At 45.7% G+C, this 56,725-nt stretch overlaps 2 protein-coding genes and 1 long non-coding RNA gene across 9 annotated transcripts; 2 read left to right on the plus strand and 1 right to left on the minus strand.

Annotated features, from left to right (window-relative positions):
* The first annotated feature begins 3,528 nt into the window (after positions 1 to 3,528).
* LOC101915824 (beta-1,4-galactosyltransferase 3-like) lies at positions 3,529 to 17,340 on the plus strand. 4 transcript variants are annotated; one of them, XM_055808193.1, is made up of 8 exons: positions 4,052 to 4,183; positions 8,239 to 8,364; positions 9,219 to 9,321; positions 10,817 to 11,052; positions 11,968 to 12,158; positions 12,716 to 12,838; positions 15,682 to 15,786; positions 16,734 to 17,340. In XM_055808193.1, the coding sequence occupies exons 3-8, from the start codon at positions 9,315 to 9,317 to the stop codon at positions 16,873 to 16,875; spliced, it is 804 nt and encodes a 267-aa protein (XP_055664168.1). In that variant the 5' UTR covers positions 4,052 to 4,183; positions 8,239 to 8,364; positions 9,219 to 9,314; the 3' UTR covers positions 16,876 to 17,340. The 4 variants fall into 4 exon arrangements, with proteins under 4 accessions (XP_055664166.1, XP_005231158.1, XP_055664168.1 ...); XM_055808191.1 differs by lacking the exons at positions 8,239 to 8,364; positions 9,219 to 9,321 and adding an exon at positions 3,529 to 3,639 and having other exon boundaries at positions 3,762 to 4,183; XM_055808192.1 differs by having other exon boundaries at positions 8,239 to 9,321.
* A 998-nt stretch (positions 17,341 to 18,338) lies between these two features.
* B4GALT4 (beta-1,4-galactosyltransferase 4) lies at positions 18,339 to 52,193 on the minus strand. 3 transcript variants are annotated; one of them, XM_055808190.1, is made up of 7 exons: positions 52,175 to 52,193; positions 34,143 to 34,619; positions 32,321 to 32,553; positions 27,736 to 27,923; positions 22,018 to 22,140; positions 19,359 to 19,463; positions 18,339 to 18,941 (listed from the first exon to the last, which is right to left on the minus strand). In XM_055808190.1, the coding sequence occupies exons 2-7, from the start codon at positions 34,408 to 34,410 to the stop codon at positions 18,800 to 18,802; spliced, it is 1,059 nt and encodes a 352-aa protein (XP_055664165.1). In that variant the 5' UTR covers positions 34,411 to 34,619; positions 52,175 to 52,193; the 3' UTR covers positions 18,339 to 18,799. The 3 variants fall into 3 exon arrangements, with proteins under 3 accessions (XP_055664165.1, XP_055664163.1, XP_055664164.1); XM_055808188.1 differs by lacking the exon at positions 52,175 to 52,193 and adding an exon at positions 51,954 to 52,095; XM_055808189.1 differs by lacking the exon at positions 52,175 to 52,193 and adding an exon at positions 35,540 to 35,691.
* A 140-nt stretch (positions 52,194 to 52,333) lies between these two features.
* On the plus strand, positions 52,334 to 55,419 carry LOC114010417 (uncharacterized). 2 transcript variants are annotated; one of them, XR_008747786.1, is made up of 2 exons: positions 52,334 to 52,597; positions 55,010 to 55,419. It is a non-coding gene; the product is annotated as an uncharacterized LOC114010417 (long non-coding RNA). The 2 variants fall into 2 exon arrangements; XR_003551835.2 differs by lacking the exon at positions 52,334 to 52,597 and adding an exon at positions 52,604 to 54,641.
* Positions 55,420 to 56,725: the final 1,306 nt, after the last annotated feature.

Consider the following 56,725-nt stretch of genomic DNA (forward strand, 5'->3'; position numbering starts at 1 on the left):
CAAAACACAGAGCAGGCAGTCAGTTCTCCATCACAAGGAGAGGGGAAAGGTGCCACAAGCTCTCTTAGTGAAACAGCAAGCAAGCGGCGTTGCACGGTCACACCTAAAGAAGGCTGCTGCTGGCAGTGAGCAGGCTGCCTGACCTCTGCAGAGGTCTGCTCTGCAGGTGCTCCGTATCCAGTTGAGCTCTGTTGGGCCAGGCAGCTCCTGCTCACTGTCCTCCCCTCTGAGAAGAGCCAGGACAAGCTCTCCCAGCAGCAGTATGGTAAGTTACAGTTGGACTTGATGATCTTAAAGGTCTTTTCCAACCTAAATGATTCTAGCCTCTGTTCCAACCCCCCTGCCCTGGGCAGGGACACCTTCCACTAGAGCAGGTTGCACAAAGCCCCGTCCAACCTGGCCTGGAACAATTCCAGGGATCCACAGCTTCTCAGGGCAACCTGTGCCAGTGCCTCACCACCCTCACAGTAAAGAATGTCTTCCTAACACCTACTCTAAATCTACTCTCTTTCAGCTTCCCCCTTGTTCAAGCTGTTCCCCCTTGTCCTATCACTACATGCCTTTGTAAAAAGTCCCCCTCCTGCTTTCTTGTCAGCCCTGTTAAGTACTGGCAGGCTGCTTAAGGTCTCCCTGGAGCCTTCCCTTCCTCAGGCTGGACAACCCCAACTCTCTCAGCCTGTTTTCACAGAGGAGGTGCTCCAACCCTCTGATCACCTTCGTTGTCTCCTCTGCATTCGCTCCAACAGGTCCGTGTTCTTCTTATGTTGGGGGCCCCAGAGCCAAACACAATACTGCAGGTGGGGCCTCATGAGAGTGGAGTAGAGGGGGACAACCCCCTCCTTCAACCTGCTGTCTGTGCTTCTCATGATGCAGCCTGGGGTACAGTTGGCTTTCTGGGCTCTGAGCACACATTGCTGGGTCATGCTGAGCTTCTCGTCCACCAGTACTCCCTTCCACTTCCTTTGATAGAAACCCTGGGGACTGGGAGGGCAGTGGATAAGACACATCAACTGACACTGCATGAGCACCCTGCTTGGTATCACTCGCGCATCGTTTCTTCCCTCTTTGCTCGGCATTTTCAGGGCCAAGCTTCCCAGACACTCTGCTGCATTTTCAACAGGCATCTGGTGCAGGCCCTAGGAGACAAGGCATGGCAGAGAAGGGGAAAGAGCAAGAGCAAGAATCTTATTAAACAGAGTGAGGTACTTCTCTCAGTCTCTCATCACGTTCAGGGCCGACTGGAGGTGAAATTGCACTTGGAGGGAGGGGAAGCCCCCTCCCCTGGGACAATCCAGAGGCTCTCACACAAACTTAATTTCAAGCTCTGTTGAAGATGGTGTTTGTCTTCTTTTTTTTTTTTTTTTTGGTATGCATTCAATTTAATTTCTCAGGCAGACATGTGAAAATGAGAAAGGCAGACCTTTGACTGTGAAGACAGCCCAGTGCCTGCTTCTTACAGATCCAGGCTCACATTGTTTTCCTCCATCACTGCCCTCAATAAATCTGTGCACAGGGGTTGCTAAAATGCCCGCCGCTTCCCTTCCACGCTTTGGTGCAGGCAGTTAAATTTATTTTTTTTTGCATTTAAGCAATCCAATTCATTTTTAATTCAAAACACACCCCAGCTTTCCATGGCTCTGTTTAAAACAGGAGCACTGTGACCTTGAAAAGGCTCAGACCTGCAGGCACCATGAAGTTCTGATCTGTACTCTGCTCTCCAGTCCATCCCAGCTTGCCACCTTGTGAGAAAAAGGCTCGTGGTGGTTTCTGATCCACCCATTTCAGTGACAGTGGCTGAAGGGGAAGAAGAGGAACTGCATTTGGTTTTGGAAGGCTCCTGAGGGAGATGTTCCTGGAGATTTAGCTCTCCCAGCCCGCCCAGAAGCATGTGCTGTTCGGCTCCTCTGCAGCTGATCTGGCTAGTTGTGTTTTCCAGTCTTGAGAGCACATATGCACATAGGTAAACCCACCGACTGGGGTAGGCTGCTGTCTTTCCAGCCAACCTGCTGCTTCTGCCCAGGGACTGACACGTGGTGACAATTTTTACAGCTAAACCCTGACTGCAAGGAAGTCAGCAGAGCCACCAGCACAGGACAATTCCAGTGGGTCCGGCATCTCCCTACTTGTGAGACGGATGGAAGCAGGCAGGCCTTGCCCAAGTTGTTCCTACATCGTGATTTCCTACTGTAAGCCAAGTAAGGATTGCAAGCAAAGGATAAAGCGTAAAACAGCACCAGGTCCTAAAACAATTGCTATCTGCAACCCCAGGTCATACCATGAAAATCTTGGTTCCTTTGTTTGTTTCACAGTTGACGCAGAGATTAATTCTTTCCTGTCTGTGGCATTGTACTCGCTGGAGCTTTCAGCAGAACAGCGAGTGTTGCTTTGTTTTACAGAGGGGAAGACAAGCAGGGTGGGTTTGCTGTGGTCATGGTGGGAACAGCACAGGGAGAACGTAAATGGTAGAGGCTCACAGCAGTGTGCAAGCAAAGCAATCTTTGCAGCAGCAGCGTTGGGTGGGTCTCAATAAAGCAAAGCTTTGCCCAGGCAAAAAAAAATGTTAAACACATATATATTTTTTTTATTTTAAAAACCTATTAAGCTAAAATTAAATGTGAGATCATGACAATTTGCATCCAGGCCTCAAGCAACCCACTGAAACTGAATGTTCTGTGCAGCAGAGTGACTGAGGTCAAATTTCCTGTAGACATGGCCCCTAAGTCTTGGTCCAGCTCTGAAGCAGGAGTACTCCCAGCTCCCCACATAAATGCTGTCACCCTCTCCCATCTGTTCCCCATGCCACCCTGTTCGGAGGGCAAACAGCCCTGGCTTGGGGCCAGGGCAGTGGCAGGGGAGCCAGCACAGGCTGGGCCTTGGAAAGCAGGGTGAAAGGCTGAGCTGAGGGTGCTCTCCCAGGCACAAATTTCCTCTGTGCTGCTCTCCTCAGTGCAAACCCAGCTGCCGAATTTCGCTGAAGCCTTGTAGGGATGCAGCACCTGCACAGACCTTTTCCTCTGCCAAATTTAAGTGAGCAGGGGGAGCATGTTGCGAACCCATTATGAGAGCAGGCAGACAGGCTGACAGTTCAGCTTGTAAGCCCCATCTCGTTAAAAAATCAGTCAGGAATGAGATGGGTGTAAAAGCCCAGATTTGTATGTGCAGCCAGACCATGACAGGAGGCCCCCGCTGTGGAGGCTACGCGGGTCCCTTCAGGGGTAGGCAGCGACTCGTGTATTCATTTCAGTTCACCTCTCTGCGCAGTTCGATCACTAATTTAAAGTCGGGCACACTAATTTAAAGCCGGGCCGGCGGCCGCGGGTTGACAGAGGCCCAGGGTACAGCAGCCCCGGCCCCTCTCCCCTCAGCCCCACAGCGCCGCTACCCGGCGGCCACCCCGGCTGACGGCGGGAACTACATCTCCCAGCATGCCCTGCGGCATGCCGCCAGGCGGGGCCGCCCTGCCCCGCTGTGCATGCTGGGAGCTGTAGTCTCGCCTGAAGGCGGGCGGGGGCGGGTGCGCGGCGGCGGGGTGGGAAGGGCCGCGCTGCTGGCTGTGAGGCGGCCGGGGGGGAACTCCCCGCCGCACCCCGGGCTGAGGCGGGGCGAGGCTGGGCGGCCGGGAGCCTCCGGGAGGCGGTGGTACGGGGCGGTACGGGCGAGCCTGTCCCGCGGGGGTAGGCGTGAGGGCGTATGAGGGTGACCGCTGCTCCCGTCGCTCTCTTTCCTCCGGGCGGCCTTGGACGGCTTTTTCCCTCCCTCAGCTCGCCGGAGCGGGACGGGGCGGCTCGGCGCCCAGCGCCCTGAGGAGGCCGCGCTGGAGGAGCGGGCTGCCGCCTCGCCTCGGGAAGTGTGGCCAGGAGGGTCCCCGGGGCGCGGCCCCTGAAGGCGGCTGCCGGAGGCGGTTACATCCTCACCCGCCTGGCCCCGGAGCATGGGCTGGGAACGATGTCCCTCTCGCGCGTCGAAAACCCTTGCTTTCTGCTCTTTCTGTTTGTCTTCCAAGCGATATTTATCCTGATACTCTACCGAGGTGGACCTTCAAATGTGTTCCGTGGGTTTTTAGACTCGCCTCAGGTGCTGGATTACTCCAAAACTCACGACGTGTACACAAACCTCAGCTTGTTTACCCCGGCCCCCGACGAAGAAGCTATGCCGTACTGCTCGGCGCAGTCACCGATATTCGGTAGGTATGAACCCACGGCGTCTGGTGGCACTGCTTTGGTACGTGGGGACGCTGGGCACTTTGTAAATCCAAGTTCTGTATTTTTCAAACTTTTCCACTTTAAAAGTGGTATACAGATGTAATACATTGACAACGTTTTCGTGTGTTAATTAACTCGGTTTTATTGGTTATGCGAGAAAAAGTAATTAGTTTAAAAAAATCTGATTTTAAGGATTTGGCTACACAGAGATTGCAGAACATGAGCGAGCACAGTGCATGGTGTTAATACCAAGTTACTAACCCTTTTTTTTTCTTGGCACTCCTGTATAAAATGTGCCGACAATTGTACTTGAGTAACTGCATTGAGGCTTCTGACTCAATGTAACTCCTGGGTCCTTTGTCTCAGCCCTACATCAAACCTGTAGTTCAACGTAAGTTGGTTGCATTGGCTTTAAATACTGCCTGTATGAGAATGTAGCTTGGTACCTCGCTCTTCATGGTCGTCTTTTTGGCCTAGGATTGTTGTGCATCCTTCAGACTTAGAAACTTCTCCCCTGGTCACAGGTTAATTTGTGTTTACATGAGGACCAAATTGGAGCTGGTACTAGAGGCAGCATTCATCCAGCTGCTGCACAACTAAAACAGTTGAGAAACTTTTAAGTGAACACAAAGTTAAACCCATAATGCAAGTTTGTTGTCAGTAAAGCGGTACGTGTCTGATAATAATGAATCAGTTCAACTCTGCCAGCCAAGAATGGATGAGCTCTGTAAGATGCACTTACAGCTGGTTTGGGGACACCTACTTCTTAGAGTTCTGTGTATAAGGTACTCTTTGGTTTTCCATACTGCACAGGTTGCTGCATATCTGAGTCTTGCATACACTTATTCTTGGAGCACTACTTAATAGTTGGCCTGCTGTTCTAGGAAAGCTGATCACTGCACGTGGAGCACAGTAAGAGCAAATGGCTGACCTTGGTTCACAGGTGAAAGTATTATGGGAAGCCAGCGCTGTGGTTAGTCTTCTGTCGAGTTGCTTACTGCTGGGACGTTTTGGATGAGCCTTTTTAGACTGCAGTCTTTGGAATGATGCTTGTTCTTTAGGGAAATTTTCTTCCTTCATCCGTTGCTGAAGTTAAATGAAATACATGCAGTATGTAGGATGAAATTGTGTGACAACTTTTGGGTATATGCTTCAGCATTTCCCTTAGAAACAGCTCTACTAAGTAAATGCTGAAATACAAATAGTACAGAGCCTTTTTGCCCAGGTACCAGTTGTAATGGTCTTGGTGCAGTCTCTGTTCATCACTGTCTACAGCCCATCAGTTCTTTAGGGAAGCTACAATTCCATGTTTCAGACTTAATTGCTTTCTTTGAAAAAGCATGGCAGAAACATGCCTGCACCCTGCTTGTCTCCACTATGGGGAGAATCCACTGTCCTGAAAAATGTCAAATGAGAAAGCTTTGGTCTCAAAAAAACCCAACACCACAACAACAAAAAAAACCCTAACAAAATGAGATGCAATTCTGAGCAGCTTCACTGCAAACCATCAGATAAGCAAGAGTAGTGACGTATATGGAGGAGGCAGACACAGAGTAAAATTACACTAATCGGTGTTCTCAAAGCTATGAAATCTTTCTAAGACTCCTTCTGCTCATCCCTGAGAGTCTTGAGGGGATTGGCCTGCATGTGGTACTTCAGAGTTAAAATGAAAACATCATGTTAGATATAGACAGAAACAAACAGTAGGTTGACTGGGAGCAAAAAAAATAGGAGGCAAAGTAATTGTGGGAGTTTTGCTGCACAAAAAATTAAAGTTGAGCATATGAAGCGTTGCTGTAAAACATTATTTGGAGCATTGATATGGATTCAGCTGAAGTTGCAGCAGAGCACTTGGATTTCTTAATTTCTGCTTGGTGATTATTTCCTTTTAAATATAAAAAGTAAATTATTCCTTCTGGTATGACTATGTGCCAGCCTTTTCTGGGTGGTTTGTGTGTTTTGGTGGGGGTTTTTTCACCCAAGAAATGCATACTACTCTGCTAGGTAGCTGCCCTTTGTTTTGTGTATGATGGGTGCATATGAGTAGACATATAAATACTTTATAAATGTCTTGATTGGTTGTTACCATCTTCTCTTGTGGGACTGATCTCTCATGGAAGCATTACATCAGAGAGAATGATGCCTTTTAATATTAATTTCATAAACTCCATTAAATGAGATTTCAAATCAATTCTTGAGGGCTCCAGTCTCCAATTCAGAGCTGGTAATAAGTCACTGTGTCTACTGCAAAGCGTGTTAAAGTAACTGGAAGAATGCCAAATGGCTTAAATGGTTTCTGCATCAGGGCTTTTATGAAGCGCAGCACTTTTTCCACTTATGTATATAGTAGATCATTTTGATAACTTTGAATGTAAGATCAGCTTGCAGCTCATCTGTCTTTTTCCTACCTCCTGAAGCTACAGCATCTTGGTTCTTCTGGGGCTGTGGAGTGAGAATTAAAGTATAATTGCTAAACACCTCTGCCTTGGAAGAACTAGGGAGTTGCTGACTAATGTTACTTTTTTAACACATAGTGGTCTCCGTTCAACCTTTTGTGACCGACAACTTGTAAAGCATTGTACTAGATACTCAGTGTCTTCATTAATATTGTGAATAAATTACTCAATTTCCTTAAAGGTTAAAGTTTCTACAGAAGTAACCAGTTGACTGTTTCCACCACCTTTGTTTTAGGGGAAAGCAAAATGTTTACATGCTACCGTTGTGCTTACTCAAACTTAACGAAGTAGCATTTAAATTAAAAATCTGACTTTCTTACATTGTACACAAGATGTGTCGCTTCGGTTCATCTTTTCTTCTTACCAGGAAGAAGTTATGCTAGAAGACTCAGGGTTGGGTTTTTTTATTATTTTTTTTTAAAGAGGTACCTTACTTCATGCATAGTATGTGCTGAACAGGTTGGTTTGGCCCTTGAGGACTTTAATAGTTGAAAGTTCTGTTTGTAACTCTGCTGTTTATGATTTGCTCTTGCTACAGAAGATTTACTTTTTTCCAAGCCCTTCTTGTAGTAGTTACTCCCTTTCGCACCCATCTGTCATAACCTTTTCATAAGTGTGACCATCTGTTGTGGTAATGAGTAGCTCCTGCTACATTTTCTAATGGATGCTCTCCCACTGGAGTCTCTTCTCTTGGATTTAAAAATAAGCTGAAAGGTTGTGATGCTGAGATTTATTTTCAGGTGAAGTTGAGGCAGCCTTGTATTCTGCCATTAGAAAATGGTGCTTACATTAAGACTGTTGGTCTGCTTTTTGTTTTCCCCTTCCATTCAAACAGTGGTAGAATTATACAAATACAACTCTGTTAATGTGGTGTGTGGTGCTGTACTTTCGCAGTGAGGTATTCATCCATGCTGCTGTTCCCATTTGCTTACCTTGCATAAGTTCCTACTTATTCTGGTTGAACTCAGTAATTATAGCTGCTAACTCTAAATGTGCAGCAAGATGCTTAGGAGTTACCTACTTTCTTTCTTAGGATAGATCTGGTCAAAATCAATAGATCCCCCTGATAGTTAAATGTGTTACCTAGAAAGCAAAGCAAGCAGGGAGTATGCTGTCACTGGCAGCAGCTAAGAATACAGACAGGGAATTGTGAGTTTTAACCCTACACACTAAATTTTCATATTAATTAAACACCCTCTGTATGATGGTGCAGGCACAGAAGGATCTTAGGGGCCAGAGTACAGAGAAATTGCTTCGATGCTTCGGGATGTTGATTCTGTCTGTACCTTGTCTGCATTGGGATCCTGTGCTTTCTAGTATGTGTAAGGTGATTTTTTTTGTCCTTTCTCAAAGCTGTGGTTTAGCAGTTTTATTTTTCCCTATTTGATCCAGCCTGCAACTGCTCTGTTCGCATCTGGGTTTGAATTGGATTACAGTGCATTAGCCTTTTGTTAATTGGGTAGGAAGGAGACCTGAGAGCCAGAATTTAGCTTGTAGCCAAGGAATGTAGGGCAGTCAGAGGTTTTGGTGATATAAGTCACAGGCTAACTTCTTTTTTTCCCCTTTTCCTTGGCATATAGTTTCTGAGTTTGAGCTGAGTCATCTGAGGTACGGAGCCAGGCAGCTTGGGACAACGTGACATCTTGAAAAACCTGAAGAATGCAGATGTTACCCTAATGGATCATATGGGCCCATGAATCCATTGGGTATGGAAGGAGACGACAGGAGTGAAACTGTTGCACATTATCTTAATCATACCCTTATGTCCAAATTTAGATTTGATTCTTTGGAATTTAAGGATTATTGCTACAGAATATTACTCTGCAATACAAAGAGCCCAAATTCCATTACAGAAAACAAAACTCTGCCTTTGTGGGAGAACAAAAGGGATTAATTCCCTTTCTTGTGTTTTCCTTGGAACAATGATCTTTAGTTGAAATCCAGCCTGAATATAACATTTCTTTAGCAAGCTCCAGTTGTCATCAAATCAGCGGTTAATGGTGCTTTAGTTAAAAGAGCTGATAATCTGGGAGTTCATATATCTAAAAAGCAACATAAACTACAGGTTAAAAACAACCTTGGACTGAAATGTGGTAGTTTTAAAGACAGAATAGGAAATTGTCTGCATAGAAGTAGGTAATAACATCATAAAACCTTAACTGTAAATGTGACCTAGATTTGTGGACCCACAGCATGATTCTCTGAAGAACTACACTAATATTTTGGGTACAAAGCTATGGCAATGTTTTCTAGATTCGTACTTGAGGGTAATTCAGTCAAAATCAAATTCCCCCTGCATTTTAGATACTGAGGGAAGGACTGGAAAGTGGTACCTCGGAAATGTGAGGTGTACCAACTTCTACATACTAGCAAAATGTTTCCCAGTTCTGAATCTTACACCAAATTTAGTCCCTGAGCCTTGTTAGTGCTCAAAAAAAACCAAACCCAAACAAAAAACAACCCAACCCCAAAACCCAGTGGAGGGATGTTGTTTCTGTGTCAGTTAAACAGGATGTGGGTGAGTGCAGGCTTCATTTTTTTTTTTTCATTAAAATTATAGCACAGGCTCGAGTATGGAATGGGTTGTAAGAAATATCTTCTGGACTCACCTGCTGAAGTGCTTAGACTGAAGACACGTGTACCTTTCCCTGCTTAAATGAAAGGTACTAAGCACCAGACCTAAATATTTGTTCTTTTTCTCTCATGCTTTATTATAGAAGTTTTTTGACATTATATTTTATTTCAGTGGTTTAAGAGGGAGTCTTGACTTACAAGGTAGTAAAAACTTGCTTTAAGACAGCCACGGCATTAACTATGAGCTTGGAAGGAAAAGAATTTTATTTATAGCTATTTTGCGTCACGGGCTCCTGATGCAAAAAAAAATTGTCTTTGTGTATCATGGCCTGTAGAGAATTGTTGGTCCTACTTAAAACTCATTTGAAATTGTCAAATTGTCTGCTTTTAATTGTGATATAGGTAAAGGTTTCTTCCTAGTTCATTTAAGTAACAGATTTTAATCTGGTTCGGCGAGTGTGCTTTATTTTCTTAGAAGTTGATGGTGGTTAGAAACCATTAAGACATGCAGACTTGTGTATAAATATAACTCTTCTGCTAGTTCTGGAATCTTTTCTCACTACCCAGAAGGACAGGCATTTAAATAACTAGAATTTGTTTATTCATATTGTAACAATATGAGGCTTATGTTGAAATGGTGATTGACACCTTATGTTGATTCTTTCTTACTTATGACTTGTCAAGCTTTTTCCATGTGATGAATTGAAGAATTCATATAAAAATGCAGATTACTTTTTTAATTAGGTAAAAACTGTTGAACACATCTGGTATGTTTTGTATTCAAAATTGAGGTGCTGGGTAGAATAACTATTATATGTAGTTTCTTTTGCTACTCTGTGCCTGTTCCTGAAAATGTACCATCTCTCTTCTTCCTTCTCAGTTCTGTCATCTGCTTCTCCCAAAATTTTGAAGTACTGCCTGTTTGTCACAGTGTATAAAATTCAATAATACAGCAAATACAGCCCTTGTGGCATGTGATTAGAACATAAAATTGAACTTGAAACTTCTTCTTAAAGATAAAGCTAACATTTCCTGAAGCAGCTGTATTCACCCAAGCTTTAAACTATTTCTACCCCAACCTGCTGAATATCCTTATGAACATCTTTGTCCTTGAAGAAGCTTAGGGACGTTTTCCTTATGGGTAGCAAAAGCAGGTATGTCTGTTCATCTGGGTTCATTTCCAGCGCTATTCTTACAGTGAATACATTTATTCATGAATTTCATCTAAGCAACACAAGGCAAGAGAGTTGCTTTGTGTAGCAGTGAGCCCACACCAGGAAAAAGCAAGCTGTGCAGGAGCCTGGTGGGACTTGCTGGCTGTGCTGGGATTTGGGGTGCGTTGGGCAGGTCGCCTTGCTGTCCTGGTGCTGAGCCCAGCACCCCTCCCTGGGGAGCCCTGGGGAGGTGGCCAGCAGGCTGTGGTGGAGTTCATCATGGGGGCACATCTGTGTGGCGCTACCTCCTCTGTGGTGGGGCTGGTGCCTGGAGTAGTAAACATACATAGCTAATCTGATAGGTTTGAATGAAGGTTGAGAAACACCACTGATCTTACTTTTTTACCCCCCCTCCTGTCTCTCCTTACAGTTGGTCCGTTAACCATCACCTTCAGGGTGATCCCTACTGAAAGAATGATCATCAAAAAAAATCCTTTTGTTCAACCTGGTGGCCGCTACAGGCCACCTCACTGCTTGGCCCGCTACAAGTCAGCCATCCTCATAGCCTACAGGAACCAGGAGAAGTACCTTCACCATCTTCTCTACTATATTCATCCATTCTTGCAGCGCCAGCAGCTCAGTTACAGTATCTACTTGATTCAGCAGGTAAATGTAAATCAAAAGTGCCTGGTGGCGTAGCTGAGCTTCCCGGTTAAGGGCTAGGTTCTGAACAAGAAATGTGGAAGTACCGTTTTATGCCTGGATTGAGAGCAGGTCAGTTATGTGCTGTCCCATCTCTGTGGCTGCTAGTGACTGAAATGTCATCCCACTTGTCAACATCATCATTCTGCTATTGATGGGTTCTGCTATTCCCCCCCACCCCCCACCGCCCCTGCTTCTAGAGGATTAAAGTTGTCATTAAGTGGTAATCTGCACTATCAGCTGTTCAGGAGTTGAATGTGGTTTGCCCCTATCTTGGCAATGTGGCTACTGAGCCAAGCAGTTCAGATGGAATGCTAAAGTGAAGTTGGATATTTTTATTTTCTATCAAATAAAAATATCTGGCTTGACCCTGCTGTGGAGCAGCCTGTGCAAGTCAAACGGCCATTTTTAACCGATATGGACTGGTGTTGCAACAGATCAGTGGCAAGAGACCAAGTTTTGGAATCATTAATTAAAATTCATTGTTGATTGGGGTGAAGAAGAAGCTTTTTTGTTTGACCAAGGTTGTTTGGTCCCCATGCCACCCCCACCCCCCTCCTTCTAAGCTTTAATAAGCAGCAGCAGTCACGGAAAAAGTGTCGATGTGCAGGTGTACACCTGAGGATTGACTCGCTGGTCTCTTAAAAGTCAGCTGCTTCAGGTGCCCACAGTATGTAGCCGCTGACACCAAAAAGCTTACAATTGTTAAGAATATCGTGAAGAGAATGGTTGAAATTTTCAGAGTCTGGGGCATGAAATTTGCAGCCAGTTTTGATTCATTCCAATTGAATAAGACTTTTTTTTTTTTTACTAATGTAAATTTTAATTGAGTTATTGTCTTTGTTGTTTTGGTGAAGAAACGCAGGTTTTCTTTTCCAGGTGGGGAATGGTACATTTAACCGAGCAAAGCTGCTTAACGTTGGTGTCAGGGAAGCCCTGAAGGATGAAGACTGGGACTGCCTCCTCCTGCACGATGTCGACCTTGTACCTGAGAATGATTATAATCTCTATGTTTGCGATGAATACTATCCCAAGCATATGGCTAGTGCCATGGACAAGTTTCAGTACACGTAAGTGCCTCTAGTTGCTTTGGATGCATGTATGCTAATCTGTTCGCTTCCTGATAGGAGGTATGAACGAGGACAGTGAGAGCTGCAGCCTTTAGGACGTTGTCTGTTAGTTTTGCAGTAGTGACTTCCCCAGAAAATAGTATCCTTGACGGAAGCGTGCAACCTTGAGCAGTTCCTTGCCTGCAGTTCCCTGTTGCGCTGTTAGCTCAGCTTGGCACACGGCCGGCAGATTTCTGTCTGCTTTCCCTTCCGGAATAAAAGTATAGGGGTGGGAATTACTGGATCATGTGGAAGATGTGTGATAGGATGCAGGTATTTTGAACTGACCCAAGCTGTGAATTTCAAAACCAGTTTTAGTGTGGTCTTTGAGGGGGAGGGTGGGGTGGAAAGTGGTAGGAATTACACTGATTTTGCTGTTTTGGGTTTTGGCGCTGTAATGACAGTTGTCTGTAAGGTGTACGAGTAATATATGGGGGACTTGGATCACGTTAGTTTGTGGAGGACTGTATTAGCCTTCAATGCTGATGCTTTTTTTTTTTTTCTTCTTTCTTTTGTAGCCTACCATACAAGTCCTTTTTTGGGGGTGTATCTGCTCTGACTCCAGAACATTACATGAAGATGAATGGGTTTCCAAACACATACTGGGGCAGTGGTGGTGAAAATGATGACATTGCTACAAGGTACTAATAATGTACAGGACAGGCTTAAAATAGAACCAGGCTGGCTAGTGAAACATGTGGCATTACCTTAAGAAAGGAACTAAGATATTGTTCCTTAATGTGCTTGTGGTATCATTCTAATCCAAAATGCTGTTGGCGCTGGGAATGGTTCATGTCAGAAGATGCTCAGTATCTATGAATCCAATCCTTGTGTGCTGGGAAGACAAAGCTTTTCTCAGACTTTCGAGGGCAGAATGTTACTTCACATCCTTGTGCCTTCAGTCGCTCTGGAGTGCATCCGAGGGATTGTAACTACCAGTAGTTGACAAGTGACTCCGTTGACATCTAACAGCCCCAAGGGAGGGAAGGAATCTGCAAGCTTGATGAATAAGACAGCCAAGAAGGTACCTATTAATTCTCAGACAGTTGGGAATTTAAGTTATGTTAAGTGCATCTAGACTGCTCCAAGTATTACCTAATGACCAATAGTTGGAATTAAGGAGCACAAGGAATTCTAACTGCTGTCTGCAGTGCTGGGTGATGGAGAAGCCCGAGTGTACTACTGTGAGTCACTGACAGCAAGATCTGATGGGGGGTTTTGTACTTTAGTTGCCATGGCAGCACATGCTATAGAAGTGAATACAATGAGTTTAATTCCGGGTACTCTGCCTAATGTGATTTCTTCAAGTGCAAAATCATGACTGTAGCTGCTTTATTGAGCTTTGTAGTTGCACTGTGCACCTTTATCATCCTGCACTGAGGCAAGCTCCTGGGGAGTTTATAGAACTAAACTGACAATAAAAGCTTTGTGTGTTTTTTGGTCTTGCACAGTGTGACAAGGTACACAGTTTTGGTGGAATGTTCTGTTCGAGGACTGTAGGAGTTTTTACAAAGCAGTATTCTTCTGGGAATTGACAGATTTGCTAACATAGAATTCCTCCTTTTCCTTTCAGAAAAAGCTAACTAAAAGGGTGTATGATTGTTTAGAGATTTACTGAACAGCATTTATTAAAGGAATAGAATGCCAGGAAAATAGATCTTTACATCAAACGCTACAATGCTCGTTCTGTTCAGCTGTTCTTAGTACAGCTTAGGCATTTAATAATGTGGGTTTCAGTGCTGAGGGTAAAGAGACATGCCAGTTATACGTAGGAGTGCACTTCCTCACAGGAATCTCTTAAGGCAGGTAGGTTGGTTATGTGGATCCCAAAATAGCCCTTTCTTGAAGGGAAGGAAATTGTGTTGTTTCTCATGAGAACTTCTACTATGATGAGCATTGTTCTGGCCCGTAGGTACACGGGGGCCATGGACAGTGCCTGTTAATGATTTATTCACATACTGAAGTCCCAACCTGCAGAAGTTAGGAATGAGCTGGCTATTTTTAATGGCCAGCTTGATGCATCTACTGGGATTTGGATTTTTAGTAGGTGCTCAAGCACTTCTAACCATGTAGCAACACAATTAATTAGTATTTGAAATTGGACACTGAAATGTCAAAAAAAAAAAAAGTCCTGTGTAAAGGTGTTTTTTTTTAGCTGGGATACTGCTTATTAAAGCAGTTAGTGCAGAAACATACTGGCTGCTACTTATTGTTGGCAGACTGCAGTGCTCTATAGCATTAGTCCTAGCAGACACCGGGATCTCCCTTTTATTAGAAGAAAACACTACTCTAACCACTTCTGTGTTAACATTATCAGCTACAGGAAAGCCTGTTGGGTTCTTAACAGTAAGTGAATACATTAACTGTTTCATATTATTGTTTTGGTTTAATCTTGCAATGCAGAACCTGATACAGCAAAGACAGTTTAGCATTCTTGCTTTTTCTTGTCTTTTTCACTGAATGCACAATAAGCTTTCGTTCAGAAAACAAGAAACCTTGTCTAAAACTCAGTCAGACTGTCATACTGTCAGTGAAGTGTTCTAATCATTTGATGGCTCTAGACTAACAAATATTTCCAGTTCTGTTGCCTCTTTCAGCTTTATAACATTCCTGCCTCAGTGCAGCTTGCTGCTGTACCAGATCTCAACAGAAGGCAATCAAACGTTGCAAACATGCCAGTTAGATAACCTCAATTGAGCAAACATTCGTTCTTAACCTCCCCAGGAATTTTCTCTGTCTAAGAGCTGCCCCATGATAACAGAGGTTTGCCTGCCCTAGCACTATTACAGGTGCTTTTTATTGGTGAACTAACACAGATTCCATTAGCAGTGGGTTGCTTGAAAGTCACCCAAAATGCTGGTTTTAAGAGCTCTGTTCTGGAATTCTCAGCCTTTGGTTCACTTTTTTCTTATCTAACTGTCCTGCAGCTGAGCAGCTCGCATTGGTTTGTCTGGTGCCTGTATTTATCGCTAATCTTTTACGAAGCCAGCACTCTAATCGGGGCATCTGAATGAATGGCACCTCTCAAAGAACAGAGGGAGGCTTAAGCTGGATCTGAAACTCGGGACTGGCTTCCTTTCAGCAACTGCAAGTTTGGGTTGTTTTGGTTTTTCTTAGATTTAGGTGAGGGACCTCGAGGCAGTAAAAGCTCCGCTCTTACAAGGAAGTGAAAATAATGCTTAATTGTCAGATTTGTGGGAATTGCTCTTGAATGCTCTGCATGCTGTTGTTCATTCCCTGCTTGCTATAATCCTCTTTGTACCCTGTCGAAGCGCGCTGGGGCTGGGAGCTTTCCAGGCCAAGCCTGGTTAGAACCTGCTAGAGAAGATAACGTGGCACTGTGGGCTTAAAGTCACTCCCTTAATCTTCCGCATTTTGCTTTTATTGCATTAACACTGAAAATCATCTCTGACTGAACTTTCCTCTAACTGAGCCTAGAAATGGCATCTTTATGCCTAAGCAAACATTTTTGTTTGTTTTAAAGGATTCGTTTGGCGGGAATGAAAATAGTCCGGACATCACCTCACCTTGGGCGCTACAAAGTGATGGACTACGATGATGAGGCAGAGAGACAGGAGCTGTGGAGAAGGTAACTGTTCGGGGGGCGGTGGCTGGGAGGCTGCTCTTTGCCTTGCGGCAGGTTGATTCTTACCGTCATCTTCCTCAGAAGAGGCAGTAAGTGTCCTGATGCCACTGCTTGTTTTTCCACCTTAATGTGGCTCTTTAAAGAAGGGTGCCAGGCAGTTTTAACTGAACCATTCTGCTCATCTCTGCAGTTGAAGGATTTCTCCTCGTTTCTGACTTTCTTCCCATTGTTAAGGACGCACGCTAGGTAGGAAGCCAACAGATATCAGATTTAAGCGTCAAATTATTCTGGGAATAAGACTTAAAAAAAAAATGCTGCCTGTTTTGTAAATAGGGGGAGTTCAGTTTGAAGAGGCACTTTGTTACAACTTCCCTGTCACAAAAAGTTGCTCTTCGGTCTGGGGGAGTTTACGATGTGCCATTACAGTAGCAGAAAGCAGGATGCAGGCTTGGAGACATGCAAGAGCTTAGCAAAGGCTTAGTTTTATTTAAGAGCTGGAGGAGGGTATTGGGTCAGGTGCGGTGGAGGCTTCTCATACCACACCAACAGTGCAGGTTTCCCTCTATCATCTCAAACCTCAGGTTTCCGTAAGAACCCTGGCTTAACCCCCACCTCCCGCAGGCTATGGCCACCGTTGCTGCCAGCCTCTGGGCTCTCCCAGTTCCCTGGGTCTTACAGGCTGTAGTTGGCACCTCTCTGGTCTCCCTGTCCAGTGAGGTTCCAGTCCCAGTTGCCCTCCCTGCTTAGAGCACTCGGCATGAACTTCCTCTGGTCTGTTTAGTCTCACACAGTGCCTTCTCTCTGTACTCTGTGAGAATTGTTTGGGGCTTTTCTGCTAGCAGCTTTCATCTGCTAAGCCCTTGCTGCCTCAGGGAGGCTGGTTTCTTCCGCAGTGTCAGTTGCAAGCATTGCCTTTGTTCTTCTAACTGCAGGTATTCTTCCTTCTTCAGGCCTGCTTCCCGACACAACACCCAAAAAACGTGGAAAGATGACGGAATGAATTCATTGGAGTTCAAGCTCCTTTCCAGGACAAAGCATCGTCTTTATACCAACATCACCGTGGACATTGGATATGTTCCCCCGTTTTCCTAAGAGAATGAAAACAAAAGCAGAGTTTGGGCTCGGCCTGGCAGCATGCATACAGGTGCTCTGCCACGACCTCCTCTTGTCCTGTGGAGCCTTCACCACCTGAGGCGGCTGCTCCTCTTTCATACATTTCACTGTTCTGTTTAAGATTTAGAAGAAAAGGCTTCAGGAACGGGGTACGAGAGCTAATAAACAGGCTCTGACTTACCCGAAAAGTCGTCAAAAGCACTGTCAAACTGAGCCAGACCCGCCTCCTGGGCCGGGGGGATCGAGGTCTCCGTGACAGTGAGCTGACCCTGGGTTTCTGGACCCTGTGTTCCACAGCTGGATCGCTCTGTCCTGCTTTCTATTGAAGTATTGATCGGGACGCAAGCTGTTCTGTCTGGGCCCCTGAGGGGTGAAGCCAGTTACAGTTCTGTAAATATCTGTTGTGAATTCACTAAAATAAATGGAGTTATGTGTTTGGGTTAAGACTTTCTAGAATATTTCAGAAGAATGTAATAAAGGAGGAAGTTGCCCCAAAACCAGACAAAACTAGAGCTTCCATCTTTTTTTCTGGCCTGATCCCTAAGTGTTTAAATGTTTTTATGGTGGCTCTAAGGGAGGCAGGCTGAAAGGGAGCAGAGGCTGTCACCTAGTCTAACCGCCTGCTCAGAGCATGGAAACAGTATTTCAGCTTTTGCTCAAACATTAATTATCTTTCAAGGATCTGTCTTCACTTCTCAGAAGTATTTTATGTTGAAATACTAGAGGAAAACTGAAGTCAAACCTGTCAGCAGTGGAGCTCTGCCCCTGGCAGGGCTGCACTTGTACTTCCCTGACTGGGACTGATGCTGACTGCCCCAGGCCGTGCCCTTGCTGGAGTCTGTCTTCACCGTCAGTCAGCAGCGCTGACCAGCTCCAGTTACTTTGCAGGCACAACATGGGCTGTTGTCACTTGGAGATGTTAAAATTCCGTGTACACATCTATCCCACCAAGACCCGAGAACTCATTTAAAGCTTCAGCCTTCCCTGCAGTTGGAATAACATGCCTGCTAGCCAAGAGTCACTCTTCAAGATTATAGTAAACCAAAGTTGCTTTTTAATATGTTATACCCAAGAGAAACTCTCCCAAGCCTGTTTTGCATCTACCCACAAGGGCCTTGTAGCCAACAAGCAGATGTAAGGACAGTTAGGTATAATGGGGTATGGAGATGCTTTACTCAAGATTTCTGCTTAGTGGGGCAGTTAGCTATCCCCAGGCCGGTACCAGCCTTCTAGAACAAGAATTGCAGACAGCAGCAGCCTGGGCAACGTACACAGACACGCTCTAACAGCATGGCCCAAACCACTGAAGGAGGTGGACAGGAATTTCTCTCCATCTGACACAGCCAGCCCCTGCAGAACTGAGCCTCTCCTTTTGCCCTAAGACACTTCAGCAGTCCCACAGCAGCGGGAGCTGGGCTCGCGAAGGAAGGGCAAGAGAAGCCTTTTGAGTTCAATGGAATGCATTTATTGAGAGATTTGTAACATCTCACCCATTACCATTATTGCCCTTCCCTTACACATAAGCAGTTTTTTTCTCAGGCTGGAAAAAACCCTAGCTTTTCTCAGGCAGCGTGTAGTTGGTGAAGAGTCCTTGTGCTTTTAATAAGCAAATTTTTTTGCGGGACTTAACTAAGTCCCTTCCACTGGCCCAGCCCAAACAAGGACACTTTTGCAAAAGTCCCAGCAGCAAGTGCCCAGAGCAGGAGGACCTGTCCCTCGGGGCAGTCCCCACCTCCAGTCCTCACAAAAGGAAACTCAACCAACCAAGTAGATGCTGTGAAGAAAAACTTTCTTCTGTGCTACTGCAGTACTCTTTCAAGGAGCGCACTGGGAGGCACTGGCTGTAACAGCAGCCACAAACACAATCCGTTGCTGTTTCCTGTAACCCGTGTGGTGCTCGCCCTTACGAGACCTTGGGCTGCGTGCTGAAATCCACCGTGATGTTGACATACAAAGGGTTATGTTCCACCGAGAGCAGTTTATAGGAACAAGAGTTCAGCCCATCCGTTTTCCACGTTCTAGACACCTGACGTAGAAGCTTCATTCTGAGGAAAAAGGGGAGAAAAAAAAAAATCTTCAGTGACATGCATAAGAGAGGAGTTTTGAGCTCTTTCCTACTACTAGTAAACTTGGCAGCAGAGCTACCGCTGTTCTGTATCTACTGGGCGTGTAGAGTTATGCCTTCCCTGTCCTCAGCGTGGACAATCAGATGGGGGATGGAAAGAAAGTCCTTTGGTTTTATCTCTGAAATCATATCCACGTTACTACAACTTAGGTGGTTTCCAAGGAACACCCTGTCAGATGTACAGAACAGCTGCCAGCTGGGGACAGGGGTGTCACAGGGGTGTCCCCCAGAGCCTTGGGTACCACAAACGCCTAGAGCAAGGAACTGGGTGCCCAGGTGCCCAGCTCCGAGCCACAAACCGAGGACCATTCAAGGTGGAACGCTGTTCTTGACTCACCTCTCTCCATTCTCCTCGTTACCGTGGTCTCGTTTGTGGAATATCATCGTGTACCTGGCCACATCAGCAGAGGGCCTCACCACTTTCATCTTCTGCATCTCAACCCTGGAAGAAGCAATAGTGCCCTGAACAAGATGTCACCTATAAACAAGTGCTTGAGGAAAACAAAACCCCACAACATCTGGAGACCTGATCTCTAGATGCCACGGAAGCAAGCACAGGGAACTGTAGGAAACTCATCTGCATCTCTTCCACAAGCCATTTTGCCACAGCAATGCGGCGCAGAGTTGCATTTCTGCAGAACAGGTCCAGTCGGGTGACGGGTGCCCCCTTCTTTTGAAGAGAAGCAGGTAGCTACTGCAGCAGAGGCAGGCAGAGCTTTAAGCACACGTTATCACAGAGCACACTTAAACCAGCGTTGTCTGGTCTCGTCAGCACTGCCCCGCGTTACCTAGGAGGGCTGTATTTTGCCACGTGTATATTTCCACGCATGTATATTTCCACGTGTGTATTTCCACAAGCTCATCTCAGCTCCTGAATAAAGCCCCTACACTTGATTGTTCTCCACTTAAAAAATAGTTTGGTTTTTTTTTTTAGTAGTTGGCAGACAGCTGCAAAATTTTTGTTATTAAGAAGGAAAAATTCCTTTCCCAGAACAGTGCCAAGCACTAAGCCCCATGCGTGGATGTAAGTGCCTGACGTCAGGCACCTGATTGGAGCTTTCGGCCTTAAACACGGGTGCCTACATTTAAACCGCTTAACCACTCTGCTGACATTTGCTCTGTCGGCAGAAAGGGTTAACTTCGTGACAGTGGAATGAAGGGAATAGCCCAGGTCTTTGCTAGTCACAGCAGCAGCTGAAAGAGCAATAGGAAACCCAAGAGCTGAGGAAAACCCGAGCCCCTCACAGCTTCCCAATGACTGACTGTCGCAGTCGGTTACCACATAACAACAAGTGACCTGAAAAATCTTCATGGCACGCGCCACGCAAGCACAGAGGCAAAACAGTGGGACCCAGGAGCACCCTGGCCCGGGCTCCTGCCACCGCAGGGGACGCTGCCATCCGCCGGCTCCGCTGAGGAAGCCTGCACGGCTCTGGGTGACAACCCACCGCCCAGCCAGCTTCCCACGGGGCCTGCAGCGGCAGGCAGCCAGCCCAGTCCAAGGTCCCACCCAGGGGAAGGGCATGCGCCAAGCCCAGGGGCAGGGTGACTCTGGGTCATACGATTTGGTTTCCACACCAAGATCTCAACAGCTGCCAGGTTCAGAGGTGCCACGCACAAGCGAGCGGCCCTTTCCGATTCCAACCGCTTGCAAACGTTGCGGAGACCCTCAGTCAATCCTGCTGATGTGCTGCACGGCTGGTTCTCCGCTGCCCGCAGGAACATTTGAAGGAACACTGCTGTCACCTTTGTTTGCTCATTAACTGTGACAGTTCTGGGGACTGAGATGGTACCACGCCTTACCCCACCACTACCACAGAGGAGCTGGTGTCACTAGCCAGGGGTAGGGAGGGGAAAAAAAGAAAAGAAAAAGTTGTGATTAAGAAGGGACAGAAATCCACGTCTCCAGTAGACCTTTTAGATTTCTTGAGATACAGCTGACTGATCTGCTGAACTGACACAGAGAAAAAAAAATTTCATTTGGAAGTTCTTAACTTCAGCATGCTCGGTTTCACCAGTGGCATTGTTTAACATCACCGGGGATACAAACTGTACGTCCCCAAAATGTTTGTTTGCATATTTAAGCAACTGAAAAGAATAAACACTTCAGAATGACAGAGCGCACCCAAGTTACAAACTGACAGGCTCCGCCAGCAGAGCTTGCAGGGTTGTGGTTTTATGGGGGAGGTGTGTGTGGGGGGGTGCACGCGCTCCCCCCCCTTCCCTCACTAACAGTGATGCAAGATTAGAGGTTTCCTTCTAGGCAAAGGGCAAAAGATCAACATAAAAGTTTTGTTAACTTTTTTGTCCCACTAAACCTCTCCAGCTAACAAGTTTCCCTTATTTGACAGGCACATCTGCAAAACTAGATTGAACACAAGCAAAGGGCGTACGGATACGTATGCAGGCTTTCTAGAATTCAAGTTATTCACCACCTTAACTATAATCACCACCACCCACATACCAACGACGACCTGCTTGGAGTAAATCGTGGCAGTCAATGAATGCAAAAAACCCCAATCCCACCAAAACCAAAACACTCCCACACTTTTGCAAAGTACCGGAACTCCACACATTTGTGTCTCTGGCAAGCGACACTCCAGACTTCAACCTTATTTCCATTACAACCCATTTCCACATGAGAGTACAAATACTGTGTGGCTGAGAAAAACAAAACCAACCAACCCACCCCCCAAAAAAAAACCCCAAAACCCAAACAAACCCCTGACAAAAGGCACACACAACCAACAACGCTGCGGGAGGAGGCCCAGATCTCAGGCGCACCTGAACTTTTGCAACGAGGAAACTGTTCACAAAACTGCACCGTGCAGCCCAACTCCCCACTGCAAAACTGGTTTGCACTGAGGCTCCTGTAGTGTTCCACCTCTGGGGGCTAGGTAGGAAGTCACACTGATATTTATTTTTTTTTAAACCAATTCCTCCACCTCTGACATCCATTTCCCTCTAGCATTTTTTTTTTTTTATATATATTTTACCTGATTCGAAGGTCATCATCTTCTCCACCCCAACCCCAGTAGTTGTTAGAGAATCCATTCACCTTAGAAAACTGATCTCTTGTTAGAGCAGTTACACCTCCAAAATATCCCTGGTATCGTAACCTAGAAGTACACAAGAGAGAATGAAGAATTAAAAGTCAGATTCTAACAACAATGAAAATACCACCTTGAAACTCTGGATCTAGACCTGTCTTTCACAGAGCTAAGGATGCACAAATCCGTGAGGTGGCTCTTGTTCTCTTCCTCTTTTCACCAAAAGATGGTAATTTGTTTCAGGCCAGAAAAAGTTAACTCTCCAACTTCGTTTCTCTCTCTCTTTACATAACTCCCCTTGCCAGCCAAAAAGGCACTGCACCTCAAGGCCTCCAATGAGCCGAAAAGGAACAAAGCTACACACTATCGTAGCAGCAGCTTTGCAATCACAATAGCGAGCCACCGACTATGTTAGAGCTGAATCGGAAAAACCTGGAGTGAAATCAGGTCACAGCAGCAGGGCACATGCTATGGAATATTGCAGGACCGTTCCAAGGAAGGTACAGTGCAAGTTGCTAAGTAACCTAATGTGATAAAGCTCGGCTCTAAAGGAGATTAATTTCTACCTTCCTTGTCCTGGAAGCTGCACCTACTTAAAAAAAGGCATTTAGACACCATGCTTATTTATCTTCTTACACCATTTTGCTAATTGCTTTTTCATGATACACTCCTCCTTGGCCCTTAAGGCAAGCATTACAACACAGCCTCTGTGACACTGCAACGCTTCAGAGGTGATGTGCACATGGTTTCATATTGAGTTTTTCTTTCTCATTTAAAGTGAATCTAAACAGATGAGCAAGTGGCCAGGGCTAGGAAGTATCTATTACGGCAATTTACATGGCAGACAAGCAAAGGCACAAAGCATATTACCATTTCTAGTTTACCACAAACCCAATTTAAACACACCCAAAACACACCAACAAACCACCCAAAACACCGTACACAGCCTACCCCAGAGTATTTTTCCTGGCTGATTTCTGCTTCTGGTTTTCATTTCATACTGTCCCTGGATTTCATAGTGCCACTGGAGAACTGCACAGGCTGAAGGGCCCCTGGAGATCACGCAGCCCGACCCCTCTGCTCAGAGCAGGGTCCGCTAGAGCAAGCTGCTGAGGACCGTGTCCATTCCGACTCTGAGCGTGTCCAAGGACAGAGACTCCACCACCTCTCTGGGCAGCCTGCTCCAGTATTTGACCACCCTCACAGTAAAAAGCTTACGTTTAAATGGAATCTCCTCTATTTCAGTACGTGCCCACTGCCTCTCGCCTTTCGTTGAGAAGGGTCTGGCTCCACCGCCTTTACTCCCTTCCATCAGGCGTCGCACTGACAAGATCCCCCTCTGCCGCCTCTGCCCCAGGCTGACCAGTCCCAGCACTCCCAGCCTCTCCTCACGCCAGACACCGCGTTCCCTTACATCACCTCCACGGCTCTTTGCCGGCCTCGCTCCAGTACGCCCATGCTGTTACCGTGCTGGGCAACCCAGAACCAGACCCAGCACTCCAGGTACTGCCTCAGTGGTGCTGAGTAGAAGGGAACAACCGCCTCCCTCAGCCTGCTGACAACACCCTCCCGACGCAGCCCAAGGTGCTACTGGCCTTTCACGAGGGCACGTTGCTGGCCCAGATCCTGCTCCGTAAAGCTGCCCGCCAGACGGCTGGCCTCCAGCACCTGCCGGTGCACAGGGCTACTCCTCTCCAGGCGCAGGACGCTGCACTTCCCTTTGCTGAACTTGATTCCTTCTGGCCACATTCTCCAGACTGATGAAGTCCCTGGAACACCAACCACCCCTCCAAGATTTCTATCTTCTGAAAACCTGCCGAGGGTGCCATCTGCCCGAGCATCCAGGTTACCAACGAAGACACTAACTAGTACCAGCCCCAGTACCAAACTCGGGAGTCAACCACTAATGACTGGCCTCCAGATGGACTTTGCTCTGCTGATCAAAACCCTTTGAGCCCAGCAGTTTGGTAGTTCTCAGTCCATCTCGTTGTCCACTTACTAGTCTGTACTTCATCGCTTTGTCAATGGGGATGTTATGGGAGACAGCGTCAAAAGCCTTTCTAAGTCAAGACAAACACTATCCGCTATCCCTCCCCTGTCCACCCAGCTAGTCAAAGGCGGCTATCAAGTTTGTCAGGCGTGACTTGTGAGCAGATTTGTTTCCTCACCTTCCCAGGGATTAAAAGGTGAGGTTGACCAGCCTACAGTTCCTGAAAGCCTCCTCCTTGCCTCTCCTGAAGGTAGAAGCAGCATTTGCTTTCTTCCAGTCCTCAGGAGCCTCCCCCAACCATCATGGCCTTTCAAAGATAACAGAATGGCCTCACTCTGACAGCAACCAGTTGCCTTAGTACCCATGGATACACCCCACCAGGTCACACAGTTTTATGGTGTATGCCCAGTTTGTTTAAGTATTCCTTAATCTGATCCCACTCCAGCAAGGGTAAGTCCAGGCTCTTCCACCGGCATCAGATGCCTGGGATTCACGAAGGCAAATCTTGCCAGTAAGGATCAAGGCAGGGAAGCCATTGAGTATCTTGGCCTTTTTCTTGTCTTTTGTCACCAAGTCCCCTGCCACACAGCAGGTACACATTTTTCCTAGTCTTCCCAGCAGCTGATGTACCTGTAGAAGCCCTTCACATTGCCCTTCATGCTTTCAAGAATTTCAGGGGGGGGTCTGGTTTTCACAGCTCCATCCCTGCATGCTTACACAGCATCTCGTGTGTCCTCACAAGTCACCTGACTGCTTCCACCTCTTCCATGCTGCCTTTTTCTGTTAGAGTTCTCAGGCATGTGCAGGCCTCCATCCAACTTCGCCTGACTTCCTGCACATGGGAATGGACCATTGTTGAGCATGAAGGAGGCAACTGCTGAAGATCTACCAGCTCTCCTGAACCCCTCTTCTCACCAGGATTGTCTCCCAAGTGATTCAGCCAAGCAGATCCCTGAATAGGAAGTCCAGGGTTATGATCCTGCTATTTGCCTCATTCTTTTCTGTTTTCTAACCTTCACGTCCCTGACCAGTTCTTCCTTGTCTGTAAGTATAAAATTCAGCAGAACACCTCCCTTCACCAGCTCCGGCCACCTGTGTCAGGAAGTTATCATCAATTCACTTCAGGGCACAAGTAATCCAGGAGACTTCTGATGTGTTGCCCTTCCAGCAGATACCAGGATGATTAAAGTCTTCCACGAGGACCACAGCCTGCATACATGAGGCTTCTTCCAGTTTTCTGTAAAAGGCTTCAACTACCATCTGCTGGGACTGTGAGACACTTCCCCAAAGATGGCGTTATTTATATAAACATACAGAAAAGGATTGTTCTAGGCAGATGCAGTCTCTCATGCTCTACCTGCATTTTATTTCTTTTCTACCTCAGGAATTTTTAACTCTCCCTTGCACTGTCCCGTTCATCTCCTCTCCTAGAGGAGACCAACCATAAGGTAGGGCAGGCACTATCAAGTTTTAATTATGCATTACTGCCTTGAGATTTCTGCGAGGAGGGCTCTAGAGAAATGCAGCGAACAGGTGGAACGGACAGCCAGGAGGTCCCACAAACAGCAACAGCAGGGAAGAGCCTTCCCCAGCTGTGCTTTCAGGCTGCACTGCCAGTCCCCAACAGTACCACATACTGCCACCCACACACCCCACTGCTTGCTTATGCACCCCATAATTCTCCTGCACCACTGGAGAGGCAGACAGCAAAGGAGCCAGAGCTGTAACTAAGACAATGCTGCCCACTGAGCCCTCCTCGGGCAGAGCGGAACTGGCAGGACCCAGGCACATCTCACTCCTAGATGCCATCGCCTGCAAAAATCCACCCTGCAACAGGGTTCAACCACCTCATCCCTGAGAACAAGACAGTATCGGCTCCTTTGAGATTTTTAAAATCGGACTGAAGAAACTATACAGTACAAATGGTCTTTAGGCAAGGATGTTGTGCTGGTGTCACGGAAACAGCTAAGATAAAAAGTTTTCCCACCCTTAACTTCAAAGTTTTAATATATAAACTTTTTTTTTTTCCCTAATCTGAAACTGAGTTGCACTTTACGTGACTAAACCTAAAGGTACTTGCTCTCTAAAGAAGCACGGCTGCTAAGAACACCACACACTGTATCGCCACAGAAGACATCCCCCGGAAGAAAAACAGACAAACAAAAAAACCCAGGAAACCCACAAAACCCCCACATTACTGCCCAGGATATTTTGGTTTAATGCAGAACACATATGACTTCAGCATTCTCAACCTCATCTGAGCAACGTGTCTCATGATGCCCACCTCAGCGCAAGCAGAACACCAAGGTCACTCAACTGGGATTTCAACCTATGGTCTCAGCTCAGCTTAGGTATCGTTCTTGAGCTCAGGATCTGAATTCCTTCAGATGTGCCCAGGAATTCCCTTGGAAGTGGAACAGTACTGTCTCCACTTCTTGGATGTGTGAACAGAGGTACTGACACAGAAGATAAAGCGTGACTCAAATTCAAACGACCACTGCCCTAGTGAATACCCTGCGTCTAGAATTCACAACAGAAACACTTTGGCCATACTCTTCTAAACAAAAGCTTAAAGCTGATCTGTAACTAACAGCTAATTTCCACAAGCAGAAAAAGCCTGAGGAAATTAATAGTAAGAAGATCCCTTAGCGTAAGCAAAAAATCCATCTGCATGCTTAACTAAGCAAAACACCTGCGGTAACTCGGGCACAGGCGGTTAAGTAAAGCACCTCAAGCTTTGTGCCATGTTGCTAGCCTGGTTTCTACATGGCTGTCAATTAACAAAAGCTATTCAAGGCACAGCGTTCCAGAAGCCTGTCACAAGCCAAGTTCACATGTGTTTGTTCCAGTTTTCCCTAAATGACTGGAAAGTGAATATTATTCCATGTAAGAATTTGCACATCCCATCCCTTTCTTGTATTTGGGAAAGAAAACCCAGAAGCAAAGCAGAGCTTTACTTCAAAGTACTCTGAGATCAGCTTTTGAAAAGCCCACTTCTAATTAATATTTAGAGTGACATGACATAAGAGGTGAATCTTCAAAGAAACAAGTTCAATGAAGAGATTCTAGTCATTGAAATTACCAAGCTCAGGAGCCTTTTTTCTCAGGTAGACTGAACCTGACTTTTCACTTTTAATTATTTATATCACACTGGCACTAAGGGGACCCTTTTAAAAATCATAACGATCCTGTGTTAGACACAGCCCAGCCAAATAATTAAAGGACAACCCCATCCCTTGGCAAATTTTCAGACTTGAGCTCTCAATACCAGATGTTACCTCTTCAGCAGCAAAAGGTAAGTGGCAAGTTTCATTATAGTAAGATCGCACCCTCAGATCACAGCCCTGGGAAACTGCAAATGCATTTCTAGCTTTGACAGAAGGTCTCTGCACAACCTCTGGCACATTGCTTTCCTCTCAGAACACCCTTTGCCTCACCCCAGAAACCAGAAGGATGACCATGATCATTTGTACAGGTGACCACAAGGCTGACTTCAGAGAGGTCTGTACAGTTCTCTTTTGACAGAACACACTCCGCAAAGGTGAAATGTTACCACCAGAAACCTGGTGTGAGGAGGAATGCAGATACCAGCACACAGCACCATCATAAGAGGAACATTATCAGTAACACAGCATTTCCCAGTTGGTATTCTTTCCATATTCCTGGTTTCCTACCTGTATCCAGTATTGTTCCTGCCAACTACAAGGTGCTTTGGTTGTCTGTCACACATGTAAATGTTAAAGTCATTTTCCGGCACCAGATCCACATCATGGAAAATGAAACAGTCCCAGTTTGCTTCTTTTAGGGCCTCTAGGTATCCTACATTCAGCAGTTTAGCTCGATTAAATTTGGTGCTGCCAGCCTGTGGAAGAGAATGGAAAAAACCTCTGAAGAAGGTGTCAAGCCTTTTGAACCAGAACCGCTCGCAGGCATTTGTTCTGATCGCATAGTTTGCCACCGCATTTCTGCGTCATAGAAGTATGTAACAGTAACTACACTAAGTAGTAACTACACTAAAAGCTGCCCCATAACACTGGACACAGTATCAGACTGGCCAGTGATGCAAAGTATTTCTTTGGTCTCTCCCTTTCCTGAACAAACGCAGCCAGGGCCAGGAGTATGCATGCTGTCCTGGAGTTCCCATCAGGCTACATAGCAAAAGAGGTATCAGTAAACAGTTTAGAAACTGGCACTCCATACACCTGTGTCAGTAAGGCTTATAGAAGTTTTTTTAAAAAGCCAAAAATAAAAAAAAACCCAAGCACCCTTACTGCCATACTAATTAGTTTACGGGTGTCAGAGCACCTGCCACAGATGATTTATGCTTACCCACTCAGTTAGAGGCCAGCAATGCTGGAAGAGCTTACTGCGTTCCCCGAGGTCACACAGTAGGTGGCAGAGCGGGAAACAAAAAGCAGGTCTCCATTTTAAACTCCTATCTATAACCTAATTATTACGCTGCAGAGGGACTTTCCCCAGCGTAGGGCTTCGCTTGACTTTTGCCAGTCTTCATTGTTTGCTTTTGCTGGAAGTTATTGCATCTTTGCTTTTGAAAAATACCTTTTTTTACCTTTGAGGTATACGTAATATATACACACACCTGGCAGTTTTGTAAGCTTACCAAGTCACCATCCACTCTGGGGCAACAGGTCTGCGTATCTTGCTGTTTATTTTTTACTGGTCTGTACAGACACACCAGCCTGTAGAAGGCTTCCTGCTCCTGAGGACAAGGTGGCAGGTTGCCTCAAGTTCCCACCTGGGAGTCAAAGGACCAAGTCCTGCGCTCCCAGAAACTGACAGGACAGTCACATTCCAGAGCAAGGAACCTGATGTACTTGAAAGAATAAAAAAGCGATTTTCAAGAGAAAGGGGTCATTTGCTAGAAGGCCCCTGGACCGAAAGAGGCTTCATGGAAGATGAGAAAGAAGCTGGCCTCCCCAGACTGAGAGCAAGCTATCCACAGGGAAAAGCAGTTGTACACAAAACATGTTTTACTGTTCTAAAAAGTAACACTTTGCACTGAAAAAGCCATTTGTTCACCATCACTAAGAGCCATCTGCTCCTGCACAAAGATGATTTATGGCTCCATACCTGCAGTTAGGGAAATACAGCCCAGTGCCCACTCTGAGAAATCAGTTGCTTCCATTCTGAGTCAGGGAAGGAATTTTCAAAGAAAAATTTAAGTGCAATTCACCCAAAATCTATGACATCAAATTTCTGAGTGGGTTCTTCTTTGTTTGGCTAGTGGTTTTGGTTTTAAGTGTCCTGTATATCCATCAGATAATCTTCTCCTGATGATGAAAACACACATTACTGACTGAACAGAACGATTCAGATGACCGGTAAAGCACATGCAGCAAACTTCACTTGTATTGGGTACCAAACACAGCCTAGTTCAGCAACAGCATCCACAATTTGCTGCAATTCTGTCTCCCCATTGTCAGCCACTACAGCCCACTTCTGGCACAAAGGTAGCCAAGCAACAGCTACAATTGCCTGGGGCATTTTCAATGCCAAACCCCATGCTGAACAAACAGCAAAGTTTACTCTCATCTTTTATTGAGGACAGAATTATCCTTGTTTCTATGGTAGAAGGACACTGACTGCAAAACAAACTTACATTGGGAAAGAAATTATTTACCCTTTCGGAATTTCAATCACATTTTTCAGCACTATACTCTTCTCTGCACGAATGTGCACACAATTGTGTGCAGAGAAACATGATTTTCAAGATGTTACAAGCAGCCCATAAAGAAGAGAACAGGAGTATGGCCTTCAATGGCTCACAGAGAAAAAAACCACACCACAGAAGGCCCATTTCTTAATCTTCCTCCAAAAGTAAGTCTGTGTATTTTAATATTAAAGTCCTGGTTTTACCTATTTCTTCCCTCAAAAGATACTTAAAACAACTAATGACAACACAAACAGAGAGTGAAAATGGATTTTCCATAAGAGTTTTTGTTAGACCCACTTTCTAGTCTTTGGATATGCTTATATACACGGAAAGGCTAAGCAGAAGCTTCCCATCCTCCAAGTAAAAACTCTGATAGAACAAGTCCAGACTCGACACTTCTGCCTGATGTGAGCAGTACTTTCATACTTCTGTATTACTTTTTGCTAACATGACAACGGCCATTCTCCACCGCACATATTTAAATAAAGAACACATGCCCATGTCCCAATGATTCAGTGCTAACCACTGCGTGCTGGCTGGAGTGAGTCATTAGATGTACAATTACAGTACATACTAATGCAGAAGAAAAGCCTCAGTTTTTTCCACTCTACAGGCCACATGATGACTCTAAACAATGAAAGAACAGTCTATTCCAACGGAAAGTATATATCCTGCCATGACAGTTCGCTACTCTTCTGTGCCACTGAACAAAAGCATAAGCTTTCACCTAGAATGCACTGCCTCACGCTCGTTAATCGACTCTAGCCTCTTTAGAGAAGGGAAAACTACATTAATTTACCATCTTTTTTCTCCTGCTGTCCGAAGAGCCTGTTTAGATTCAAAGCAGAACGTAGTAACAGTAGAAGAAAGGAAACAATTAAAAAAAAAAATCAAGAAAAGATAACCTATTACCAAAAAACCACAAACTATACTGCTTTTAGGTCATGCAGCTAGGCAGATGTGATGAGTGGCACTCCTCAGGTATCAGTACTGGGAACGGAGCTGTTTAACATCTTTGTCACGACACGGACCGTGGGACTGAGTGCACTCTGAGCAAGTCTGCTGATGATACCAAGCTGTGCAGCGCGGTCACACGCTGGAGGGAAGGGATGATGTACAGAGGGACCTTGATAGGCTTGAGAGGTGAGCTTGTGTGAAGTTCAGCAAGGCCAAGTGCAAGGTCCTGCACCGGGGTCAGGTCAATCCCAGGTGCAAATCCAGGCTGTGTGGAGAACGGACTGAAAGCAGCCCTGAGGAAGACCTGGGGGTGTTCATGGACGCAAAGCTCAACATGGCCCAGAATGTGTGCTCAGAGCCCAGAAGGCCAACTGCACCCCAGGCTGCATCAAAAGCAGCATGGCCAGCAGGTCAAGGGAGGTGATTCTCCCCCTCTATTCCACTCTTGTGAGACCCCACCTGCAGTGCTGTGCTCGGCTCTGGGGCCCCCAACATAAGAAGGACATGGACCTGTTGGAGCGAGCCCAGAGGAGACCACAAAGGTGATCAGAGGGCTGGAGCACCTGGGAAGACAGGCTGAGAGAGCTGGGGTTGTCCAGCCTGGAGAAGGGAAGGTCCTGGGCAGACCTCACAGCAGCCTGCCAGTGCCTAACGGGAGCCAACGAGAAAGCTGGAGAGGGGCTTCTTGCAGGGGCACGTAGTGATTGGACAAGGGGAACAGCTTTAAGCTGAAAGAGGGTAGATTTAGAGCAGGTGTTAGGAAGACATTGTTTACTGTGAGGGTGGTGAGGCACTGGCACAGGTTGCTCCGAGAAGCTGTGGATGCCCCGTCCTGGAAGTGTTCCAGGTCAGATTGGACGAGACTTTGTGCAACCTGGTCTAGTGGAAGGTGTCCCTGCACATGGGAAGGGTATTGCAACTAGAGGATCTTTAAGGTCCCTTCCAACCAACCCATTCTGTGATACTATGACTAGAACATAAGCACCACTATAGATGAAAGACAACACGGCACAAGTCTGTACGCTCAAATTTTATCCCCTTATTCAGCAGAGCTAGGAAGAATGCAAATAGAGAAATAAATCTTTCAGGAACCAAGTGCTCTGCCATGACTACTTCTTCCCACAGCCCTTACTTGGCAAGTAAAGCACCTATAAGCAATAGCTGCCAGGTTTAGTTTGAGACAGCAGAAGTACAACCGCATGATACACGCAGCTTACTAAGCACAACAGGCAGCAAGCAGATGGGAGAGAAGAGCTAAATAGGAACTGAGGCCTTTGATCCAAACAACTCCAAATTCAAAGACCAAAACCATGTCAGCCTAGTTAGTATGTGTATACTACAAGAGAAGTGAGTTGAATCCGTAATGCAAAAGACGCTTACCTTGAATGCTAACTCGGAAACAGTAAGTTATTTAGACACCAGTTAACACTTCCCAGCTTTGCTAACAGCAGCTGAGATCCTGTAGTGCTACCAACAAAGGCTGCACGCACCCCTGCAAACCTCGACAAGTGTTCAAAGCAGGCTTGGAGGGCCAACGTTAGACAGCAGAGGGAGCATCATGCCTCTCCTTGGACTGCAAAGCACAGACAGCATCCCCACCTAAACACGTCTCTGCACAGTTGCCTCACCTGGTGAATAACGTAGATGCCATAGTCCAGCTGCTGCCGTTGCAGGAAGGGGTGGAGGTGCTCCAGGAGGTACAGCAGATGCTTCTCTCGATTGCGGTGTGGGATGAGAATGGCCACATGCTGTAATGCTGAGCACTCCGTAGGGTGATACCGGCCCTCAGCTACCTGAGGGTTCTCCTTTTGCACTTCTTCTAGCGTGAGAGATGCTTTGAAGGTGAGTTTGCTGGCACCTCCTGTAGAAGAAGCACAAGAAGCTTTCCCGAGTCATTTCTGATTGTGGCTACTCCAGTCACCTAACGAGGTGCTCTGCAACCAGTGTAAGAAACCCAGGTGCAAGCCCCAGTCACTTTCCTTGCCTTTCCAAGAAAAAAAACCAGTAGTGCTACAAGGATATTACGCAGGTAGTGGAACAAGAGAGCATTGAGCATTCAGTTGCTTAAACTGCTTATAGAGTAGTGATGATAAAATACATTAAAAAATAATAATCAGAAGTTCCACCCTCCTGCAGGAGGATTGGCTAGAAACAGCTACCAGGGCAAAGCAGAAGAGAGGGAAGTGGAAAGAGACACAGGACTGTGGTCATGAGAAGTCATCTTTACAAAGCATGAACAAGAGCATCACAGGCTTAAGGCTATAAATTTGTAAGATAAAATGTACCAAGGCTTTCTGTAGCTAAATGAAATTTTCATCACTTCCGCACTGAGCTACCATTCCAGCCCCTCCAGATTCCATGAAAGAACAAAGCTGGCAACTGTGACGGCTACAGCCACAGTGCATGAAGCAAGTAAGTCTTGGGGGCAGGGGTTGGCGTGCGCACCTAGACAGCAGCCTTTTGGATTACACCGGGGAAGAATCCAGCTTCCCAACCAAATCTCTAACCAGGTTCACAAAAAGGAAGAGGAAGACAACAATGACATGATAATGCAAAGCAGAAGTCTGGTACTGCTAGCAGTACCAAGAAAAAAAAATTAAAAAAACATGCCAAAACCCCCACATGCAAACAGTGGGCTAATAAAAATGGCCAAACCAAGGAAAGAGTCACCTGTTTGAACGTCCATCATAAGTAGTGCTAACCCCAATGCAGCTGTGAAGTCCTTCAGTTGTCAAGACAGAGAGACAAAAGTACATCTAACAGTGAAAAGGCAAAAAACCGAGGAAGGATGAAAAGAGTAGATATAAAGATAGTTTAATAAAAAAAAGCAAAAAGTTGCACACACAAGCAAGTCAAAAAGAGAATTTCATTCCTTACTTCCCATTGACAGGCAGATGCCTAGCCATATCCTGGGAAGCAGGGTTTCAGCACATATGGCAGTTGTTGGGAAGACAAACACTGTAACCATGAACACCCCTCCCTTCCTCCTTTCCCTGAGCTTTTATTGCTGAGCATGACAAATGGTATGGTCATATGGTATGGAATATCCCTTCAGTTAGTTGGGGTCAGCTGTCCCACCTACATCCACTCCCAACCTCTTACCCACACCACCCAGCCCACCAGATTTTAGGGGGCCAGGAAAGAGAGAAACAAAGCCTCAACAGTGTACAAACACCGTTCAGCAGTAGCCAAGGCCCTGGTGTGTTCCCAACGCTGTTTTAGCCACAAATGAGAAGCACAGCACCATACAGACTATCCCAGTCTGACCCAGCACAGGCACTCTGTGCTGCAAGTTGCTTCCTCACCCAGAAGTGCTTACTGCAACTGGTTGCATAGTATTTATTTCACAGGAAAAGTGTCCAGCTGTAAAAAGGCTAGTAAGAAAACCAAGTCAGCAGTACCAAAGCAGATGTAACTTGTTAGAAAGGAGTGGAAAGCACCATCACTTACGCAGATATGGAGACACAGCTGGGCAGTGACCCTGAGACGACTTCACCGTGGAAACTTCCACAACTGATTCAATCTTCTCTTCCTTTTGACCGTCCTCCAGGCTAGTTACCTTTCTGAAATCCTCCACCATGCTCTTAGCTTTAGAAATTTCCTGTCTGGAGTCCACAAAGTAACTGAATGTGGCCCATAGCACCATCAAACACAAAGTGACAAGCACCAACACTTTGAACTTATAGAAGAGGTGGAAGATATACAAGCTTGAGGCCATGGCTCTCCCTGATCCGTAAGCTGCTTCCTTGGCTCTGATGCAGAGGCACGGCACTGCACACCCAGCAGGGATGAAACCAGAAGTCCCAAGAACGTGACAGTAAGGAATGAAAGCTGGAGGTAGGGAGGGCTGCCACACTTCCTGCAGCTTTACAATTCATGGAGCCATGGTGCTGTTTGCTCTTCAAATGTCAGAAAATGTGACTTAACCTGAAAAAAAAAAAAAAGTTAGTTCCTACTGCTCTCCGCTGCTGTACCTTCAGAGATATTGTGAAAACAGACTATGACAAAACATGAAAGGAACAGCAAGTATGAACTATTGCTTGCAAAGTACAACACTGAGCTTTGGTCCTAGCTCAACCACAAACCAGCTGCATGATTTTAGGCAAATCACTTTCCTGCTTCGTACTCCGCTCCCACTTCCCCACGCCCCACCCCCAGATCAGAAAGCACAGCCACTACCCCACGTCATGTCTGTGTACAGTGCCTGGCAATACACAGGCTTTACTACTGCTATTCATACCAAAATTAACAGCAGCTGCAAGGCAAGAGATTCTGCTGGCTATGAGTAAAGTTAGCTCCCCCCACCAAAATGAAAACCGTATGAATCTCTACAGAATTAATCTGTTTTCTTCTGAAAGAGTATTACTGATGCTACGTTGCTCTGCACAACGCAGTGTGAACCCCACAATACCTGACTGGCAACAGAAGTTGTTCCTCTGTACCTGCTGCCTGCCTGTCCCACCTTACGGATCTTTGCCCAGTATCCCCCTCTCAATGCTGCTGCAGGAGGCAAATCTTCCTGCTTTTCAAGGGAAAGGTTCAGTTTTTCAGTGTTAGGTCTGTGAGGATCCACTACTTTGTTTTCCTGCCCTCTTTCAAGAGCTCCGTTTTCACACAGCCTTTCACTGCCATCATACTATAGTTGCCATGCGAATACTTTTGTCTGTTATTATTATCTCATAGCAGAGAAAGAATGAAATTTTAATAACAGTTTTGATATGGAAAACACACAAGAAAATTGCCGTCTGTGAGAAGAACAAGGACTGAGGCTAAGCGGAGGCGATTAAAGACAATGCACATGAAACTGGCTGGATCAAAGAACATACACACAGAAGGTTATTTTATACCAGCTTTCAAAACATACATGAGACCCTGGGGAGATACTGCAGGCAGAAGGAATACTTTAACTCCACACTCCCACTAGTTCAGCCCAAGTGCCTTCTGGAAAGTTTGCCGATGTATGCGGGACCAGACCTAGGACTGACAAAATGAACTAGTCAATATACAGCCTGAGATCCTGAGGGTTGGTTGGGAATGAGAGCTGCTATCCCTGCCGGCAGCACTATGTGGAGTGGCTGACCTGCTCTCTCCATCCACATGCAATGCACAGTGCTGCTCTACGGAAGCCACAGTTTTCAGTGACCTTACCACTAACAGGGAAGGATCTCCACATCCACTTCAACCACAGAGACAGATAATAGGAAAAAAAAAAAAAAGAATTAAAAAAAAAAAAAAAGAGGGGCTACACCAGAGAAGAGAATATTACATGGAAAGGAGGGGGGAAAATGGGGGGGAGGGCAGGGGAAGAGAGGAAGATGTTCTTGCGGGGAAAGCCATGCAGTCATATTAATAACCACAGTTTTTGAGGGGTTTGGCTAGGGCTTTTTTTCACCCCATCTTGTCTTCCAAGAACACAAGGATAGAATCACCAAAACAAACACAAAAGGAAGCCTGAGCTCCTATCAGTCCTCTCCATGGCTCCCGGCCCTGGAGGCATTTTCCAGTGAATTCTTTCAGCTCTTAGATGAATTACACTGGAGACCACATGGATATCTGCCTCATTGCTTTAAAATGCACAGCAAAATTAGCTTAGTGCTCTCATTTACACCCTTTCCCTTGATTCTCCACAAAGGAAACCATCAGAATAGCCTGTAAGGTATTGATAGTATGGGTCTGCTACTCTCCAAAGGAAACATAAGAACGAACAGAACTAGTTTTTCTTCTGTTGATACCTATTTGAGGTTAAACGTTAAGCCACTGAGGTGCTGGAGAGCGTCCAAAGAAGAGCAACAAAGCTGGTGAAGGGTCCAGAGAACAAGCCCTATGAGGAGCAGCTGAGGGAACTGGGGGTGTTTAGCCTGGACAAAAGGAGGCTCAGGGGAGACCTGATCATTCTCTACAACCACCTGAAAGGAGGCTGTAGCAAGGTGGGAATCAATCTTTATTCCCAAGTAACAAGCAATAGGATGAGAGGAAACAGTCTCAAATTACACCAAGGGAGGTTTAGATTGAGTATTAGGAAAAATTTTTTCGCCAAAAGGGTTGTCAAGCATTGGAACAGGCTGCCCAGGGATATGGTTGAATTATCATCCCTGGAAATATGCAAAAGACATGTAGATGTGGCACTTAGGGACATGGCTTAATGGCGGGCTTGGCAGTGCTAGGTTTTTGGTTGGGCTCTATAGTCTTTTCCAAATAAAACAGTTGTATGATTAGCTCTGTTGTCAGAACAAGAAAGAAAACATCCACAACAGAGCAACGCTTATCCAACAAACCTACAAAACAAGGAAGTCTACACAGTTCAGGACAGCTATATACATCTAATTAAAAAAAATAAAAACCAAGAGGATCTGCAAATCTAAGCTGCATGCTGATATTACAAACTGAGAGTAGAAAGTAGTGCGTGCTAACGAACTGGAGAGCAACTTTGAAGAGTAGTCAGTAACATATTTCACAGATATAGTAAGCTCAACAACTTGTTTCCGAAGGTAATTATTTTATAATGCTAAGAGGAGTAAAACAGTATCCAGCATCTGCATTACCTGACAGAACAAATGTAGACTTCAGACCCAAATGCAAGCAAATGTCAGGACTCAGTTACAAAAATCTTCACACTCACTTAGCATACCTCCTTGGTGTATTTACTTACATACCAGGGTAAAACCATACCTCCATCATTTCTCTCTCCTGTAAAACCAACAGTGACAACAGAAGAGCAAACTAGAAACTTTCGCTGTTCAGAGCTGTTCAATGAATTTTTACCCCAGGATTAGCTGGCAGGTCCCACATACTGCCTTCTCACACACCCAGGGCACTGCCCTCGCTGCTGACAGCTACCCCAACAAGCCATGTTTCTGCAAACACTCAATACTCCTCTCACCACAACCCTGGCACAAGCAACATTCAACACCATGCTATGTACCACCGCCACTTGGGCAGGCACAATACAACCTCCTATTAAAAACAGACATATGAAATAGTAAGGTCTTAGAACCACCACACACACCCCAGAGGAAGCCCACCCCATGTATTTTAGGCCATGCTTTCTGACAATCTGCTACAGATGCCAGATGCTGCTACTCCTGGGCAGCGTGCCTGTGAGCCCGTCTGCACCAGCCCACCTGGCAGCCCAATTCTCTTTCTGGTACCTGTCACACAACCTGTTACTTACAGCACAGGGTACGACACATGCTGACCGAGTGCTGGAGAGGGTACCAATGTCACTGTGAAAACAATTCTCAAGCATCTGATCTTTCTGCAGTGCTCAACAACTTTATCTTGAGTATTACAAATTAATCTGGACTGGAATGCAACCAGATGGAGACATTAACAGTGATTAATATAGTCACATAGATATCCCAAAGCCTGGAGATCAATGCAAGAACAGCAAGGATTTGCCCCCCCTTAATAAGGGCACACAAACCTTCTTTTGACCTAGCAACCTTCCTACAGGTTCTGGGTTTTGTAAGCAACCATCCCCACACAGCCTTGGTGGCATTCAGAACAGAATTCATCAACCCAGAGAGACGAGGGAGATGGCAGCAATGGAGGGGGAATCTCCAGCTTCTCCTCAAGGGGAGATCTGACAGCTCAGTTCTACAAAAGCTTCATTACCTTTCAAAACCTGTGATGATCCCGTGGATTTTAAAACCAGAGGTTGAAATGGAACCTTCACTCTACTCTCCTCTGTACTAAGACTGACTACAGTCAATCATCATCTCTGGAGTCCTGCAAGATCAGAATCTTCATAAGCCCCAAATACTGAAAAAAGAAAGTGGTTAAAAGAAACTGAAGTACTCCTGCAGTTGCTGTCAGTAACCAATGCTATTTATTCTGACAGTCTTTATTCTGCTTTTCTTCATAACAGCTGCAGGTTATAGCTTGAAGTACTGAAACAATATACAAAACACACTACTGAGAATGTGGGCAGATGGGGGCAAGGGGACTGAGATATGAAAAAGCACCAGGAAAACAGGGAAGAAAAAAAACCTAAATTAAGGACAGAGAATAAAAGCACAAAGACAGGTGGATTCACTTTTTAGCAAACAGGACATTCCAGTTCACCCAGGGAAACAGATGAGAGCAATCACTGTTTTACAGTTAAGAAAAATTAATGAAGAAATTTTAAGTGGACTCAAGCAGAAAAAGGATTAAATCCAGTTTAAAATCTCCCCGTGTTTCTAAGAATCTCAATTCAATCAGCCTCTGCAACAGGTGTGGAAGAAAAGACCTCAACAGGAAAATAAAAGTAAGTAGAAGGAAACTAAATGGGAAAACTACATGAAAAGAGAAGACAAAAATGCTGAAATTCTCAATGAATATGATTTGTTTCAGCAGTGAATTTTACTTCTTATGTTCTGCTGACTCTTGCTGGCAGACATGCCATAACAATATAAAATCAGCCATGGTGCCCTACGAGGTGACAGCAGAACTATCTCATTGATATGCTTTGAGTTAAATAGTTGCAGGTTTTAGCTCAATTAACGAGCAGTAAACAAGGTAACATTTGATTTTAACTATTGCTAGCTGAAACATCAGTGCATGCCTTTCAGCCCAGCATGACTTCCCAGTTAGCGGTCATACCAAGGAAAGACACCTGTAGGACAGAAGTGATTCTGAACCGCAGCTTTGTCCAAACTTCAGCTCACGTGATTAGGACTGATTCACAACTGCAGAAACCGAGGAAGTAATGGTCCAAAATTCTTCACCCTATTATCTCACTGGATATCATCACCAAAACAATAAGGATTCAAATACAAGAGAAAATATCCACCATCCCCCGCCTTTGCAACGGTTGCATACAGGAAATCAGTAATAAACTGTATGAACAATCTGAGAACAGTAAACACTGTGCACCCCATGGGTAATATTAGCCTGTAATTACTAAATCAAAGACCTTATAATTTCCTTATCTAAACTCTACTTGCAGGTTTCTAAAGAATAATTTAAATTGCTGCCTTTCATAACCTCTCAGTTACCACACAGCATTCAGCAGGTGAAGCACTTCCCCCGAGGGGGGTAACCTCTTCACAATAAACCAACAGTATCCACTGCACCAGGTGGGTGCATGAGGAGGGAACTTCCTTCACCACCCAATCCAAATGTGTTCCAGATTAACCTGGGCTGAAATGGGCAAAGTTCAGTATCTTACCTTAATGTGCAAAGAATGATTACCAACAGACAGTTGCTAAAAACCAATTTATTAAATTCATAGCCTCCCCCTTTATCAGAAGTGGACTGCATTCTTAAAAAAGTTAAGACAGCTGCTTACCTCTGATGCACAGGCTAGTGCAAACGGGCTGTCCCCCATAAGGAATTCGTAAGAAATTGCCAGGGTACAAGGATGTCAAATTATGAACATAAACCCTGAACTTTGGGCACCAACCTTATTTCTACCCTCTTCCCCTCCTATTCAATTAGGTAAAATATCACACATGCCAGTTTCTTTTGTCAGCTTTGCAGGATTTCTTTATAAGCAGATGTTACTGAAAGCTCACAGTACTTGCCTCTGACAAATACTCAGACCATACTACTGTCAGCATGAATTATTTCCCATGTTAACTAAAACCACCTCTCCACTGAGTCCCATGGCAGCAACAGAATGTTGCTCTTACTTAAAATACACTTGAGCACTTCAGAGCAGCATAAATATGCATGCATGATCACAATAATTAGTCACTTTCAACTCATCACAACACACACGCAGAAGGGCCTAATTCATGTTTCAAAAACTTGCAGTTCGGTATTTTGATGTTTTGGAGACTACAGTACGTATTTCAAAATGTGGAAAGCATGAAGATATTTTGGGTATTTTAAATTGAAAAATATACATTACTCAATTTACCCATAAGTTGACCTTACATTATTACTTCAAAGGTTAAAAGCGATGGGGGGGGGGTGGGGGGGTGGGGGGGGGGGTGGTCTGAGACACCAGAATGGCGTGTGCACAGAAAGGCACATCTGATTCTACTAACAAATGATGAAATACTGTACCCTCATGAAGGAAACTAAAACCCAGTGAAGAGCTGGCACTATTATGACTACCACCACAGATGGAGAACTTGTGAATGAACTTATGACAGTAACTGGAAATAAAAAGACAAGCAAAAGGTTAAGCCTCAGTAAAAACTTGCCTGTCAGAGAAACAGAAGGAAAACCTGATCATCGTCATTCCTCTGGAGGGTGTTGCTTTACTATTTCATGCTAAGGGCTCTTAATTTGGAAAACTTATCTTTCACCAGCAAGCTTGAAATATCTAGGCTGCTACGTCAGGCAGCTAACCCAGCGTCAAAAATGCCAGGATCTGGGCCTTGTTAAAGAAGAAAAAATAAAAAAAGTTAGGCCTAGGGACTGCTGTTAAAAAGCCACACTTGGACAAGCAGTACAAAAGCCAGAGTACATGCATCCATGAAATCATTATTAATGGAACATCCTTAATAAAATACAGACTAGAGCAGTCATGCAGAATCTACCCCGAGCTTAATAAAGCCCAACAGTCATTCTACAATTCACATGAAACAGCGGAGCAGGTGCTCTGCACTTCATAATTCCAATTAGAGAAAATTAAACCCTTACCAGTTAAGTACAGGTTGAGGATACACAAATCACAGTCACAGAATGGCTGAGGTTAGAAGGGACCTCTAGGTCACCTGGTCCAACCCTCCTGCTCAAGCAGGGTCACCTAAAGCCAGCTGCCCATATCCAAAAGCCATCTGGGCACGGTTATCTCCAAAGATGAAGACTCTACAGCCTCCCTGGGCAACCTGTGCCAGGGCTCAGTGATCCTCACAGTAAAGTGTTTCCTGATATTCAGACAGAACCTCCTGCGTTTCAGCTTGTGCCCATTGCTTCTGGTCCTGTCACCGGGTGCTGCTGAGAAGAGCCTGGCTCCCTCCTCTTTGCACTGTCCCTTCAGGTATTTATACACATTGGGAAGTTCCTCCCTGAGCCTTCTCTGCTCCAGGCTGAACAGTCCCAGTCTCTCAGCCCTTCCTCACAGGAGAAATGCTCTAGTCCCTTCATCATCTTCATGGCCCGTTCTTGGGCTCTCTTCAGCATGTCCACCCCTCTTGTACTAAGAAGCCCAGAAATGGACACAGGACTCCAGGTGTGGCCTCACCAATGCCGAGTAGAAGGGAAGGATCACCTCCCTTGACCTGCTGGCAATACTTTGCCCAACGTAGCCCAGGTGGTTACCATGTGCCTTCTTTGTCACAAGGGCACACTGCTCACTCACATTCAGCTTGGTGCCACCACCGCAAAGTCCTTTTCTGGCAAATTTGGTTCCCAGCAAAAAAGTTCCCAGCACGTAATGGTACTTGGGGTTGTTCCTCCCTCTGGAAAGCAGCACGACCCTCTGGCACACCTGCCACTCCTCACAATTCGGTGCAGTCTGCAGACTTGCTGAGGGCACACTCTGCCCCATCACCCAGATCATTAATGATGATGTTAAACAGGACTGGGCCCTGCACTGACCCCTGGGGTACACCACCAGTTACTGGCCTCCAACTAGACTTCATGCTGCTGGTGACCACCTTCTGGGCCCAGCCTTTCAGTCAGTTTTCAGTCCACCACACTATCTGCTTATCCAGCTCATACACCAACATCTTGTCTATGAGAACCTTACAGGAGAGAGCATCAAAGGCCTTCCTGAAGTCCAGGTACACAATATCCACTGTTCTCCTGCAATGGAATGACTGGCCTGGTAGACAAGAGAAGTTTATCAAGTTGGTCAAGCATGACTTCCCCCCTGGCAAATCCATGCTGATTACTCCCAATGACTTTTTTGTCCTTTAAGTGCCTGGAAATGGCTTCCAGGACTAGAAGGTTCACCACCCTCCAAGGAATCAAGGTGGCCTATAGTTCCCTGGGTTGTACTTCTTGCCCTTCCTGAGGATATTGGTGACATTTGCTTTCCCCAAGTCTTCAGGTGCTTCTCCCAGTTGCCATGATTGATCAAACATTACCAAGACCAGCCCCGCAGTGACATCAGCCAGCTCCCTCGGTACTCATGGGTGCATCCCATCGTGGCCCATGGACCTACGTATGTCCAGGTTCCCTGACCTCTTAAGTAATCCTCTTCCACCGAGGATACATCTTTCTTACTCCAGCCTTTTGCCCTAGTTTCTGGGACCTGGGAATCCTGAATCCCTTTAATAAAGACTGAGGCAAAGCAGCCATTCAATAGCTCAGCCTTTTCCATGTCCTGCGTAACCAAGTTCCCCGTCTCATTGGGCAACGGCCCCACATTTTCACTTGTCTTCCTTTTGTTACCTATGTACTTATACAGGCTGTTCTTGTCATCTCGGATATCCCTAAATCATGGCTGATATACTGGTCGGGGGATGAAAAATGATCAACCAGTTAGACATTAAAACATGTGCAAACAATAATTCAATCAGAAATTTGACACTAAAAAAATGTTGTTACAAACAATACTGGAAATGTGGTTCGTCCTTTGTCTATACTTCAGGGCAACTAACCTTTCAACATGGGTGAGAAAATGTCTGTGGTGCAACTAAACTCTTCTCATAGCTCTCAAACCTGACTCTAGCTAGATCTGGCCTCCAAAAGGTACAAAGAAACTTTCCCAGGAACATAAAGTGCAACTCTTTTTGTGAAATAAATTATCAATGAAGCATAACCAAACCTAGTTTAGAAATTTACAGCTGACTAAAAGGGCATAGCACTTCAGGCCACAAGGTTAAAAACACCTCAGTACCCATTTCAAAATCCATGGGGAAAAAAAAAAACAGAAAAAAAAGCATTAGTTATCCAAATATGACATCAATCAGAACTCCGAAATCTATGAAAAATGAGAAAGGTCTCCATTTATAGGTAGACATACTCATATCTAGACAGACACTGCAAACTTATTTTAAATAGATCCGTGATCACACTGAGGCACATAAATACTGCATGATCTGTGTTCCCCAGCATTGTATCCGTACCAGTAACTGTCCCTGTCCTCTGCAGCTTGTCTGCCAACTCCAGTTCTGTAGCCTGCTATGTTTTTTTGAAGCATATGCCAAATCCTACTTGCTTGCTCCAAGGTTCCTTAGCACTGTTTAGAACAGGCCACCTGTAGAACCGATCAGAATCGCAGTGCTGTATGACCCCTCCATGAACAGGGGGGTCAGTTCTGGTTTTTGAACCTGTTGGCATGAACACAAAGCCCTGACTTGCCCCTCTCCATCCAGGAAGCCCAAAACAGTAAGCAAGGTTCCTGCATGGACAGGACTTCTGCCAAAGGAAACTAGGAAGACCAGAACCCCCAGCGATTTTCATTCAGGGTCTTGCCAACAGAGAAATACACACGCGCTGGAGTCTGACATGCTGTGCAAGCAGAGCAAGCGAGCAACATACATACAAGCTGGCTCCCCACGTAAGGGCTGCAGGGGTCAATCTACCCACTTGCCTAGCACTTGCCTAGCACCCCGATCGAAGCCACTAGCATTATAAAGCTTAGAGATACCCAGAAATTCTAGACTAAAGGCTGTTCTTTTTCATCTAAGCAAAATTCCTAGATAGATGAAGACAGTACCAGCAGGAAGACTGGTTGCTGGTAGCCCTGATCTAGATATTAGTGAAGGAAAGTAACCTTATAAACAAGATTTGGTATGTAATTGGAGTTGATAAAAACTCATTATTTTCCAAAGATTTACTTTTCCCCCGATACATTTTTAGATAAAAGTTGTAATGACAACTACGCTGAAGCCTAGATTCACATGACTACTTATCAAAAAAAGTTGCATTCAACAGTATAAATGATCAGTAAGAACACGTTGCCCAAATTTTATTTTCATGTGTTTGTATCTATTAACAATTCACACTGAATGGAACATCTGCAGGACAGCTCCAGAGAGATACTTCCATCTGATGCATGGAAAATTAATTTTTAATTTACACAAACTAATTATCTGACTCTACCTGTTTCGCACTGCACAGTAAAGACAGGTCTCCTATCATGCAGAATTTTCCAGAAGCCCCTGCAACTTCCTCAAGCTCACACACAAATTCCACAGACAGCAGAACAGGTTTAGCAGCAAAAAGGATTCACTTCCACCTAACTTTGAAAATCCTCCTAAATTCAAGCAGGAAATGAAGCATGAAAATGTTCCTTGGGACTGCTTTTATCAGCTCTGTACTATGCAGACTATTATTGAGTATTTTATCTAGGCCAAAATCAAAAGCAGCAATGGGCTAGCTCTGGGAGTATCAAGAAGTATAGCAGTCTTCCTCATTAAATCATCCATGAAAGAATTAAATTCTTGACAACATACAAGATAGAAAGATCACTCTACAGCATCAGCTTCTCTACACAAGACAGTTCAAGTCCTCAAATTTTACAAGCTAAACCTGCTTTTTTCACAGGCATTTCCTTCTTTTAAACAGATTAGTTTTTTAGCGGGGCATTAAGCTAACAGTTTTTAAACACCTCTTTTACACAACACTTCTATAATCCTATTACCTCTTCCTATTAAAAAAAAAAAAAACCACCAACTGCGCTGAGAAATAGTGAAGTCACCGGCTATTAAAAAAACCCAACAAACAAAACAAAAGAAACCCAATCCTCAGACAAACACGCTTTCCACTTCTCCGGATTTCAAGCCAAATGAAGCAAGCACATTAAACCACTCACTGCTGCTGCCACATCCCTCCTTCCTGCAGAGCAGTCACTCCAAGTATGCAGAGCGCCACGCAAGCGGCAGACACTTTTCATCCAGGAAACCCCACACCATAAAGAGATCTCTGTTACCTCTCACGTGCTACAGGAAAGCGCTGAAAACTTGCAGGATGATATGTAAAATAAATAAATAAATAAAAGAACGAAAGAAAAAAACCACCATGTCCCGCTTTTCCCCAGCACTGAGGGGCTCCCTTAGTGCTATCCCACACATCCCTCCCTGGGCTCACCTCGCAGCCAGGCCGGCAGACAGCCTCTCTCCTTTCCTCCCCGCACAGCGAAACCAACACAGGGGCACTCAGGCACATTTTGACAGAGCCCTGTGCCAGCTGAAATCCTGCATACATGATTACTGGAATAAACCATCCGATTAGAAACAAAAGGCACAAGCCTTTGCTGCTAAAAGCAAACCACAATTTCTATTGGAGAGCCCTTTTGGCATCTGCTCCAGTTGGAGATTTTTAATGTTAGAGACACCGTTCTTCTGCGTAGATCAAGCTGTTCACCCTCTTGTCCATACCTGTGGAGAAGTCGAGGTGCTACCACTGCGCTCCTCTCCGTTATCAGCCGGCATACCTGCTGCTGACAGTGCCACCACAGACAGAAGCGTGGACTTTATGCAAGGGTGTTTCAACCAGCCTGGCTTACCGACCAGTCTTTTCACCAAAGGTAACTTAGTACTACAAGGTTGTCCCTCAGTGGTGCTTCTTCTACCACTCTGCCCCACAATGCTCTTCTAGCAATCTCACAGAATCAGCAGGATTGAAACAACGAAGGTGTCTCTCTGCCATCTTGCCCATCTGGGGTCCTCCCAGGCTACCAGGGCAGCAGCACCACCACGTTAGCCGTGCTGGCTGAGCTCTGGTCTGGCACACTGCTCCCAGGAAGAGTTTTCTTGCCAACCCACCTGAGCCTCCTCCCTAGCTGCTATATATTAAGCTGACAAACACACTTCCTTCAGTGGAGTCCCACCTACATTTGAGGTATTTTTAAGCACACCCGTGTCAGGGGTGAGGTGGGATTTTCTCATGCTTCCAGTCAACATACAGACAGGAGGAGACCCGAGTACACACAGGATACACGGCTAAGACTGACTGTGTTAGAGGTGGGGAAAGGATTGGTACAGCCTCATGACACGTGTTCATCTCCTGTAACTCACACCTCTTTGAACTTTGTGCGGTATGTAAATTCCAAGCAAGCAGATATTTCAAAGGAAAAAAGTTTGGGACTACTGCATGTTTCAACTGCTCAGCCACATCAGCCAGACCAGCCTGGATCTCAGTTGTCACTGTGTCACTTTCCACTCCAGTCCCCAAACTACACTTTCTCTGCAGCATCAGCTCTCATGCAAACACAGGGTTAGCTGGATCAGGAGGCAAGCAGCATTTCTAGCAGCCTTCTGTGATCCTCGGTCTACCCTTCCCACTGACGAAGGTCAGAACACCTGATACAGCTACATGCAGAGAAGCTTTCAGTGAAATAGAAACGGTTATTTTAGGAGGATGATGATACACATTTCCAGGCAATAACTGGTAACACTCTACAAACTGCTCAAACCAGACAATTTTAAAGTGAAACATATGAGTTAAAAAGAAAAAGACCAAGGTACATTTGTGGAGCCCGATTAGAATAACAGCCACTGCCAGCTAAAGCATTCCAGTTGTGTGGAGAATACTAACAGATGGCTGGCTCCACACTCTTTTCTTGCTATTTATTACTTGATAACCGTTTGATACTCAATGTAAAAGAAAAGTACTAACAGCTCCAACTCTCTGAATTACAAACTAAAAAAAGATAAAGAATACATAACACATCAGGAAATAACTGTTGTGGTTTAACCCCAGCCAGCAACTAAGCACCAGACAACCACTTGCTCACTCCGCCCCCGCAGTGCAACAGAAGAAAGAAATGGAAGTGTAAAAGTGAAAAAAAAAAATCACAGCTTAAGATTAAGACAGCTTAATGGGCCAGAAAAAGGAAGAAAATACTACTGCTAACAATAATAAAAGAATTAGAACATACGAAACAAGTGATTTCTCACCACCCACCGACTGATGCCCAGCCACCTCCCCAGCAGCAGTGCCCAGCCAGCTATCCTCCAGGTTTGCATACCTAGCATGATGTCCCACAGTATGGAATACCCCTTTGGGTCAGCTGTCCTGGCTGTACCCCCTCCCAACTCCTTGTGCCCCTCCAGCCTTCTCACTGGCAGCTCACGAGACGCTGAAAGTCCTTACCTTAGCATAAACATACTTAACACACTGATGGTTTTTAGTTGTTGCTATCTGGATTATTCTCACACTAAATACAAAACACAACACTATACCAGCTACTAGGAAGAAAATTAACTCTATCCCAGCTGAAACCAGGACAATAACCTAGATATTTAGCTTACAAAACTTATTATCTCCATGTGCGTGGGCATCACGGAAGAAGCAATTGCAACAAACATAAGCGAGGAAAGGCCTGGCAGGCAAATACAATAGATCCATTTCATACAAAAGGAGTATCATAGCAGAAAAGCACTGAAAGAGAACTCTCCATACATCCGTAGCTCCAGCATGCAGGATGGAGAAGAAAATATGAGCACCTCAGTTCCAATTTGCTTCGGTTTATGACAAAAGAGCTGAACAGCTCGCTCCACAGGGAACACGCTGGACAAAAAACAGCCCCCGAGTGTTGGTATGAGCGAACTCCATTATCCTTTGAACGTGTGCCACTGATTTTCTGGCTGCTGGACACTCACCCAGCCATTCTCTCACTTCCCCCTTCCCCAACAGGATAGAGGGAGACAATAAGATGAAAAAGCTCGAGGGCTGAGATAAAGACAGGGAGATCAGTTACCAATTACAATGCAAATGCCTATGCAAGACAGACTCAACTTGGGGAAAATTAATTTATCGCCAATTAAAAATACAGTAGGATTGTGAGACAAAAATGACAACACTTTCGCTCTGCTCCCTTCTTCCCAGGCTCAAATTCACTCCTTCATTCCCACCTTCTCTACTCCCCATCCCACAACAGTGCAGGAAGATGGGGAATAGGGTCAGTCCCTAACAGCTCCTCTCTGACACTCCTTCCTCCTCACACTGATCCCCTGCTTCGGCATGGGTCCTTCCCAGGCAGTACAGTCCTTCATCAGCTGCTCCAGCATGGGCGCCTTCCACGGGTCAGAGTTCATGCCAGAAAATCTGCTCCTGCGTGGGCTCCTCTCCACAGGCTGCAGTCCCCACCAGGAGCCTGCTCCAGCACAAGCTCTCCACGGGCCGCAGCCTTCTTCAGGGCACATGCACCGGCTGCAGCACAGTGTCCCACGGACTGCAGGGTGGGCATCTACTTCAGCACAGTCCCCTCCACAGGCTGCAGGGTGGGTATCTACCCAGCCCCCAGAGTGCCTCCTCCTTCTCCAACCTTGGTGTTCACAGAGCTGTTCCTCACTTTTGTGGTTCTTTCTTTTCTCCCTCTCCTCACATCTCACAGCTGCTGCACAGCATTTCACACTTTATTAAATGCATTTTCCCCAGCTTTGCTGGTGGGCTCAGCCTTGGCCTGTGGTGGGTCTGTTTTGGGGCTGGCTGGAACTGTGTATTAGCACAGGTACAGCCCCTGGCCTCCTCCAAGAGAGGTCACCCCTGCACCACTACCCCTGCTGCCAACACCTTGCCACCTACACCCAATACAGCTTTTCATTAGCTGAAGCGAAATACTGACTTAAAAGTGATTAAAAGACCCAGCACGTTGCTTGAGATGCATGGCTTCTTAATGATCACTCATACCTATTTACTCAGAATGTATGCCATTTTCTGACTGTGAGTACAGAGCCCTCTGCACCTTGTACCTCAAGCCACAGCACACACCTGTGAGCTACACCTGTGAGCTTCAATGTCCTCTACTGATTCCCAGAATAGTTACTACACACTTCTACCACCTCAGATTAACCAACTGACACTTTTTGACTGTTCATCTAGACAATCACTGGCATGTGTGGCATAACTATTCCACCACAGCTAAGCAAATCTACCTTGAGTTGGTAGACCAACTCAAGACAACAGTTTCAGCAATGCAGAAGAAATTTCAGTTGACATTTTCACTTAATACAGGGCTCTAGAGAAATCTTGGCTTTAGCATTATTCTGTTTCAGTGCTTTACACTGATCTCAAATATTATATAGTGGATGTACAGCTACTTTTAACATTCCCAGGCAACTTGGTGAGCAAGTTGCAGACATTTTTATATAGTCACTTACAAAACAGAGGCCCAGCTCTTGGCAAATACTCAGCACCTAAAACATCACATTAAGATTTCTGAGATTACCAAAGGAAAAGCCTATGCCTTCTTTACTAAGCAAGCACAGAGACTTTGCTTCAAATGATCCAACTTCATCATTAACAAGCACAGGCCAATTGAGCAGGTGCTACTCCAATACTCCAGGTACAGTTTGCACTTCCCCAAGATGTAACAAACTGATTTTACACTAGGAAATGCAATCTAATGTCTCCAGGCCAAGAAACACATTTATGAACAGCCTTTCCTGTTACATTGCTACAGCTGAGCCACTGACCTCACTGACACAGCACTGTTAAGACTGAGCACAAAGAGATGGAGCAAGGCATACAGCAAAGAGTATTGGCAGAGCCTGTAAGCACCTAACTGTAAGGATTACAAATTGCCAGTGCCTAATGCAGATGTCTATCAAGAAACCACATAGACAGCACAACTTTTGTTAAGCTATTAAATGCACAGGACCTTTTCCGTGTTAGAACACAATTTACATCTATGCTGAATTTCCACCAATCTGCAGATAGATTTTTATTCAGGAGAAAAGTTTCAAGTATACAATTTAAGAGCTCTATCTCACATCCTTTGAAAGTGTTATGGCCTAGAACAGGATCTGACAGAATTCAAAACTGTTCCAACAATTCTAGTTCAAGATAGCAGCAAACAATTTTAATCAAATGCTTGTGGAAGTAATTCTAAAAACATACCCCTGAGAATTGGGATACTATTAAAACCTTTTGGACAAGCAGCTCAGTAAAATTTTAAGCAATGGGAGATAGTGTACCACTCACTCTCACACTGAGTTACTAATCTCTTTCCTTCCCATCTCACCAGAACTTGCTGGGGAGTCTGAAGAACTAACTAGAAGTGAGATGTGATGTGGACTCCTCCTCTCCTACTCCCTCAGGGTTAAAGAGCTCCTGTCCCTCTACAACCCTCCTCCCTCAAGCAGCAGCAGGGCTTTAGCTCTTTTGGGGAGCAAGAGAGAAGGTGGAGGGGTATGATACTTAAGTCAGAAGCAGAGTAGGGGAAACAGGCTCCTTTCCAACCCTTCACTTCTCTTTACTGTGCAGGTATTGCCACTCCCCAACTCACTGATAAATAAAATTAGCTGCAAGAGTTCAGAAGTCAACTACAAGACTGAAGACTGAGGGGCACACAAGATTAGTGCTGCAGATGCCCCACCAGCAAGAGATCCAAAAATTTTGCTATTACTTAGAACTGCATACATTTAGTAGCATTATCCTAACAGTTTAAAAGGATTATCTGAGTTACAGCACATGATAACCTTATCTCACAGTTCGCTGCCTGACAAATGTTACCCAGCTGCTGCTTGCAGCAGCAGCACTGCATGTATGCTATAAAAATAAATACATCGAGATAACACACTGATAGCTGCAAGGCATATTAGCTGGAGGTATGCCAAAGCAACTCCAACAGAGGAAGAAAAAAAACCAACACAGAAACACAATACTTATAAACCCCCTAAATATGTTAAAAACTATGAAGAGAGAAAACGATGGAAGCTCTCTCTCACTGTTTTACAATATTTCAATGTCCCATTTAACACACTACAAAAACCTCTGCCTCTGAAGCAAAAAACAGCTAGCCCAGTTGCACACGTGCCTGTGCTCCAGCTTCTCCATGAGCGAAATGGAGAAAACAATACCAAGTACTGAATTTACTTTACTACAAAGCCATTCAAAAGCCTGAGTTGAAATGAAAACACCGGTACACTACATCCATCCTCCGGACTTATGATCTCCAATCCCAATACGGTAAGTGCTTCCACCTCGTATTTAATTTTTAGACAGGTAACTGCTTCCGACTATACGATGGAATTACGTACGGGCAGACTTTTCGGCAGGATCGCATCCCCGAGACCTGCCTTTGATGCTGACAGGGGCGGCCGCAGCGGGGTCCCTGCAGCAGGGCGAGGGAGCCAGTGCCCGCCGCACCACCCGCGCACAGGATAAGGGCGGCCAAACCCCCTTCGCTAAGGGATCTCAAACCCAAACACCGTCCGGATATCAGTTATGCCCCCCACTCATTTTCCACCTTTTTTTTTTTTTTTTTAACCCGTCCCTTCACAATTTTACCCAGTCCCAACACCCCGCTTCCTCAGCAGCCCGCCCACCCACCCACCCACCGACCGACCGCGGTGAAGGGGGGAGCAGGCCGGCCGGGCTCCCCCTCACGGGCCGGGGCTCCCCCTCACGGGCCGGGCACCCCCTCACGGGCCGGGGCACCCCCGGGCACCCCCTCACGGCGCTTATTTCACCGCCGCTCGTACTTACGAGCCCCCAGCCCGCGCCCCCCGCGCGGCCGCCTCAGCCCTCCCGGCGCCCCAGGGCCACGCCGCCACGCGCGCAGGCGCCCTGCCGCGCGCCCCCGCCCCGCCCCGCCCCGCCGCTGCCGGAGGCCCGGGGCGGGGGACACGGCGCGGGGCGGGGCGGGGGAGCGGTGGGTCTTCGCTTTCCGAAGGGAACGGCGGTGATGGGCCGCGGCCGGCGCTGACCTGCCGGTAGCGCTCCGCACCGCCGCCGATGCCAGCCCACCGCCAACCATAGAGCGGCGGGGACAGAGCGGCCGCCGCCCGCCACAGAGATCCCCTCCCGGCGGGGGGATAGAGCGACCCCGCGGTGGCGGCCGGTCCCCCCCGCCCGCCGTGGCAGCTCGGCGGCGGGGCTGAGGCAGCGGGCCCTGCCCGCGCGTTTGCTGTAGGATTTCGGAGCCCGCTCGGGTGGCGTGGCTGTGCCAGCACGGCCGGGGGCGCTGGGCTGGGGGCCCGAGCTGTGCCGGGCCCGGCCGTGCTGGAGGCCGGGGGCCGTGCCGGCCTGCGCGCTGCTGCCGCGCCTCAGAACGCACCGCGTGTAGCGCTTCTTTACAGCTACATCAGATGGGGCTGGGCAGGAGTTCTTCGAATCTCAAAAAACGGGAGGTAAGATGCCTGCTTCCAGAACCTCCTTGCTCAGGAAGGTGTTCCCCTTCCTTCATCATCAGAGGGCTTTCTGGGTCGGCCCCGAACGGTGCAAGCAAAACCCCTTCTAGCGTACGTGCCCGCATGCAGGTGGCTGAGAGGTTTTATCTGTTTATCTTCATACTTGAAAAAGCCTCAACATCAAAGGTATTTTCACCTGCGGTACAAATTAGATCACCATATGGATTAACCAAAGTTTGTGTTGTTATAATGAAAACATTTGTTCCTCTGTGCACAATTTTCCAGCCTAACTGGCCCCACCTGCCAAAAAGGAACAATTTATTTTAAATTATTTCGTCAAAATATCAAACCTATTTCACTGGCAACATCAAGAAAAGGAAAAGGGGAGCAGTAGGGGTGACCACGGTGCTGCCCTGCTGAGTCCGCTTGGCTCTAGGGTAAGCCTTCATACGTGCCTGCCAGGAGCTGGAATATACCACCCAGACCTTGAAGTTGCACCCAAGAGAAATCGGCTGTCAACGCTAAGAAAGCCCTTCAAGAAAAAGACAAAATTCATCTTCCTTTGTGGTGAGAAATTACTTCTGTTAAAAGAACCAGAGAGGAGAAAACTTATGTTTAAATTGTAGGAAATTGCATGAAGCAAAATGTTGCAAATGCTTTTACAAGTAAAAATAAACTCCACTGAAACTGTCAGATCTGAGAGAGAAAGGATAGTGTTAAATTCCTTCTGTTTGTAAATAGTAAAGGATGTTGATAATCCAAAATTAAAAGATACGTGAGCAGTTGTCCAGTAAAAGCTGTATGAGTAGTGCCTGTTCTAATGGTATAAGTCACACCTATTAATGGTTTTAGTTGGGTTTTATAATCTTACGTAATTGTAAAATCCAGATGCTGCTTGCTGATTGTAACCAAATCTGCCAAAGCAGCATCGGTCTCAATGATAGTAACTTTCTGATAATGCTGTCAGAGTCAGTTACAGATAAAGAAGACACTCTGCTGAGTGACAGAGAGCATTAGTCATTATTCAACCCAGGGAGAGTGTATTGGCATTATCCAGCTTGTCAGTCCACATGCATATGACCGATTTAAGCAGCGTGTATCTGAAATCCCATCACACACAGCAAATCACATTTTCACTCGTCTGCAGACCAACAAAGATAGGTAAGCAAACGATGAGACCTAAAACTACTATGGTGAGGGTCTCGCAGGATAGGGAAGGGGAGAGGAGATGGCCAAAGGTATGTGTGAAGATGCTAGAAGCAAATTGGGGTGTGCAGAGCATCTGCAAGTGCTGTGTGGACTTGGAGGTGTCAGGGATACTGTGTTGCATAAAGAGGTATAAAGGATGCGTGGGAAACGGGCTATTGCAGTGAAGGCATCATGAGAGATGTGGGAAATAAATACGCTGAGAACAGCAATTAATTCAATTTATAGCCCATGGAATGCTGTGGTAATCTGATATAAGCACTTCTATGGCTACGCTTTTATACAAGTTCTTCTCTGTGTTTTCTTCCACAAGTGTTCTTATCTGGCAAGTTTAACATTTGTCAAACTTACTTTAAACAGGCTTCTTCCCTCTGGACTAGATGTTATGTTTGTTCCAAAAACTAAAACCCTCTCCCATAGGAACGGAGTCGGTATTGGTATTGAGAAGGGTCCTGAGTTTGAGGTCTCCTTCAGTGATCTGTCTTTAATCTTTTATTACACAAAACCTTACATTTCCCCCTACCTCAGTAATTCAGGTTATCCTGGTCTTTCACTGTTGATTTTGATCTCACCTGTAGAATATGGCAAGGACTGAACGTAAGCTACCCAGAATATGAGCCATGTATCATCGGGCCACACGCCACATGCAAATGTAGTAGAAGCTAGGTTTTCCCAACTGTCCCGGTGACTCAAGGTTTTCAAAGTGTAAAATGGTATTTTTGAAATCTTTGAATGGAAGTAATGCCATCCAATAAATAATTACCTGTAAACTTGGTAGCAGGTATTTCAGTGGAATTCTACATCTCGAGTTTGGAGGACGCACAGATGGCACGCTGAGGTGAGGAACAGACATTTTTTTTTCCCTGTCTGGGAAGAGGGTGTGATTGCAGACAGAAAACCTGATGCTTCATCAGTGTCCTTAGCACAGCATAAACGGTTTCCCTCAGAAATCAAATCCATACCAGCAGGTTCTTAGTGCTACTAAAAAATTACCAATGAAGTGATCCTGCATGTAGTTTTACCTCAATGCAGCACCACAGAAATAGCAAAATTTCTGAGCAATCAGAACATGGGTCATTTAGGTCTGTTTCTGTTAGTGTTACTATTTGCTGAGCAGGAGTAGGTTTTAAAGCCCTGTGGGTTAGTTTCCTATTCACATGGACTTTGGTGATCTGAACTAAAATTGTTCCATAACATGACTTGCAGAAGCTGTTTGGAAGCACTGCTTTCTTGGATGTGGATACAAAGTCCACATTGAACGCCTTCCCCTGCAGCAAGTGTGAAAGCAGCCTTTCTCTTCATCTCTGTTCTTCAGTCTCACAGTTTAACCACAGCCCTTTTACCTGAGAAATCTTTTGGATGAAAGCTGTTTGCCTGATGCAGTGTGGCCTCAGGAGGTGAGCAACAGCAGTGACCCTTTCCTGCATGCAGCTGTGATACAGAGGAACCGTCAGAAGGGAGATTTGACTTCCCAGGTGGTGTTTTGCACACAAAATCCAACTGCTGCCTGTGTGGCCACATGGAGGTCCGCCTCAGGTGTTTAGACATCAGTGACTCACGATCCCCATGACACTAGTATTTTCTGCAAGTGTTAATATAGCTGTGTTAAATCCAGAGTTCTGTGCTCCTGTTTTTACTGCCTTACTCAGCTACACCCTCTTTCAAAACGAGGAGCCCAGTCCTAGTACACACTAAGTAAACATTCTGCGGCACACAATAACATCTATGGAAATATGCTCTGGAGGTAATTGCGTACTGTCACCGTTGTGCAAGTCAGCAAAGCAGAGCTCATTTTAATGTGGGTCAGGTGCCGATAACAGTGTGGTGTCAGTAGCGAGGAGTTTAGACTGGGCTTCAAAAAGTTATTCCAGCAACTGATGGACATTCAAGCAATTGGTTCGCGCTGGATTTCATGTTGTTGCAGCTATGCTGTTAGTGGTACCCAGCCCCATCTGGATATGCTGTTTTGCTGAGTGACTGGATGCTAAGTAAAAATGAATTCCAAATCAAATATAATAAAAAATGCTGTTTATTATATTACAATATAATAAAGGAAAATAGCATGCAATATCATAAAAGGAAACAGTGCTTGTTATTATGCACAATATGATAAAAGAGCAATAGGAGTGAAGCATCAAATTATTACTGCAAACATTACAGAAACTAAGAAAAAGATACATCACCAATCACCACTTAAATATCATCCAGGCCCACGCTTCGGCTGGGAAGACCCGTTGCAGCTGGTACCAGGAGTCTCTCAGTAACTGGGAAAATTCCTACACGGTGCACCCACCTGTAGGTGAGGCTTCTGGCCCAGTCCCAGTGCTTGCCTGCCTTTATACTCGATGACAAACAAAACTAGTTTACACACCTAGTGTAAGTAAACTTTTAAGTTTAGGCGAAGTGCAGACGTGCGCTATCTCATGATTGGTAAGGTTCACACACGCCAGGGACGTTGGCCAGATGCCCAAGTGTGGGGTTACCGGCACAATATTTATTGTCTGGATGGTCCTGCTCATACGTTGCTTGTTCAGGGGGCTCAGGACAAACACCACCTGCTTATTAAAGTTGTTCTTGAGCTCCCTGTCCAAGTTATGCAATCCCTAATTAAAGACAAAGACTTTTCCATAAGCAGTAATCAATTTCATAAATTTTCACCACATATGCATACACAAGACCAAAGTCACGTCTTTGCTTTGTCAAGGTAAGGCTTTGACTCTTGAGTTAAATAACACTTGTTATCCAGGGTAAATTTACAGAACTGTTCAGGGTCACACCTATTTATGTCCCACAGATTGTGGGGCAATACCCTGGAGTGAAAGGGTAGAGGGGATGTTTGATAAAATTAAAAAGAAAGGAGTTAAATCAGTAAGATTGGAAAGGGATCTGAAACAGGAGGGAGGGAAAGTGAGTGGCAAAGCA

The sequence above is a fragment of the Falco peregrinus genome, chromosome 6, assembly GCF_023634155.1.
Source record: "Falco peregrinus isolate bFalPer1 chromosome 6, bFalPer1.pri, whole genome shotgun sequence".
NCBI classification, from domain to species: Eukaryota; Metazoa; Chordata; class Aves; order Falconiformes; family Falconidae; genus Falco; species Falco peregrinus.

Coding starts and splice junctions, on each gene's coding strand:
- LOC101915824 (XM_055808191.1), top strand. CDS start 3,946: ATGTCCCTCTCGCGCGTCGAAAACCCTTGCTTTCTGCTCTTTCTGTTT. Junction 11,053..11,967: donor GTATCTACTTGATTCAGCAG/GTAAATGTAAAT, acceptor TTTCTTTTCCAG/GTGGGGAATGGTACATTTAA. Junction 15,787..16,733: donor AGACAGGAGCTGTGGAGAAG/GTAACTGTTCGG, acceptor TTCCTTCTTCAG/GCCTGCTTCCCGACACAACA.
- B4GALT4 (XM_055808190.1), bottom strand. CDS start 34,410: ATGGCCTCAAGCTTGTATATCTTCCACCTCTTCTATAAGTTCAAAGTG. Junction 32,554..34,142: donor AGCTGTGTCTCCATATCTGC/GTAAGTGATGGT, acceptor CTTCTTCTACAG/GAGGTGCCAGCAAACTCACC. Junction 18,942..19,358: donor AACGAGGAGAATGGAGAGAG/GTGAGTCAAGAA, acceptor CTTTTTCCTCAG/AATGAAGCTTCTACGTCAGG.